Raw genomic sequence first — 62,383 nt, 5'->3', positions numbered from 1 at the left:
CCAAAATACAAAACAACAGCTAAACACCAGGCACACACCTATGATTCCAGCACTCAGAAGATGTAGGGAGGAAGATCAGAAGTTCAAGGTCAGTGTCTTAGATACTTTTCTGTTGCTGTGTGTGATGGTTTGCATATGCTTGGCCCAGGGAATGGCATTATTAGGAAGTGTGACCTTGTTGAATGAAGTATGTCAACCTCCTAGCTGCCTGAGGATGCTCAGTCTGTTCCTGGCTTCCTTTAGGTGAAGATGTAGAACTCAGCTCCTCCTGCACCAGGCCTGCCTGGATGCTGCCATGTTCCCGCCTTGATGATGATGGACTGACCCTCTGAACCTGTAAGCCAGCCCCAATTCAATGTTGTCCTTTATAAAACTTACACTGGTCATGGTGTCTGTTCACAGCAATAAGACCCTAACTAAGACACTGTGATAAAAACACCTTGAGCAAAAGGATCTCTTGGAGAAAAGAGTTGATTCCGGCTCCAGTTTCAGAGGGGTAAAAGTCCATCATGGTGCCAAGTGGTGGTGGCACCAGCACTTGGCAAGCAGGGGCAGGAGGATCTCTGTGAGCTTGAGGCCAGCCTGGTCTACAGAGTGAATTCCAGGACAGCCAGAGCTACACAGAGAAACTCTGTTTCAACTCCCGACCCAAAAAGAGTCCATCATAGCAGAAAGGCACCCAGCAAGGCAGCAGGCAGAGGCTTGGTGGTGGGAACAGGAAGCCAAGAGAGCAAACCTCCAGCTGCATCCAGGAAGCAAAGGCTAGAAGTCAGTGAGCTGTGAACTCTCAGAGCCACCCAGCGAGGTTGCTCCCCCCACAGCCCCCACCCCCACCCCAAAACAGTCCACCCTAGTTGGGGACCAAGAATTTAAAAACCTAACCCAATGAGGAACATTTCTCACTGAAACCAATGCAGCCATGGTCAACTAGTTGGAGGCCAGTCTGAGGGACATGAGGCCCCATCTCACCCAGGCTGCTTTCTCCAAGCACTGTGAGCTGGCCGAGGGTCAGGAAATCAGGATGGCCAGCTTCCTTGGCTCTTCAAGGATTCTCTCATATTCCCACATTCCAGGAAACCCCTCAGCCTGGAAACCTCATCTGCTGAGTTAGAAGCACCCTCTGTTTAGAAATGACAATTCCTGAATCTATGGACCCACTTTCAAGTCCAGGCAAAACAAGATGGCAGCCACCCTGGACAGAGGGATGGGAAAGGGAGGATCTAAAGGAAGAAGGTAGGCAGGAAGGCACGGGGGGGAGGGGGGACCCACACCCGGTGTGATCATAAGGGAGTATCTATCCCAGCTTGCTCTGGAGGGGGCTGGCTGGTATTTGTTTGGAGCTGGGGGTCAGACTCATGGCCAGTCAGGATGCTATGAGACCAAAGGTCCACACAATCTTCAGCAACATGTGGCCTCAGGATCCTGACACACGACTTCCCGATGAAGATGTCCCAAAGACTGTTCACATGTACCTGGGGCCTAGGAAATTCCCCTCCTGAATTTCTTCAAACCACTCTTCAGAAAAGTGTGGCCCAGGAGTTCTGTTTGTTTTCGGTTTTATGTTGTTGGTGTTTTATAACAAAAGCTAATTCTGAGATTCATCATCATCACCACCACCTGTAGTTTAATGTTTTTCAGTGTCTATTTTTATTTTTATTTATTTATTTTTTTTTTAAAGATTTATTTATTTAGTGGATATGAGTACAGTGTAGCCATCTTCAGACACACCAAAAGAGGGCATCAGATCCCATTACAGATAGTTGTGAGCCTCCATGTGGTTGCTGGGATTTGAACTCAGGACCTCTGGAAGAGCAGTCAGTGCTCTTAACTGCTGAGCCATCTCTCCAGCCCTTTAATGATGATTCTTAAATGCTTTAACTTCCCTTGTAGCCCACCACCCACCAGAGGTAGTGGAAAAGAAAGGATATAGGGGAAGTGGACCTGTTTAGAAAGGTTCTTTGGAGCAACTCCTGTCTGTCTTGCCTGGAAATCAGCGATTCAGTTTGCAGGTGGGCAGTAAGCTCTATCCACTGGCAAACACCTCGTGGACACACCAGCAGTCCAGTTCGGTAGAGTCGAGTTAGCAACAGTGGTGACATGACCTAGCAGAGACAGCCAGGCCTCAGGCTCGGTTGGAGTCACCAGGAGGGACCTGCAGGAACACCAGGAGAGGTTGTCAGTTGTGCCTCTCTCAGGAAAGCGAAGATCAGTGAAGACCCGAGACTCAAAAGCATTGCACAGCTGGCTGTACCAGCAAGCCTAGCTCAGGTCCCATGATTGCCTGTTGAATCCTATTCATACCCTCCAGACATCAGTGTCCTCTATGGGTCCTGCCTCAGCTGACATCACTCTGCCAATCAGCCTGAGTCCTTGGAAGACTGACTGCAGCACATCGTCAGAAGTTTTTTGGTGTGTTTCTCTCTATGAAGTCCCGACAAATGCAATGTAAAGCAGACCAATACACACATGTGTTAGCAAACAGTCCTTCATCACGTGTCCTTTCACGTGCTTGCTTTAGCAGAACATCTTCTCTCCTGTGTCCATTTCAGTGAAACGTTCCTTCATGCGTTTGCCCCAGCCAAACACCATCCAACTGACTTTCCAAAGAATCCTTAAGTTTCCACTTCACCGCCATCACCATCACAATCACTATCACCACCACCACCACCACCACCACCACCACCACCACCACCAGCAGTATCATCACCATCGTCACCATCATCATCATTACCACAATTAATACCACCAGTGCCATTACCACCATGAAACCTGTATCTATTCCTGCCTTCTTCACTCTTTGTAAATGACAGGAGCACCTACCTACTCTTCAATGCAAACTTACCCAAGCCAAACTTAGGGGGGATCCCAGACATTCCTCACAAGCCACACCCACCCCTCTGTAAGCCCTGCCTCTACCAGACAAACCCAACGTTTTGGTTTTTTTTAAGATATATTTACTTATTTTATGTATATGAGTACACTGTAAATTCAGACACACCAGAAGAGGGCATCAGATCCCATTACAGATGGTTGTGAGCCACCATGTGGTTGCTGGGGATTGAACTCAGGACCTCTGGAAGAGCAGTCAGTGCTCTTAACCACTGAGCCATCTTTCCAGCCCCCCAAACCCAATGTTTTGATGTCACAACAGGACACTGTTGTCTGCAACAAGTCTGAGACCCACGTAATCAAGATACGAAAAAAAGTTGCTGAAGAGCTTTTTGCAATGATTTAAATAAGTTCATGATTTTCTCTTGGGCCAAATTCACAACTACCCTGGGGTGTGCCAGCTAGAAATAGCCCAATTCAACTGTTAGCCCTTATTCTCACACCCTCCACCTCAGCTACTCCCTTATCACTGGACCTTCCTAGCTATCTTCTGAATGGCAGGTGAGATTCCGTGAACTTTCCACATAAACCTTACTGGTGGTCTGCACTATAATGGGAAATAAACAGAGTCTCTGGTTTGGTTTCCCTTCTATGGCTAGGGAGAAGTTGCTGTCATTTGTAGATTGTAGCGTTAAGAAAGATAGAGTTCCTTTCTGGTCACCACCACGCCCTCCGGCTCTCCTGGAAGCTCTGTGCCTCCCTTGCAGCCCTTGCACCAGCTGTTTCTATGTGGGAAGCTCATTGCAACATTAGCATACACCTGCATCTGAAGTTAACCTCTTCCCAGCAACAGGTTCAACACATTGTTACAATTCCAACAACGCCTCAGTACATTCAACAAATTGTTACAATTCCAACGCCTCAGTAGCACAGCACAGGGATTCTTTCGTCTTCTTTTGAAGCTTTCCTCAGAGCCCGAGAAGTGGCTTACACATTTGCTGTCTGATCTGATGAAGAAGGAATCTAAGGTTGTCGAAGGGGAATAGAAACGGTCCTACCTCATTGTTTCAGAGATGGGGAAACAGAGACTAGAAAGTCGAGGGTCCAGTTGTATGTATAGCTGCAGAAGTACCCAAGGACACCAGCTAAGTAGAATTCTTACTTCCTTCTCTTTCCACCTTCGCAGCCATTACTGACAAGGGCAGTTTCCCCCTAAATGTTCCGCTAAGTTATCATGAAGAGAAATCTCAGCACATGCTCTAAGGGCGGTACAGATAGCCACAATGCTAACCTTTATGAGCCGATAGCCACAAAACCGGTTCCTGTAACTTCAGTGAAATCACTTAAGACTTGCAGGAAGTGCTTGCTCAAGGACATTGTAGAGACAGGATTCAGGTAACTGACAGCTGTGTGTCCCCCAAAATGATTTAGCCCAGTGTGCTGTCTCAATATGGAGGAGCACCTCCGTAAAGTCTTTACTCTGTTTGGACAAGGACAGTGTCTAAGTTACTTTACCCAGTCTGTGCTTACTTTATTGTGTGTGTGTGTGTGTGTGTGTGTGTGTGTGTGTGTGTGTGTGTGTATGCGTATGCTTCATAGTGAGATGTTTTTAAAAAACAAATGGAAAAAATGCAGTTCCTGAGAGATGGCCCAGGCTTAAGATGGCTTCCTGTTCTTGCAGAAGACCTAATTATGGTCCCTGGTACCCAGGTCTGTTGGTTCACCATTATCTGAAACTCCAACATCCAGCTCTGGATCCAAGAGCCACCACGCACTCACAGCATTCAGATACACAGACACAGACACACACAGACACACACAGACACACACAGACACACACAGACACACAGACACACAGACACAGACACAGACACAGACACACACAGACACAGACACACACACAGACACACACACAGACACACACACAGACACACACACAGACACACAGACACACAGACACACAGACACACAGACACACAGACACACAGACACACACACACACACACACACACACACACACACACACACACCTTTAAATAGAAATACCAGGATTAGCCTGCCTACCTCCTGGATATTTCTCCCCAACTTGTCTGTAGGTGTCATTCCCAGACTCACCACCAGAGGCCCCACTCAGAACTTCCAGAGATTTTGACTAGTGGCTGTGCATTTAATTACAAATGTCCCAAACACAGACTGCCTGGTTCTCAGACTATGTTAGGCTAGGCCTGGAGACAGGAAAACAACAGAGTACAGCTGGGAGCATTTAGCAAGGAAAACCGATTCATAGCCCCCTGTGGCCCAGGCCACCAAGGCAAGGCTGGAGGCGGTCAGACCCTGGCTGACTGGGTAGTGACTGGGTTTGAAGATGGGCCTAGAGGGGGATTTCTTGGGAGAAGAAGTTGGGGAACAGAGCGGGGAACCAGAAGGGAATTTTCATGCTCAGCTGGTTGAAAGACTGGGAACAGATATGTCTCTGGGAGACTTATGCTCTAATGGGACACGCTGGACTGGTGACCTTCCAGGATGTGACCATCACTTTTGCACACTCGTTTGCATGCTTTTGTTTTGTGTTTTGTTCAGACAGGGTTTCACACATAGCCTTGGCTGGCCTGAAACTGGCAGCTCTCAAACTCAAAGATCTGCTTGCTTCTGTCTCTTGGGCACAGGATTAAAAGAGTGTGCTAGGATACAACTACAATGACAACACACTCGGCGTTTTGTTTTGCTTGGTTTTTTGTTTTGTTTTGTTTGTTTTCAAAACAGGATCTCATTGTGTAGCTCTGGATATCCTGGAACTCGTAGTGTAGACCAGATCGCTCACATAGATCCGCCTGTCTCTGCCTCCTCCTAATTGCCCCCACCGTCGCTGTCAGTCCCTACCCCTTTCTAGCAGTATTCATTCACAACCGTGCAAAGCCAGCTTTGTTTTTGACCGTGCTTAGGCACCCAGGCTCTTCGGTAAGCCCTTTATCACTGAACTACAGTGCGAGCGCCGAAAGCCTGTTTTCTAATGTGGAACCGGGCACGCTCGTTCTTACTCCTGCGCCTCTCCAGGCTACACGCTCCCACGCCGGGATCCGGAACGTGGACATCTATGGCCAGAAGCGCTCCTTCCTTGAGTCTCGCCCCCACCGCTCTCCCGGTCTGCTGAACGTCTGGAGCCGAAGCCACGCCTCCGGAGTAGAAGCCACGCCCCGACAGCCTGACACTCCCCCTCGCGTCCATTGGCCGCCTTCATTGTCCGCTCCCTGGCCCGAGCGGTGATTGCGGCCCGCCTGTGTCAGTCCCGGGAGAGAGCGCGGGTGGCGGGCCAGGCCGCTGGACAGCCGCAGGTGGGGCCTGGAGCGGTGGCCGGATCGAGGCAGCCCCGCAGCCCCGCGCGGGAGCCAAGATGCCCCGCGGGGACTCGGAGCAGGTGCGCTACTGCGCGCGCTTCTCCTATCTTTCGCTCAAGTTCTCTCTCATCATCTACTCCACCGTATTCTGGGTGAGTGATGGGGCCGGTGAAGCCCCCATCGGGGTGGGGTATGGGACGGTCCACACTCCCTCGATGGCCTCCTACACTCGAACCAGGGTTGGCTCCAGCTTCAGCCACTCAGCGAGGCCGCTGGGAGTGCCGCGACGGCTTCTCGCACCACTTCCCTGGGAACCGGGATATCGTGGCGGCTCCAGCTCAGCTCGGTTTCAGCAGCCCAGTCCTCAGCGTTTGAGCCGATTGCCCACAGGACACCACTTTCTTCACCTGCTCTGCTGAGCTCCTACCTGATGGGGTAGCTCTGGCTGCTCTGAAGGGCGTGGGTATGTTATTGGCTGCGCCCACCACGCCTTCAGGGTGTGACTCCCCATCAGCCAGCCCAGAAGTGGTCAGCTTTTGTGCTTGTGGCCACCTGGATTCCAAGTCTGGTCCCTGTTGCTGCTTGCTTGTGCCTTTCCTCTGGCCAAGATGTTTCTCTTGGGTGTCTTACTTTCCTCCTTGATGCAAGGAAATGTGCGTGCCTTCTTGTTGGAGTGGGGCATTCCACTAGACAACTCGGTGGCCGCTCCTGGGTGGTGTTGCTATTTCCACGAGTTTGCCCACGAGGCTTTGCCCACGAGGATCAGGATGGCACTGGTTGCGCACAACCAGGCTTTGAATACTGCCCGCCACTTCCTAGCAGAGTGATCAGGGGAAGTTCCTTTATTGCTCTGACCTTAGTTTTCTCATCTGTAGTTGGAGACAGTAATTATTAAATATTTGGATAGTTGTGGAAATAAAATGATGCAGGCCAAGATGAGACCACAGAGAGCTAAAAAATGGGAGATAGTAACAGTGTATTTATTATGTTATTATACTTATAAAATAACAATAAATGATAATTATTACTATTTATTGTTATTACTATTGGGGTTTTTTTGGTTTTTTTTTTTTTTTTTTTTTGAGACAGGGCCTCTCTATGTACCTGCCTCTGTCACCCAAGTGCTGGCATTAAAGGCATGTGACCCCACACCTATTACTATTGTTGTTGTTATTATTGTGACAGGGTCTTACTGTAGCTTAGTCTAACTGGTGGTGGTGGTGGTGTGTGTGTGTGTGTGTGTGTGTGTGTGTGTGTGTGTGTGTGTGTTTGCTCATTTGTTTTGAGACAGCATCTTATGCATTTCTGACTGGCCTAGAACTAATCTTGAACTCATAGTAATCCTCCTGCCTTAGCCTTCCAAGTATTGGAATTAAGTTGTAAGACACCATGTTTGGCACTATTAATGTTACTATGGGCAAGGACTCTTTGCCTGTGAATGATATAAACTAAAAAAGGTCCCAAGAGACATCCCTCCCCCCTTTTAGACAGGGTCTCAAGTCATCTAGACTGATCCCAAACTCACTCATCGTGTAGCTGACGATGACCTTGAACTTTGGATCCTCCAGTTTGTGCCTCCCACACTGGGTACTGGGATCACAGAGGCGCCACTACCTGTGACTTATCAGGGCATTTTAGAGTAGCTGGACTTCAGTCTAGACATGAGGATATCTTTCCACAGGTCGGCTCAATGTTCACCTCTGTAGAAGAGTGCGTATGTAGATAGGCTTGTCCAGAGATCCCAAAGGGTCCCCTGAAAATAAGGCCCTCCCTCCCTCTGCCCCTCCCTCCCTCCCTCTACTTTCTCTCTCTTTGTCTTTCTTCTCCTCCTCCTCAGTTCCCTACTGGCTCTTCTGTGGGCAGGAGCTGCTGGGCTGGCCATCAAGACTGCCTTTGAGGGCTGGAGAGATGGCTCAGTGGTTAAGAGCACCGACTGCTCTTCCTGAGGTCCTGAGTTCAAATCCCAGCAACCACATGGTGGCTCACAACCATCTATAATGGGATCTGATGCCTTCTTCTGGTGTGTCTGAAGACAGCTACAGTGTACTCATATATAATAAATAAATAAATAAAATATTAAAAAAAAGAATTGCTAAAAAAAAAAAAAAAAAGACTGCCTTTGAATGGGACCCCTTTGCGAGGCAATCCTGCAGGCAGATCTTGATTCTAGTCCTGCTGTATCCAGACTCACTGACATATTATAGGCAAATGATATCTCTGTTTGTCACAGCTGTTGGTTCTAGTCTTTGGCTAGCCTCCAGCCCAGTTCTCTGACTCCAGGTACTCTGAAAGAAAGATAAGCGGGGTTGCTAGACTCCGAAGGGTGGGGGTGTGGAGGTGGGGCTGAGACGTGGGGTATGAGTTGCAGCCAGGGTAGACGATTTGAGCTATAACTCAGAGGTTCTCACTCAAAGTCACATCAGAAGTAACTGGGAGGTGTCCAACACCACAGATCCCTGTGCCTTGGCACAAGTGTTTATTACTGTGTACCTCAGCTCCTCACACAACCGCAGTGCGAGCTAGGGCTGGGTGGGCCTGGAAGACCACAGTGATTCTTCTGTCTTGTCTTGCCTATAAGTCAGGGACAAACGGGAAAGTTAAGGACAAGGGTGGAAAGGTGGGGGTGGGGGTCCCATTCCCTCTCTCTTCTCGACTTCAGGGCATAACCACTGATTCTTCATGCCTCTCCTTTTCCACCTGTGAAATGGAAATGTGTTATACCGTGCCTTGCTCCCCCAGGGCTTGCCTTTTTAGAGCTAGTGGTGAGAGAGAATGAGGAAAGAGCTAAGTGAAGGTAAACACTGGCTGGATCTGGTGAGGTACACACACCCCCTCCCCCGAAACCTCATCAAAGCAAAACACAGTTACATGAAATCAAAAGAACTCGTAAGGCCAAAATCACAGCCCCTTGCAGCCACACCCCCTCCCTCCATCGATGCCCACGTTGGCTCCACTTTTCCGGAAGCTGAGCAGGGCGCAGAACTTGGAACCTTTCCTCTTTAGCCAACTGATCCTGCTGTGTACTGCCATCCCTGACAGTTCTGCTTAAAAAAAAAAAAAAAAAAAAAAAAAAACTCCCCACCCAGGCCAAGAAGTCAGCTGTGGGCAAGGCTGCTGGGACGGCTCCAGTACCAGAGTGTGACTGCAGGGTGGCGGCGGCTGCTGCCAGTTAAGTAATTTGTCTGGATTGAGTTTATTGCTAATTGAAAACCATTTACAGAAAACCCCATTATCTGGATGCCATCTCCTGCCCCACCCCTGGCAAGCAGGCAGGTCGGGGCAAGGGTTACTCACTTTACTAACCCAAAGTGTGAGTGCTTGCAGGGCGGCGGTGGCATACACCTTTAGTCCCAGCACTCGAGAGGCAGAAGCAGGCTGTCCTCTCTCCGTGAGTTCGAAGCCAGCCTGGGCTATCTGAGAGAGAAATCCGAGAGAGATATTTTACCACCATAAACCTTGTTTTGTTTTTTAATAAGATTTAATTATTTTTGCTTTGTGTATAAGTGTTTTGCCTGCATGGAAGTGGTATTAGCTGCTTTTTCAAAATAGTGTCAAGTATTCATTATTTATCACACCACACACATGTAGTATCATCCGAGGACACGTCTGGACAGACACTTCCACTGTGGGCTCTGGGGATCGAACTCAGATCATCAGGAGTACGTGGCAATCCCTTTTACCTGCTGAGCCATCTTGCCGGCCCTCGGGGACTATATTGGTATGTGTCCTGAGAAATGTCTTTAGAGATGAGAACCTTGGTGTGAAATCAGAACGGCTTTTCCACTGTTGAGCTGGTGGAGTCCCATACATACACATACACATACACAGTCCCTTGTCCTATGAGTGTCTGCAAGCGTTTACCCCCATGGGTGCGTTGTCCCTTCACATTGTGAGTCTTTGTCTTTACTGTGTGGAAACTTTTAAGGACAACGTGAGTGCCCGGTGATTTGTATGTTGTCTGCGTGCAGCAGCGGCAGCGTTTCTAAGCCTGCCCACATTGCTCCAATTTTGTGTGTGCTGTTGAAGCCAAAAAGCTTTTGTATTTAGAGCATAATGGATAAGGGGAAAGAAGGGGGCTACATCTGGGCTGAGAGTGAACACTTACTTCATGCCTACCATGAGCAATCCCTGGATTTGATCCCCATCCCCGAGGGGGAAACATCAGTTATTTCTATATCAACAACTATGTCCTCCCCACGTGGACCTTTATAGGGACTCTGGCCATTTGTATATAATTCCACACTCTGGCCGTGTGTGTGTGTGTGTGTGTGTGTGTGTGTGTGTGTGTGTGTGTATGTGTATGTGTGTGTGTGCGTGCGCGCGTGTGTGTAGAGTATATAGCTGGGGAAGAACTCGGGGAGAGGGCTTCATCTACGAAGTCATAACCTATGCTGGATGCACAGCTTCCTGCATGGCTGCTTTAAGGTCACCCAGCCTCCTGCCATATGTGTCTGCTGCTATGGGGGTCAGAAGAGGGTATCAGATCTGGAGTTATATACAGTTGTGAGCTGTCATGAGAGTGTTGGGAATTGAACCCAGATCCTCTGGAAGAGCAAACAGCCAGTGCGCTTAACCACCGAACCATTTCTCCAGCCCCATGACCATGAATTTAAAATCTCCCTGACATACCTCCAAAATCCTCGGATTGTAGGCATGTACCACCATGCCAGCTTGTAAAATGTTTTTTTTCTCTCCTTAAAAAATCATCATTGACTTTGCAGGATTAGGTGCATCCTCTCCCACTGAGGCCAGACAAGGCAGCCCTCTACTGTATCTGTGCTGGGGGCCTCGGTCCAGCTGATATACTCCCTGATTGGTGCCTCCCAGGGGTCAGTGGGTGGTCTTCCTGTGGGGTTCCCATGCCTTCAGGGCTTTTGATCCCCCCAACTCTTCCACGGGGTTCCCGGACCTCCATCTAATGTTTGGTTGTGGGTGTCTGCATCTGTTTCGGTCAGCTTCTGGGTGGGGCTCTCAGAGGACAGTTAGGCTCGGCTCCTTCTATGAGCAGAGCAGAGCATCATTAATGGTGTCAGGGATTGGTGCTTGCCCATGGGATGGGTCTCAAGTCGGGCTGGTTATTGGTTGGCCACTCCCACACCTTTACTCTCTGCTCAATCTTTGTCTTTCAAGCCCCAATTAAATGCTTTTTTTCTTTTTTTTCTTGGTTCTTTTTTTCGGAGCTGGGGACCAAACCCAGGGCCTTGCGCTTCCTAGGCAAGCGCTCTACCACTGAGCTAAATCCCCAACCCCTTTTTTTCTTTTTTTAATGCTTTTCCGTTCTTTATAGGTACAGCAAGAGCACCTGTACTGTTTTCTCTTTGGACATAGAGTCTAAGAGGGAGCTGTTCTGGCTGGTTTTGTGTCAGCTTGACAGAAACTAGAGTCATCAGAAAGGAAGGAGCCTCAGTTGAGAAATTGCTGTCATGAGATGCAGCTGTAAGGCATTTTCTCAATTACTGATCAGTGGGGGTGGGGTTGGGGGGCAGCCCATAGTGGGTGGAACTCTGGGTGCTATAAGAAAGCAGGCTGAGCAAGCCAGTAAGCAGCACCCCTCCACGGCCTCTGTATCAGCTCCTGCCTCCAGGTTCCAGCCCTGTGTGTGTTCCTGTCCTGACTTCTTCCATTGATGGACTGTGATCTGTAAGTGTAAGCTGAATAAACCCTTTCCTCCCACCCCCTTCCAACCATCGTCGACAGAAAATGCAGGCAATGATACACAAATTAAAAGTAGAAAGGGGGAAGGTCAGAAAGATGCCTCAGTGGGTAAAGTGGGCCGTCCTGAGTTTGTTCCCTGGAACCCACTTAAAGGTGGAAGAAGAGACCTTTTCTTTTTTTTTTTTTTTTTTTTTTGGTTCTTTTTTTCGGAGCTGGGGACCGAACCCAGGGCCTTGCGCTTCCTAGGTAAGCGCTCTACCACTGAGCTAAATCCCCAGCCCCGAAGAGACCTTTTCTACAGCTGTTCTTCTCTTGTTCCCTGTGACCCATGTGCCCACAAGTGCACAATAAAAATTAATAAAAATTTAACAAAATTAAAAGGAGAAAAGAAGTCTTTCTGTTTCAAAAATAGAAATGAAGTAGATAGCTAGTGACATCCTCCCCTTCCTGCCCCGGCACCCTCCCCTTCCTGCCTTGGCTTGTCTTAAATAGAGGGGACCCAGCTACTAAGTTATTCCAAGGCAAAGGATGGGCTGGGTGCAAACATACACATGCAGTGTGTAACGTTTATATATTATTATATACTTATGTAATATTTATATATTATATATCCATGTAATATTTATACGTTATCATATATTTATGTAACATTTATATATTACCCGTGTGTTTTATATATTAATATTATATAATAATATTATATTGAATATATATATGTTCTCACTGAGCAGGGAGCTGTGGGGAACCTCATCTTTTCACTTAATGCTTTAATGTTTTTCGTTTGGGAGGCAGGGTCTCAGGATGCCTGTGAACTTTGGATCCTACCGGATGCTAGATTTAGAGGTCTCCACCACCACACCCAGTTTAGATGCCGCTAACTATTGAACCCAGTGCTAGCCAAACACTACCAAGTAGCCCAAATCACCAGGACTTCACGCAAAGTAAAATCTTTGTAAATTTTGTGCATCTGCTAGGGTCTGCCTCTGTCTTTTAACTAGTTAATTAATTGTTGTGTGTTTATGTGTGTGTGTGTGTGTGTGTGTGTGTCTCAGGTCCCCCAATCTTGTATCTGGAAGTCAGAGGACAGCTTTTTGGAGTTGGCTCTCTCCTTCCACCCTTTTGTGTGTTCTGTGGCTCAAATTCAGATTGCCGGGGTTGCAAGGCTTCTACAGACTGAGCCGTCTCACGGCCCCAAGGGGCTGCCCTCTTTCTACGTGGTACTCTTAACAGACTTCAATCTAGACCGTGCCAGTGTCTTATTTTCCTGGCCGTAGCTGGGGAATTCTGTGGTTATTTCCAATCTGAGCCACCTGTACTGATGCACCCCACCCCCACCGCTGCCGCCCATAACTCCAGGCATAACTTCCAGTGGGTGCACTCAGAATCCCCCGCCCCCACGGAACCGAACTGAGCCCCCCCACCCCAGGTTTCAGCCCAGTGTTCGCTCTGCTCCTCCTTCTGTGTCTCCAAGTTGTCACTGTGAGTCTCATCCAGAGGCACCCAGAGCCTCCCCTTCCCATAAGCAGGGTGAATTATTGTAACACGTGTGCCCCAAGACCATAGGACCTCACGTCTCTAATTTTAGCATTGCCCAGGACATCCTGGAGATCTGTTTACACGCACTGCTTTTTCTTGCTAGGCTTTGGGCTCCTGGAGGTCAGGGGTGTGACTCACTCTAAATACCAGCTAAGGGCTGAGCATACAGAAGGAAGGGGAGAGCCTAGGGCTTGAGGGTGATGGAGTTTTACCTGTACCCACAAGGCTGGGATTGGACCCAGGACAGAACTGAGCCTGGCTGATATGTCTGATACACTGTTGTGTGGATCCTGGGAATGGGACTAGGGAGCAGCAAATATTCAACCACTGAGCCATCTCTCCATCCCATCTCCCCCCACCCCCCTTTTATTTCTCTTTTTTGAATTGAGGTCTCATATCGTCCAGGTCTCAAACTTTTATTGTAAGTGAGGATGGCCTTGAACTTCGGGTCTTCCTGCCTCCGCTTCCCAAGTACTATTTGTTACAAGTATTCACTACCATGTCCTTTTTTTAATGTGGTCCTGGTGATCAAACTCAGGAAGGGCCTTGCGCATGCTCAGTGAGCATTCTCCTGCCAGCACTAGAGTCCCAGCCCCTGGATCCTTGTATTTCCCTGTTACAGAGTGTGAACTCTGTACTCGGCAGCATCTCTGCGGATTTTTCCATGAAATGGATGTTAAGAGCAGAGCACACCCCGGCTTGCGGAGAGTAAGTGGAGTGATATGTAAACCAAGCTGGGAGCCGGGCCTGGCACTGCAAACACTCCACCTCTTATATACACAGGGCACTGCCCAGAACGCTCTCCCCTCCTCTCCCTGCTAGGTGCACTACCTCAGCCACCCTGTTAGAATGAGACGGGTCCCTAAAGACCCTCTGGGTGTCCAGAAGAAATCAGGGTCTGGAGCAAAGTGAGGAGCTGCCTTAGAACGCTCCCCCAGACCAAGAAATAGGCGTCTCTCCACAACCTTCAAGCCCTTCCCACTCCTGTAGCTTGCACCTCCAGGGTTAGAGTGGGAGGTGACCTCTCTGGGAGGAGTCATCCTCTTCCCCCTACGTAGGTGATAGCAGATGGAGAGCATAGTGGATTCTGATAGATTTCCATTGCTTGTTGAGACAGAATATCTAGCCCAGGCTAGCCCGGAAGTCACCATGAGGCCCAGGATGGCCTGGAATTCCCAGTGATATTCTTACCTCAGCCTCTTGGGTACAATGATTACAGGCGTGTGCTTCCACACCAGACTCTTGCAGATTTTACTCTTTGAAAATGAGTCCTGTTTTTGAGAAAATCATACAAGTACCTGATGTTTTTAAAAAAAAACTTTACACACACACACACACACACACACACACACACACACACACTGTGGCTGTCTTCAGACGCACCAGAAGAGGGCATTGGATTCCATTACAGATGGTTGTGAGCCACCATGTGGTTGCTGGGAATTGAACTCAGGACCTCTGGAAGAGCAGTCAGTGCTCTTAACCACTGAGCCATCTCTCCAGCCCCAGTACCTGATTTAAAAAAAAAGAAAAAAAAAAGTCAAGCAATTTAGGAAAACGTGTTGAAGACAATAATTTACTTTTGATCCTACCCCAGGAAGGGACCTCTGTGAGGTATTGATTGGCATCTGTCTGGACATCTTGTACATTTGCAGAGGTTTGACTCTGGATTTTTTCTCTCTCCTTGGTTCTTTGGGCAGGGCCAGTTTTACATTCCAGGCTTTAAACTCCACAGTAAAACCCTAGCTGTGAGCTAGCCAATGGCCTTCACCATGGAGAAACCTGCTGTACCTCCTGGACTATGAAGGACGGCCCTCAGCCCAGGTCTGGGCCTCCCTTAGCCTGAATCAGGGTGAGGTGGGATTGTAGTCCTCCAGTGTCCTTGTACAAAGGAACAGCGGTAGGTTCCAGAATTCTACACAAGGCCTTGTTCCCTCCTGCAGAGGACTGGCTATGGCTACCTCCCCCTGTGCACCTGCGCAACCTGACCCAGCACCTGCGGCTCTGATTCTGAGGAAAACAGGCAGGGTTACAGGCCCTCCTTCTGCCTCTCTTCTCTCTAGGTGACTCACGGGGACACCCAGGGGTGGGGCTCACAGAAAACCAGATAAGGGACCGATCTTGGAATTCCTGTGCCAGCTCGTTCCACCTACAGCAAAGATGCCCTTCTGGGTGAACTAGGTCACAGGGCACAGGGACAGGCTTTCTCAGAGAGGACTCTGGCCCTGAGTTGGTTTGGGTTGACACCTTGGGTTCAGGGCTAGGCCAGCTGTTCTTTCTAGGGATGGTAGGGATGATACAGTAATTCATTCTGTCAATGACTTGGCACCTCTTCTATGCCAGACACGGATAATGCAGGGCACAACCATGAACAGGAGAGGCTTTTGGATAAATCCTTAGAGGGACATATTTACTCTGGTGGGAATCCAGGAGTCCGTGGGAAAGGCTAGGAGTTCCTACTTCAGGTCAAGAAAAGCCAGGAGCTGGGTTTTCAGCTGAGTTTGCAATTGACAGGGAACATCCGTAGAGAACACCTCAGGCAAGCAGGCAGGCAAGGCGCTAAGTACAAAAGTCCCAAGGCAGGCAAGTCAGGGCTGAGGCTGGAGCACAGAGGAGCTTAGAAAAAGCCAGATGTGGGAGGAGAAGGAGAGGGGATTTGATTGTTTGGAGCTTAGGGTCAGGGTCAGAGTTGCTGATAAGGGAGGTTTCATTGTGAGGACTGCTGGCAGGGACATCCAGGGAGACCTAGGTCATTGTCTTCTTTTCTGTGTGAACTGGGAAAAGGACTGCCTTTCCCAGAATCCTCATCTGTGGCCACCCCTCAAGGGCTTTGAGAGGCTCTTGAAAAATTAAGTCTTTAAGAGCCTTGGGAATGTTCAGTCCCCTCTCCTTGGAGAGAGAGAGAGAGGGAGATAGAGAGACAGACAGACAGACAGACAGACAGACAGACACACACACACACACACACACACACATACACACACACACACACACACACACTGGGGCCTAAGGTGAGCTGTGGAGCCATGGAACCGGTCATGTTGGAGGAGACCACTTTTGAAGAAGCCCTGTCTTCTAGAACAGGTGGTGTGGTTGTGGCCTCCAGTTGAGAGGTCGAACCCATGACGGGGGGTGGGGGGGTGGGGGGGGATGGTGTTACAGGTTCTAGGCATCTTCCTGCCTGTAGTGCTTGTTTGCCTTCTTGCTGTGATGAACAGCAATCCAACAAAAGCAATTCACAGAAGCAAAGGTTTATTTTAGCTCACAGTCGGAGGGTCACATTACAGTGGCAGTCAGGAAGCAGAGGGGTGATGGAGGGTCACATTACAGGGGCAGTCAGGAAGCAGAGGGGTGATGGAGGGTCACATTACAGGGGCAGTCAGGAAGCAGAGGGTGATGACCCTCTGCTGCTTAGTTGCTCTTCTCCATTTCACGAAGTCTCTGTGGGACCTTGCTGACCACATCCAGGAGCTTTCCCACCTCAATCAACTCATCTAGAAACCCCCTCACAGGCGTGCCCAGAAGTCTATCTCCTAGATGATTCTAGACCCTGTCAAGTTGACCAACAGTGTTAACTATCTCACTGCCCTGGGCCGTGGGGCACACCAGCAGAGGCTGCACACAAGGGGCATGAGAGTCAAGCTGTATGAGGAACGTTCCACCAGGCTCCAAGAGCCTGTTCCAGAACCCAGAGAAATGGACAAGGCATTTCTGGGGGCCCAGGGTAACAGAATCTACAGGGACCAGCAGTGTCATGCAGGTAGCTGGTCGTACATGTGTATGGTTCTGAGCTAGGCCTCTGGGCCAAGGCCAGCTTGACAGATGGAAATTGTAAGCAGACGGCCACAGCCAGTGTGAGCTGGATCCCTTGAGCAGAGCTACTACAGGAGTCCTGAGGACTGAAGGGCTAGTGGGGTTGGGGCGCCTGAAGAGAGGATCCAGTGTGAGCCTGGGAGGGCTAGCATGTGAGAAGGCATTGCCCATCCATGCCTCACCTCTCTGAAAGGCAATAGTTACCCTTTCAACAGACAAGGGGCCACGTAGCATAGGCTAGGATGCATAGGGAGGCGGGAGAGCTCAGCTCCGTTACTAAGAGAGAGATAAAGAGGGGTCTATTTAGCTGTGTGACCAGAGTCAGGTTGGGGACAACTCCTCTCTGTCTTGATGTTTGTTTGTCCTTTCTTTTTTTTTTTTTTTTTTTCTTTTTTTCGGAGCTGAGAACTGAACCCAGGGCCTTGTACTTACTAGGCAAGCGCTCTACCACTGAGCTAAATCCACAACCCCTGTTTGTCCTTTCTTTTCCCTATCTATTTATCTATCTATCTATCTATCTATCTATCTATCTATCTATCTATCTACCTACCTATCTATCTATGTAAGTATGTATATATATATGTGTGTGTGTATATATATGTATATATGTATATACACATGTATCTATCTATGAAAGTATGTATGTTTATATGTATCTGTCATCTATGTATATATTTAAGTATGTATCTATGTATCTATGATCTATGTATACATATGTATCTATGTAAGTATGTATCTATGTAAGTATGTATCTATGTAAGTATCTATCTATCTATCTATCTATCTATCTATCTATCTATCTATCTATCTATCTATTGTCTGTCTGTTTAGCCATGGCTGTCCTAGAACTCACCATGCAGATTGGGCTTTAAACTTACAATTAGTGCGTGTGCATGCATGTGTGTGTGTGTGTGTGTGTGTGTTGTGGGGGGGTGCATGTGCCACTATGAACATGTAGAGGTTAAAGTACAGGTTTGTGGATCTGGTTCTCTTCTCCCACCTTTACCTGGTGTTGGGACTGGTCAGGCCATCAGACTGGCCTGGAAAGGACCTTTTAGCCTCTGAGCCTTCTTGTGAGCCTCTGTATTTTAATTTTCTTCTCTCTTGAAAAGAGGTGATTATTGCCTCTCAGAGGTGGTTGACGTACATAGGATGAACCTAGCAGGATGTATGGCCAAGGGTCTCACTAGATACTATAACTGTAGCCCCCTTAGTTTTCCTTTACTTTTCTGGGTTCTTGGACAACCCAGTGATGTGGGTAGGATGGGGATGGCATCCGGTTTTACAGATAGAAATACTGAGGCCCTAGAGGGGAAGTGAGTAACTTGTTTGCTGCCACCTCATCTGTTTCATGGAGAAAACAGTGCCTATTGTGTGTTTCTCTTTTTTTCCAGAAGGGACTTTCTCACTTTCTCACACATACGTGGTCTTGACCTACGAGACAATTCAATATTTGTTTTGTGAGTAGAGGAAAACAGCCTTGGCAGAGGGAGTCTGTTTTTCTGTGTTACAGCTTTTCCACTTTCCTGCCCAGGACAGCTGTGTGTTCCAGAATGGGCACTGCATGTGTCCCAGGATGGTCACATGGCCTCGCTTTGCTGCTTCTCAGCAGTTAGCAGAGTCGGTGCTTCAGGTTCTCCAGAAATCAGAGTCACATCTGACTCGTGTGTGCCCTCATACTGGGCCAGGACCCTGTGCGGGCACAGGAACAGTGGCGGGTGGGTAACCAGTTCAGAGCTGGGTGTAGTGGAGTGCCATGCTCTCTTCCGAGACTGGGTCACTTACCAAGGTCAGAAGACTTACCTTCTCCTTGCTAGGAAGCCTCCTGCCCTTAGAGGTCTCACAGATCCACATAGCCACACCCATCGTGAGAGCTGCTGACTCAGTGGATCTCACTCGGACTAGATCCTGTCACTTTCAGTTGGGGCCACATTTACATTCACAAGCTCCAGGGCGTGGGGTCAATTTCTCCAGGTGATTTTTTTTTTTCCTTTTGGTGTTTCTGAAACAGCCTTTTTTTTTTTTTTTTTTTTTTTTTGCTGGAATTCAGGCTAGCCTTAACATTTTGGGAATCCTCCTGCCTCTACCTTCCTAGAGTTGGGATTACAGGTAAGCACAGTGGTTGCTTCCAGATGATTCTGATACCTGCCTCGCTCGTGCCTCTGGCTCACCTCTCTGCTTGGCTCTGACTCGGCCTTTGACCGGGAGCTACGGCTGTTGGCCTGGTCTGGTGATGAGCTGTTGCAGGGAACCTGGCTGAGCTGAGACAGCTGTTGGCTTGGGACTCAAATGGGGCCAGTGGGGACCCTGGCCACTGATGTCTGGAGGTTCATTTACCACAGTCACATCTCCCAACTCTTACATCCCCAGGGGCTATGTATTAAAAAAAATTTTTTTTAACACGGTCTCATATCTTAGGGCTTTATTGCTGTGGAGAGACACAATGACCAAGACAATTCTTTAAAATACAAACATTAAATTGGGGGCTGGCTTACAATTTCAGAGGTTTAGTTCATTATCGTCATCATTGGAAGAATGGCAGTGTCCAGGTGCTGGAGAAGGAGCCTTGCTTTCTACGTCTCGATCAAAGACAGCAGAAGGAGCCTGTGTGCCACACTGAGTGTAACCAAGGCTATACCTTCTAATAGTGCCACTCTCTGTGGCCATGCATTCAAAAATCTGGGATGGGGGGGGGGGGGCTGTATCTATTCAAACTATTACACCAGGCTACCCTGAGATTTGCTATGTAGGATGACCTTGAGTTCCCGATCCTCCCGCTTCCGCTCCTCGAGTATTGGGATCAAAAGTATGTATCCCCCCCCAAAAAAATGTGTATCCTTATGCCCATTTGTCTGGTGTTGGGGATTGAAAGCAGGGCCTCTAGCATGCTAGGCAAACACCCTGCCAATGGAGCTCTGTCCTCAGCCCCTTAAGCTTGACCTTCTGCCACCAGGAAACCCCCCCTGTGCTGCCCTGCGTCTGCTCAGGTCCACATCCGCCTCCATTGTCTCCTTGGAGCTAACAATGAAGAGCTCTTCCGCCTGTCGCTCCCAGATCAGCTGCTTTCTAGACGCGCATTTGCAGGCCCCCTGGGAGCTGATGTTTGTCCCTGTACTGTTCCTGTGAGGAGGTGGCTCTGAGAGGACAGTTGGGTGGCCGGCTGCAGGTAGACTCCTTTGTTCTGCACTTCTTTCTTTGCGGTCACCCTGAGTGCTCAGTCACCAAACATTTCTTTGCCATCTGGGAGTTTTGGATCCTCTGGAGGCTTGACCGAAAGAACCTGGGTGCTGGAATAGGGGTGGTGGCCCCCAAGACAGGGGCTGCAGCTCCACCAGGGAAATGCATGGACCACAGTCCAGTGTGGGAAAGGAAGGAGTGGACAGAGCCCAAGTGACAGAGGTCCCCTGGTCTGGGTCTCATCAGGCTCCCTGGAGTTGGCAGGAAGCAGAAGGACAACCAGTTTTACTGTCCTGAAAATGGTTCTTTTTTTCATTTTTGAGAGGATGTGCCAGGGCGTGAGAACTCATATTCCTGGGGAGGAAGGATAGCCTTCAGCAGAGACAGTTGGCCTGGGAGTTGGGAGAACTAGGTCACAGCTGCTGACCAGTGGCTAATTCACTGTGTGACCTTGTGGGGAGTGGTCACTGTGCCTCAGATTGCCATCTGCAAAAGAAGGGGGTTGGGCCAGATGGTTTCTGCCTGCTTATCTCAGGAGGTTACACCACAGGATTTCGGCCCATCTGTGTACTAAGTGCTGTGTTCGCTAGAAAAAAATAATTAAGGGGCCAGAGAGATGACGCAGTGGATAAGGTGCTTACTGCTCTTCCGGAAGGCCCAGGTTCAATTCCCAGCATCCACATTGGGTAGCTCATTGGTTATAGCTCCAGGACATCTGTCATTCTCTTCTGGGTACACCATATGTGTAGTGTACATACATACATTCAGGTACATACACATCAAACAAATATTTTTTTTTTTTTACAGAAAATAGTTAAGTACCTTGAGTGTTTGATTTTAAGGTGCTGGTTGGGTTAGGTCTGAGACTGTTCAGAGGGAAAAGTTACCATTTTAAAGAAAAATTGTATCCATCAAGGTGGTTCATGCCTGTGATCCCAGCACTCTTAAAGCTGGGGAGGCAGGATTACCAATTCAAGCCAGGCAAGGCTACAGAGAAAAAGATCCTGTCTCAAAACAAAGATAAAATGAAGAAGCAGTAACACACACACACACAGAGACATAGACACATAGTCACACAGACATAAACACATATACACAGACAGACATAAACAAACACAGACACATAGACACACATACACACATACATACACACATACACACAGACAGACATACACACATATACATACTGACATAGACACACATGTACACACAGAGACATAGACAACTATACACACATAGACAGACATAGGCACATAGACACAGACAGACATAAACACATACACACAGACAGACAAAAACAAACACAGACACATAGACACACACAGACAGACACACATACAGACTGACAACACACATATACATAAAAACATAGACACACATGTACATAGACACATACACAGACATAGACACACATGTACACACAAAGAGACATAAATATCTACACACACACACAAAGGTGCACACACACAGATATAAATACCTATACACACACACACACACACACACACACACATAGGCACATACAGACAGACACACATGTACACACACAGAGACATAGACAACTACACACACAGACATAGGCACACACAGATATAGATAAAAACGTACACACACACACACACACACACCCAATTGGTAAGTCTAAGCGGCACATGGCAGGCAGTCCAAGTGTGCGCAGGGCTGGAGCTTGGGACACATGGGAACCCCCAGTGACTGTGTCTGGCTCTTCTGGGGACTCATCATTGTACCACCTTTTTGCTGACTTTCTGAAAGAGCCAGGAGTCTTTTTTTTTTTTTTAGATCCAGTTGGTAAGATATAATTGCCCACTTAAACATACAAAGCCCGGTACCATCCATCCCTTAGGAACATTAATAACAACCTGTAAATACACAGAGCAGAATCTTAACATCACCTGCCTTGGCTTCTCACCCTCTCCTCTGTCTGTCTCTCTCCTTCTCCTCTAGTCTCCTCCTCTTCCTTCAAACTTCTCTCCCGCCCATCCTTCCTTCTCCTCCAATGACAGGCCTCCTTCTATCCTGTACCTGCCCCTCACCTGTATTTTACAAATTCACTGGGGAGGTTCTGGTGAAGTCACCTGATTACTGAGTACGTGACTAGGCAGCTGTCCTTGGGGCAGTGGAATTAGCATCAACATACAGATAACTTCAGGGCAAACCACAACATTTCCCCCTTTTTGTCCAGTTAAAAAGCCTTTTCATTTATATATAAATTGAGTACAATTATTACCATTCTACAATTTATAAAGCATATGATATACTCAACACCCAGTCCATCTCTATATCCATTAAACAGAACATTCAGTTATCTATTCCAGCTGAAGAAAGGCTTAAAATCTATATTATATCTTGGCTAGCTTGTATACTATCTGATAACTATCCAGTAAAATATGTATATTCAGAGTTATACAGCCTGATAGGCTATGAGACTATAATCAGTCTTCAACCCCGTCAGAAATCTGAGAATGACCAAATCTCTATACACATAGGAAGCCTAACACGGCTTCCAGAACTGACAGGTTGTAGAGACAAAACTCCACTAGCACAGTCCCCTGTTAGCAACATGTGAGGGCAAGTCTTCAGCCTTCTGGCCCAAAATCAACTGATAGACTCTTGAAATGCAGATTTTGAAGGGCTGATCACCCTGTCTTGGCAGAGTTTATCAGTCAACTATTCTGCATAATTTGTCCTTTTCTGGACAGTATTAGTCTGCAGATGAAACAGGCAGTTTTGTCCAGGGGCTGCCTAGACACAAAGTATTGCCTCATCTGGAGGTAGAGATGTTCACATTCTTCATTAAATCCACCAAAGGGGAACTGTTAGGAGCAGATATGTCTCAACAAAAGATAAATAACTTTAAGTCTCAAATTTTGTGGATTTCTGACGTTTTGGAAACCATCTACCTATATAAGGTAATCTGAACTGTTGTCTCCATATCCTAAATTTTATCTTGAAAGTACTCTCACAAACTCAGAGCTATGACTTTGCTATTAACTGTCACAGTAGGCCACAGTTTACAAAGGAGGTTGGCCATCTCAGGGGAGCCTCTGAGTGACCATTGCGTTTTGCATTTTATAGCGGGGAGGAAGAACAGAGCTCAGAGAGGGACCTGGCTTTCCCAGCTCCTCGGAGCCTCTTAGTAACGTGGGCTTCTGTTGTCAGGCTCTAAGCAGCTCCGGCTGCGGGAGGGCTCAGGTAGGGCTCAGGTAGGGTTCACAACTGCCTCTCTTTCTTTTTTGAGGCAGGATTTTACACTGTGGCACAGCCCTGCCCCACCTCAGCCTCTCAAACAGAAGGATGTGCAGGTGTGAGCTGGAGCCGACCCACCTGCCTTGTGTTTGCTTTGAATTTGCTCAAAGCTGCAGAGGAAGGATTAAGGTGCCAGGCGGGCTCCTCTCCACTCCCCAACCCTTTATCTTCCTACTTAGCTCCTCCCCTGACTTTTCTAAAGCCCCCAGTGTCTTGTTTTCTAGTATAAGAGGGAGGTTCCCATTAGAGTCTGTAACTTAGCTCCACCAATTAGCAGTTGGTGAAGTCTCCAGGTTAGCCTGTGATTTGGGACCAGAAGAGACCTCCGGTCCCTGGCTGTCAGCCCTGACACTTCCTTGCCAGTGCTGGCTATGAGCTCTAAGGCCTGTCACAGACTTCCTGGAGAGCACGGGGAATGGGCCCTTCTTTCCTCCTTTCCTTCCTTCCTTCCTTCCTCCCTTCCTTCCTTCCTTCTTTCTTTTATTTTTTATTGTTAAGTTTGGTTTTTCAATACAGGGCTACTTTCTATAGCCTGGGTTATTCTAGAACTAGCTCTGTAGACCAGGCTGACCTTGAACTCACAGAGATCTACCTGCCGCCACCTTCCAAGTGTGAAGATCAAAGGCACACATACAGGAAAGATAAAAGAAGGCCTTAGCTCTGACCTAGGGTTGGGAATTTTGCAGTTTGGCCATTACAGAGGAAGCTGTACAAGTCCAGACAAATTACTCCAACTATGCCAGCATGTATTTTGTTGTTGTTTATTTTTTGAGACAGGGTCTCTCTTAATAATCTTGACTGTCCTGAAAATTGTTATGTAGACCAGGCTAGCCTCAAACTCACAGAGCTCTTCCTGCCTCTGCCTCCCAAGTGCTGGGATTAAAGGTGTGCGCCACTGTGACTGACCTCCAGGGTATATTTTAAAACGAAAGGGACCCACCCCTTTCAGGGTCCACAGTAAAACTGCAACTCACAACTGTCTTTAACGCCTGTTCCAAGAGATTTGACACCCTCATGCAGGCATACAGGCAATCAAAACACCAATACGTATAAAATACATAAGTAAATAAATAAATAAATTTAAAAGGTGTTCCAGTTGTGTCTAAAACGTTTTTCAGACACTAAAAAAATAAAAACTCATACTCCCTGTACTATAACTGGTGTCCCTTTGACCAAAGGTCCCAGAGCATCTAGAAACTCACAGACCTTCAGATCACTTCTATGCACACTCAGGGCCTCTGCCCTCTGCCCAGAGCAAACAGCCACCTCTTTGTCTTGACTCCTGTCTTAGTTTGGGTCCCATTGCTGTGAAGAGTCACCATGGCCACAATAACTCTTATAAAAGAAAGCACTTAATTGGGCTGGCTTACAGGTTCAGAGGTTTAGTTCCTAATCATCATGGTTGGAAACACGGCAGCTTGCAGGCAGACATGGCGGAGGAGTCAAGAGTCTTGGAGCATATCTTGATCCGCAGGCAGATGAAGGAGACCGTCATTGGCATAGCTTGAGCTACTTCCTCCACCAAGGCCACACCCACTCCAAGGCCACACCCACTCCAAGGCCACACCCACTCCAAGGCCACACCCACTCCAAGGCCACACCTCCTAAGAGTGCTACTCTGGGCCAAGCATTCAAACACTTGGGTCTATGGGGCCATTCCCATTCAAAACACCACAGCTCCCAAGTCACAATCCTTGATCGGCTACAAAGTTTTAGGCTTGGGGTCCTGCCTGGATGCTCCTCACGGTAGCTCAGGTGCTCTCTTCACCCATCCCTGGCTACAGTAGTAATTGACTCCTCTCACTGTGATGGCTAAGCAAACTCCATAGCCTGTCATGTTGAGAATAGAGAGGGGTGCAGAGGGAGGCCACTCAGGAACCCATTGAGTCACAGAGGCGATATCCCACCTATTTAGTCCCAGGGCCTGGCTCATGGTGGCGGTTGATGGATACAGAATGTAGCATAGGATGCATCTTAGCTATTTTTTCTGTTGTTGTGAAGAGACACCATCACCAAAGCAACTTATAAAGGGGCCTGTGGTTCAGAGGGTTAGAGTCCATCATGGCAGACTGGAGGAGGTGTTCTGCATGCAGGAGTGGCAGCTAAGAGCTTACATCTTAATCCATAAGTCTTCTGAAACCCCAAAGCATGTCTCCTCCAGTAATGAACCTCCTCTAGCAAGGCCACACCTCCCAGTCCTCCCCAAATGCCTCAGTATTTAAATGTCTCAGACTTGCTGGGGTGTTTCATTGAAGTCCACAGGATTCTTCCCTCCTCCTGGAAGGTAAGCTTGGCTCAAAGTGGCTGTCATGGGAAAGTGGTTTGTTTTTCTGTTTGTTTGTTGTTTGTTTTCTGACATTGGATTTAGATTTCAAGGTAGGTGTGTGTGTGTGTGTGTGTGTGTGTGTGTGTGTGTGTGTGTGAGACAGTGATTCCTGAGTGATCTATAGGAAAGGAGTAACATTTATTGAGCCCCTGCTGGATACCCAGAACTTTGGAGTGTCCTTTTGCTTCAAGGGCATTGTGGTTACTTGGTCATTGTGAGCTGACTTGATTAACCACCTTCCATGCTGGCTGTTGTGGTAAGAGCGTGGTAGGTATGTGGAGAAGCCATTCAACTTCCTGGCCCTAGACTTTTGGGACATGCTATACGATATGTGATATACGTGCAGGCTGTGTTGAGGTCACAGTTGGTTGGTGGTGCTGGCTCCTTATCTCTGGACTGCTGAGAGGACAGAGTATGTGTCATTCATATTGCCACCAGTGAGGGCTTCCTGTTGTTGCTTTTGTAGACGTTGAGAAGAGCAGAGAGATCCCTTTTACCCAGTGAACTGAGAAACATTCCCAGGAGAGGAGAGCTCTGAGCTGAGCATTACAAATAAGTAAATAAATAAAATAGGGCTTTTTTTTTTCCAGACAAGCCCAGGCTAGCCTTGAACTTCTGATCCACACTTGGATTTTTGCAGGGTTAGGGATTGAACTCAGGGCCTCATGTGTGCTAGGCAAGCATTCTGCTAACTGAGCTACATCTCTAACTCATGGTGACTATTTGTTTTGGGCTGATTGGGTACCCTGGGCTATAGGGGAAGGCAGTCATGGGTTGGGTGAGAAGGAAGAAGGTTGAGCCCAGGGGACTCCCCACCCTGTAAGGCTCTCATCCCTAGGGTCTCCAAGCTCCTATCCCAGAATTCCCCATTCTCTCCTACCATCAGTAAAGCTCTGGTCCTGCATCTGAGTGCTCCTGCAGTAGCCTGAGTCCCCAGGGTCAGATGTACAGGGTGCACTGCAGGGAGAATGGCCTTGTGCTCTGTTGGGCTCTTGGCAGTGAGCTATCAAGGCTGAGAGGAAGTAGGTTCTTGGCAGCCACTATTATCCAAAGACCATGGGGACGCTTTCAGGGAGGCAGGGCGGAGGGTTGTGTGGGTGTGTGTGTGCGTGTGTGTGTCAGGAGTGTTGGGGAAAATGGAGGACAGGGGTGGGGGGGATGGTGATTTACTCTTGCTCCTCCTTGTCATAACCATCTTCGTGGTTTTCATATTCACCATGATCCACTCCTGTCCAGAAGGGGATTACTGTGGAGGCCTTCTTGAGCCCCAGAAGCATCTCAGGCTCTGTCATCGCTCAGATTTACCCCTCTTGGGCGGGGTGCATGTTGTCAAACTCAATGCCTCCTTCTAGGCTTCCTCCAGTGACCCTCCCTGGACTCCCCAAGGATGAGAAAATTGCTGTGTCTTGTCTTAGGATGCTGTTGGGTTCTTATGACTCCCACCCGTCTGTCTGGGCTACACTTTGCTGTATGGTTGTGGTGGTTCTTGATTAGGAATTCCACTCTGCCCTGACTGGACTGAATAACTGGTTTTACAAACCTCCCAGCATTTTTCCCTCGATGTCTGGAATGCGCTGGGTGCGTGGGGGAGCCTTTGAAATCAACTGTCTGCCAACAAGGAGGGTAGAAAATGATGTTTACTCTCCCAGCCAGGCTTGTTTTGTGAAGGCCACAGCTCCCATCCCTAGGTCCAGCTCAGGGGGGCTACAAAATGCCTCCTGAAGTTTTTCTCTAGCAGGAAAGCCAGAGGGAGGAAAAGAGCCCTGCTCTGAAATAAGACTTAGGTAAGGAAAACCCACAAGTAGGGTAGGGCTGTCAGGGGGAAGCAGCATGACCTAAAGGGAGGCTAACATAGGGACCAGCTTAGCTACCCAAATCCTGGCCCACATGGAATTGCACACACAGTGAAGTGAGACTCTCCTTCCCTAATAGAAACCGAGAACTGCTCTTTTGAGTAGAGTTTCTACTTAAATTTCTAGGTAAGGGAATGTGGGGGTGGGGACGGGGAGTGGATCTGGCTTGAACCGGTTTTGAATGCATTCCCAGTGAGTCAAACTGTTCTCCCGGTGAACTTTTAGGGAACATCCCCCACTGGTCATCTTATGCTCATGCATATTTGGGTGTGCATGTGGCTAATGTCATATGTGCCGTGGGAAGGGACATTTGCGATGAGCTTATGAACCCCAAGCCTGTCAGTCGAAACAGAAAACCACCTGGACCCCATAAAAGGAATCCTCAAAAGAAAGTCAGGGCCTTTGAGTGCCCTTTGGTTCAGAGGGCCCACTGCATAGCTCCACAGCATGGCTGCTCTGGTCTGTCACTTGGCTTTCCAATGACATTTCCTTGCTACTTTGTTGTCTTTTTTTTTTTTTTTTTTTTTGCTTTTATTTCAATTATTTGATTAAGATGCTAAGATCCCAGAATCACCTGATCTTGATGCAACACTGATAACAGAAGTTCAGGGTCCTCCTTGGCTACATAGTTAGCACCTGGCCAGCCTGGGTCACATCTGCTTCAGAATAAGATAAACTAAGGAGCCCGTGGCGACAGACCAGTGGTTAAGGGCACTCACTGGCTGCTTTTCAGAGGATCTACATTCGATGGTCAGCACCCACATGGCAGTCCACAACCATCTATAACTCCAGTTCCAGGGGATCTGACTCCTTCTTCTGGCGTTCTTGGGCATCAGGCACATAAGTGGTACACAGACACACATGTAGACAAAACACATACATGCATAAAAGAGGGTGCTGTCATGGCGGCAGATTTTATTTTACTATTTGACAAGTAAGTAACCGGAACCAGAGTGAGGCTATGCCATCACCAAGGCCGGCCCTGAATGCTAGCTCCTGTCTCCTGTCTCTGACTGTTCCTTCCCACTCTATGTGGAAGGGAGGTTGAGATAGAGTGTGGGGAGACCTGCTGTATTCCGTCAGTGACAGTCACCAGTACTGTTAAGTCGCCTCCATTTGTAAGACTGCAGAGTATACTGAAGTGAGAGGTGTAGTGTTCGTCAGCGCTGCAGTACTGTAACAAGTTACCCGAGCCAATCAACTTGGGAAGAGGAAAGGTTCATTTGGGCTCACTGTTTTGGGAGTTCAGGGCCATGATCTAATGGTGCAGTTGCTTTAGGGCCTATGATGAGGCAGCCCATCAGGGAGGGAGCAGGTGGTGGAGAAAAACCCATGCCCCTTGTGGCACTGGAAGAGGCGAAGAGGAAGAAGGGACTAGGTGTCAATTGTTTCCTTCAAGGGCGTGCCCCCAGCGAGCTGAAGACTTCTGACTTGGCCCACCTCCTCAAGGCTCCACCATGTCCCAGCAGCCCCACCATGGGGAGCAAGCCTTCATGACAAGAGCTTTACTTTGAGAGACACTTGGTTTTAAAACCAGAGAAAGACATCATCTTTCCCTGCAGCCCGTCTTCCCGAGACTCCCTGAATCTACCCACGGGACAGACATTGGCTCCCTATCTGATTTTGATTCCTTGTGCCCTGTGTGCAGCCTGGCAGTTCAGCAGGAGTCTGTGGTGTGCATTAGGGTTGGAAACGGACTTCACAGACTCCTTTAAGGAAAGAGCTGTTCTAGCGGGATGAGCCAGCCAGGCGCCAACCAGACGCATCCCCAGGACATACAGGTGCTGGGCACCACGCAGGATGGCTTGTTTCTCAGCAGCATCGTAGAGCTGGGCCTGTCTCTGCCCAGGAGAAAGCTGAGCTCCAGGCTGGTTCTAAAAGGGCCCAGTTGATCCTGGACAACAGGGCTCCCTTCACAGAAGGGCAAAGAGGCAGCCTGGTGACACAGCCTTAAGGCCTGGCCACAGCCTGCCAGCGGCATGTTCTTTTCCCACTGTGTCCCAATTGTGCATGGCCTGTGCCCCTACCCTATGCCGGTTTAGTCGAAGCCGTCCCGTTTGACAAATGGCCTGTTTGCTTCCTACACCGGAGCTGGGGTGGCTGGCTGCCTGGGGCAGGGCTGTAATTAGTGGAGGAGGGGACTGGATTGCTTGCTGGCATTGACTGATAACTTTATACCCAGATGGGTAAATTGATGTCATCAGAGATGTAAATATCACTTGGAAAATGTTAAATTCCTGAGGGGATTCATGCCAGCCTCTTGTCCTGATCAGTGCTGCTCTGAACACCTGCTCAGGGAGCCCGGGTTAGCTGTGCTGGGGTGGAGACAGTGTGAAGGGTGACATCATCTTTGACTATAAAAGATGGGCCTATGACGGCGAGGTATGTGGCGGCGAGGGAGTCGGGAGGCCTGGGCTTTCTGATCTGCTGTGGGAGCTGATGTGATCAGACCAAGGGAAGTTTGGTTTTACTGTCAGCGAGGCTGTCCTGGAGTGGTCCCAGGGTTCCAAGGAGCTTGTAAAAATAAGAGTCCACCCATCATCCTTCTGCAGAGTACTGTGATTGGCTGTGTCTGAAATTGTTTCACAGCTCTGGGATTTAAGGGATGCATTTAAAGGCCAAGCAGAAACAAAGACTCAGCCAGGAGAAGGGTGAGGACAGGTCTGGGATCTGGGAGTGGCGAGGAAGGCAGCGAGCAGAGGGGAGATACCAGAGCCCAGAGCCCATCCTGTAGGAAAGAGAAATGAATGCTTTAATACCAGGATGATTACAGCTTTTCAGAACATATGGAATCAATCCTGAAAATACTAAGGCGGGTGGGCTGTATACTTCAGCTACAGGATATTCAAACTTTTCCCTAACAGACTCCATGAAGCCCCATTGCCTCCTCCTCTCAAGTACACCGGGTCCCGGCATATTTGCTCACCTCTGTGCCTGGACTCTGTCAACTCCTGGGCTCTGTGGAATGTCACCATCTATGGTGGTGTGAATGTTTGATTCCCCAGTTTGTGGACTGTTTGGGAAGGATTAGGGAGGAGGAGTGTCACTGGGCATTGGGAGATAGGCTTTAAGGGTCCAGAAGCCCATGCCTAGCCTAGCCTCGCTTTCTTCCTGTGAAGTGCATCCAAGATGCAGGTGTCTCGGGGCTGACCCACACAGGGTAGGGTGCAGTGGACAGTCCCGTGGGTGTCTCGGGGATGACCCACACAGGGTAGGGTACAGTGGACAGTCCTGTGGGTGACTCGGGGCTGACCCACACAGGGTTAGGGTGCAGTGGACAGTCCCGTGGGTGCCTCGGGGCTGACCCACACAGGGTTAGGGTGCAGTGGACAGTCCCATGGGTATGGAGTCATTCAAGCAGGTGGCTCTTTTGGCAGGTGCTCAATTACTGAATTTTATCTCCAGTCACTTCAGACTTTTTTTTTTTTTTTTTTTTTTTTTGGTTCTTTTTTTGGAGCTGGGGACCGAACCCAGGGCCTTGCGCTTCCTAGGTAAGCGCTCTACCACTGAGCTAAATCCCCAACCCCCATTTTTTTTTTTTCTTAAGTCAGAGTTTCATGTAAACCACGCTGGCCTCAAACTTGCTTTATAGCCCTGGATTCTTATACTTTCTGTCTCCCCACTGTTGAGAGAGCAGGACTTACCTCTTTCTTCCCCTCCCCTCCCCTCTCCCTCCCTCCCTCTCTCTCTCTCTCTCTCTCTCTCTCTCTCTCTCTCTCTCTCTCGATAGGGTCTCATGTGGCCCAGGCTGTCCCTGTTTGGATTCCTTTGCCCAGAGTTTTCCTGTTTTCGCTAACCTGTTCATATGGAACTGCCGGCTGATTTCATCCATGCCACTAGCCCTCCTGGTCATGTATACCACAGAGACCTTTTTTCTAGACGAGGATGTAGGTCTCAGCAAACCGGGTGTGGCAAGTCTTTGCAAACCAGGAAGACTCAGCTTAAAATCTAAGAGGACTCTGGGTCCAAGAGAGCTGGTTTTCCAGTGATTCTGTCAGCTGTTTTTGTCACAGAGGTGTGGCTCTTGACATGCCTGTCACTTCTCTGAGCTCAGGCAGAAACAGGCACTTCCCTTTTCATAGGATAGCCTTGGTACTATGTGAGGTTACCACAGGCTGTAAGGAGACTCTAATGGCCACTGAAAGGCCAGAAGTCATTGTAGGACAGCCCCTGGGGTTCTCTAGGTGGCGGCCACCCGCCAGGCTTGCTGAGTCCCCAGCATAACTCATCAACACTGTCTCTCATTTCTTTTACATTGAACATGGCTTCTGCTACTCCTCCTTGCTGCTTTCTGTGAACTAGAGAAGTCCATAGAGCTAATGGCCTTGCCCTGCCCTCCAGAATACACAGCTCTGGTGCCAGAATCCTTGGCAGTACAGACATTGGGGAAGTGATATCTAACCTTGAGATCTGTGGGAAAGTGTAGCCCACGTTTCTTCAGCAAACACGGGGTATAAATGCTGACCAGGCTTCTTCAGTGTTGGGAGGGCCAGGGTGATGGTGCATGTGTGTGATTAACTGGTGTGTGTGTGTGTGTGTGTGTGTGTGTGTGTGTGTGTGTGTGTGTGTGGGAGAGAGAATGGAAGTGTGTGTGTGTGTGTGTGTGTGTGTGTGTGTGTGTGCATGCGTGTGCAGGGGTCTGGGAGAAAGAAAGAATGGGAGAGAGTCTCTATTGTAGCCCAGGCTGACCTGGAACCCTCCCATTTAGCTTCCTGAGATGTAAAATTACAAGCACGTGGGCCAGGACAATCGGGGATTTCCAGTGTTTAATACTGTGGCTCCCCAAGGCTTCATGAGGCTGGTGACAACTGAACACACTCAGAGAAGGTTTGGGAGATCATGTCATGGGATGTCATGGGATGGGGGAAGCATGTTCTGTTAAGGGGGACAGAAGGCCATGCAGTGAGCCCACGTGGCTAACACTGTGCCACGTCTCAGTGTTAAAATGCTAGTCAGTGGAGTGCACTTAAATCCCCTAGAAATCTCTCCTGCTCTGTTCCAACCTTCAGGCTTCTCCACAGTCATTCTGAAGGGAAATTCCTAGTTTGCTATGTTATACCGAGAGAAGTGTCGTCCCTGGAATGGCACTCCTGCTGAGCATGCATGGTGGTGCCCCTATGCCCCTGTGTTCCCTTCTGCGTGTTTCCCTGTGGTAATCTCAAGATCTCCTTCTCATTCCTCTTCAGTCAGGGTCTTGTGTATCCCAGGCTGGCCTCAAACCTGAATGTAGCCACTTGTCCTGCTTTTACCTTTCCAGTGCAGAAGCCACCACTCGGTTTATGCACTGCTGGGAATCGAACCCAGGGTATCTGCAATCTAGGCAAGCACACTACCAACCGAGCTATTCTCCCAGTCTGTAATCTCTTACAACTGCACTCATATGGATCAGAGATACCTTAGCGACTTCATTTTAACTTAATTACTGCTTTTGAGGTCCCAGCTCCAAATAAGTCACATTTTGAGGTACTCATTTGTGAGGGCACATAGCTGAACCCACAGCAGAGTCCCTCGTGTATAGTCCTCTGGGGGAGCCCGCGTCTTGTGGCTGCTACCACGGTCCCAGAAAGATCCTTTGAGTAAGGTCAAGCAGCTGTCTAACAGCTTTCTCTTATTTCAACCTCTGCTTTTAAAAAAAATATATATTTGTTTGTTTATCTATTCATTTGTCTGTTTATCCGTCCATCTATCATCTATCTATCTATCTATCTATCTATCTATCTATCCATCCATGTATGTATGTATGTATCTATCTATCCATCCATCCATCTATCCATCCATGTATGTATGTATGTATGTATGTATGTATGTATGTATCTATCTATCTATCTATCCATCCATGTATGTATGTGTATGTATGTATGTATCTATCCATCCATGTATGTATGTATGTATGTATGTATGTATCTATCCATCCATGTATGTATGTATGTATGTATGTATCTATCTATCTATCTATCTATCTATCTATCTATCTATCTATCTATCTATCTATGGGAGACAGGGTCTCATGTAGCCCAGTTGTCCTGAACTTCATGTATGGTTGGCTTTGAACTTGTGATCTTCTTGTCCCCACTTTCTAAGTGCAGGGATTATAGGCATACACTACTCCTCCTGGTTTATGCTCACCAGTGGATTGAGGAGGTCCTCCTGCATGCTCCAACTGAACTATTCCACCTCCACGGTCCCTCAACTTCTGTTTTTTTGTGCAGCTGATTGGGGGCCTGGTCCTGTCGGTGGGGATCTACGCAGAGGCGGAGCGTCAGAAATACAAAACCCTCGAGAGCGCCTTCCTGGCCCCCGCCATCATCCTCATCCTCCTGGGGGTGGTCATGTTCATCGTCTCCTTCATCGGGGTGCTGGCTTCCCTCCGGGACAACCTGTGCCTTCTCCAGTCGGTAAGTGGCTCTTCCCAACCCTCATCATTCATAGGGAGTGGTTCTTGATGTCTCTAACAGAGCTCAAGAGCCTGTCCCTCCAGGCCAGCTCAATTCCTTCCCCCTTTCACACTATCCAGCAGCCCCAGAACATTTCCTGAACCTGTAGTCATCGGAGCACAGTGGTCCAGGCCCGCCCCAGCTACTTCCCATCAGCACGTGCATCTGACTTAAATACCACAGTCACGGATGCTGGGATCTCTGCTCTCCGTTGTCATGGGAGGAGTGGCAGTCAGCTGAAAGCAAGCAAGCCAGGGGGTGGGGTGGGGTGTGACGAATCATCAGGCTCACACAGCCAGGGATCCTCACAGCATCACCGGGCAAGGCTGGGCAGTCTGATGATTGCCACCTCCTGCTGCTATCATCCTCAGGCTCGGTGTCTTTACTGGTGGGCCCAGGGCATCTTTCTTGGTCACTTTAGTCAGTCCCAGTTCACTGGAGTACCTGGCTCAGATCACATGCCCTTCAGATGGGTGGCCATAGTCAACCCGACCCCTGTCTGTAGCTGAGGACACCGGGTATGAAGGCCCACTTTCTTCATTGTCCGTGTCTTTACCTCAGTAACTCCACCATCCCTCTGAGGGAATACCTTTAGAGTCACACAAGCAGGGTCTTGGTACTGCCCAAGGTTGGAAGTTGCTAGAATCAATGTGGTCAATATATATTAACCCAGGGTGCTGCTGTGGGCAGGGTAGATGGATGGTTCCCTTAGACTGACTAAAAAGACAGAGTTGGGTGGCCTGGGATGCTCTGTATCATGAAGAGGGTCTAGGCAGGCTGAGGCGGGAAGAACCTCTGAGCAGGATAAGGGAACGGAGTGCCTATCCTCCACACTTCATCCTCCTCTACTTGGTTGACTAGGAAACATCTTCTGAGCTGTTAGAGGTGTGTGGTGTGGTGGCCGGGACTGGAAGTGCTACCCAGACCTCTTGCTCCCTCTGCTTTGTTAGAGGGAGGAAGACTGCTCTCAAAGTGGGGGAAGAGCCTGCTGTTCATCTAGACCCCAGTGAGGATCCCTGGGAAAAACAGGAGGAGTGTCTGCCTGAGGCAATTCAGTCATTCTCTAGATTTAAGCCTTCTCCAGCACAGTCCTGTGTTCTCCAGGAGGGCCTGCAAGGCCCAGTCAGGGAGGGCTACCGTGCTGTTACGGTTGATCTCAGTGCAAGTGGGGAGCCCCGTGAGCCTTCTCACGAGTCCCCAAATGAATGTCCGTGTCTTGTTTCACAGTTTATGTTTATCCTGGGGCTGTGCCTGGTGATGGAACTTATTGGCGGCATAGTGGCTCTGATCTTCCGGAACCAGGTAGGCCCGTGGGTTCATCATTGGCCGTGTGTGTACCAACATCCGCTGTGTGTGCTCTGGTCCATAGCCAGGGTGCTCCCGTGGGCAGGATAGACAGATGGTTAGGTGAGCTGGGATAGCCCAGGCCGTGCAGCTCCGCATCATGGAAAGTGGCTAGGAGGGCAGAGGCAGGTGGAACTTCTGGGCTGTCAGGAGACTGGATGGGAATCCACTTGGCTGGCGGGATAAGGTGAAGGTGGAAGGCAGGGTTGGATGGCCGGCTCGGGGTGTATGTAGGTCTTCAGAGGCCGAGGGTTAGGTGCCCTGAGTGACTTTGAAAGGCAGTGAGTTGTTAGAGGAAGGACTTAGCCCGAGTCAGTCTGTCTCGCTGTAGCAGCCGAGTGGAGAACGGGCAGTAGTGAGGGCGACATGGGAGGCTGTGACGGCCATGCAGAGAAGGGTGACGGTGTTTCAGATGGAAGTGAATGTCCCCAGATCACAGATGGTGGGCTCGAGGCACGTTTCGGATCTGTATATACAACTGAGGGGAGGGACAGCTCGAGTAAGCGATGCCTGGCACCCAAGACCCAGCAGTGTTTGCCATATGAGGACCCCATAGACCGGCACAAGTCTCGCAGCTCCTGGTCCCCAGTGTGTGCACTAGACGAGAGGTTCTCAACCTCCCTAATGCTCCAGCCCTTAATACAGTTCCTCATGTTACGGAGACCCCTCCCCAACCATAAAATGATTTTTGTTGCTACATCATAACTGTAGTTTTTGCTAGTTATAAATCATAATGTAAATATTTTTGGAGATAGAGGTTTGTCTAGGGGATTGCTTTACTAACCCCTCCTCTGCATTTCTTGTCCAGGGTCCCATTAGTGATGGTGTAGAGCTGTCTTCTGACTTAGGGTATTCTCTTTGGGAGGCAAGAGGTTCACCACTGCTGCGCACGGCACTCTGTCTTTTCTCCTGTAATCTTCTTTCTGCCATCTTCCTCCTTGGGTGGTGTGATGTGTAGGGCTTGAGCAAAGCCTGTCTGCAGAAGTCCAGGTCTCCTGTCCGCTTCCCTGACCTCACCCCACAGGTCTCAGATACCTTGGTCCCTGGCCTGCCAGGTACTGTTAAGGTTATGCCTCAGCACAAGACAGAGGCAGGCAGATCTCTGTGAGTTTGAGGTCAGCCTGGTCTACATAGCCAGTTCCGGAACAGACAGGGCCGTAGAGAGAGACGCTGTGTCAAGACAACAAGGCTATGCCTCAGGCTGCGGGTGAATCAAGTCAGAAACTTGTTGAAAGTTGATTCCCAGTGGGTGTCCGAAACCCTCAGAGAACACCATGTCTGATCCCTGCTACATCCTACATGAGCATGGTGGTTTTTTGACCCAGGAGAGAACAGGCATAGTGGGACCCAACCCTAAGCAGGTCTAACCTACTGAGGACCTCAGGGTCTGCTTCCTAGTGGGTGAATTCCAACGGTTGCCGGGGAGAGGGCCAGTTCCCATTGTATTGCTGGACAGTCAGCAAAGCAATGTCCGGGGGTTGGGTTAAAAACCTCTCTCTCTCTCTCTCTCTCTCTCTCTCTCTCTCTCTAGTTTCTTTTCTGAGATAGAGTCTATATAGCCTGGTGGCTTCAAACTAGCTATGCACGAAAGATGTACAGTGTACGGTTGTAGACATTTTTTTTAATCCCAATCCAGGGTTCCAGGGTTTCTACCCCACCTCTGACCATTTAGTTCTCAGATAAAAGACACAGAACTTTTATTATTTACAATAAGCCTTAAACAGCACAAGAGCTGGGCAGATAGCTACCCTCTATGCTATTACTTTCCTATCAATATCCCTGAGTTATTACTAGAGTTCATCTGGGCTGCTGTTAACTCTGATTGGCCAGCCCTCAGAGCCATGGCATCTCTCTTTTCCTCCCTCACTTTCTTCCCCACTGTGGTTCTTTTCTGACCCCTACTCCTGGGAACCCTAAACCCCGCCTATGTCTCTTCTGCCCAGCTATTGGCTGTCGGCATTTTTATTCACCAATCAGAAATAACTTGGGGGCAAGGTCATATAGTCACTTGGATCTATGTGCAGTGCGGACCCCTGACTCTAGGGCAGCAACCAGGTCTTGGGACCTGCATTTAGCATTACAACACAGAGCAAGAGAGCAAGCCTCAACCGCCTACTGCCTGCACCCCAGGCCCTAAGATTGTTTGGGTTTTTTCTCTCCCCCCCACCCCCGTTTTTCAGCCTATCATCTACTCTGAGCTGGCAGGAATGGGGTACTGGTTCATTTCCCAGCAGCCTTGAGTAAGGAGAAGTATTTACTGCAGTCACATATGGAGATGCTTTTGTATGTGATCAGCTCTCTGTCGTCATTGTAGGGGTCTACATTAGCCCTTTCCCTCAGGCTCATGGTCAGCACCATTCGTGGCTTTAATAAACCTGTCCCTACCAAGTGAGCTAGTCCTGGTTCCAGTGTGCCTCTCCGAGGCTGTCCGATTTGTCATATATCAGTGCTCTGTAGGTCAGCTACACTGACCTACACTGACATCACTTCCTCCTTTTAAATAAGGGGGCTGAGCTGAGTGACAGCCACTGCCTTGGGAGCCTCTTGGGACCTTCAGGCCTCACAGTTCAGGAAGCCAGGGCCAGGGTCACAAATGACTTTTCTGTTATTCCCACACCCTGTGGGCCCCATGGCCCCTGAAATGTGTGCTTCAGAGTGTGTGGAGGAAGCTCAAGGCTATCCCTCAACTACTTAGTATGTCGGAGGCTACCTTAGCTACCTGACATCCTGTCTCAAAGCTAAGAATGCCAAAGACCAGGTGTGGTTTAATTCCAGCTCTCTGGAAGCAGAGGCGGGTGGGTCTCTGTGAATTTGAGGCCAGCCTTGGCTACACAATGAGTTCTAGAACAGCCAGGGCTATGTAGACAAAACAAAACAAAACAAAACAAAAACCAACCAAACAACACCACCAACAAAACTCCAATGTCAAAGCCGCAATAAAGAATGCAGAAGAGGCCTTTGGGAGAAAGTGACCATGGCCAAGAGTTGGACCTATGTAGTGAGTACCAGACCCTATCTCAAAAAATATATTCACAATGTATCCATCAGAACATTTAAAATTGTTAGAATACAGTAAGCATAGCAACTCACACCTATGCTCCTAGACCTTGAGGGACTGAGGCAGGAGGATTGCAACTTTGAGGCCTATGTAGGTTACAAAGTAAGTCCCTATTAAAAACAAACAAACAAACAAACAAAAAACAAAAAAACAAAAAAACTTTAAAGAAAGACCTGAATCTGGGCATGCGGTGCACCTGGGAAGCAGAGCATGCAGGTCTCTGGGGTCGAGGCCAGCCTGGTCCATAGAGTGAGACCCAGAGAAACCCTGTCACAGAACACCAAAAAAATAAAAATAAAGATTTGAAGAAATTTCTGGAAGCCAAGGAGTACTATGCATTTGCTTGTTGTCTTTATATATATTTTTTCTAGATCCCAAATTTCTCTCCCTCTCGATTTCCCTCTCCTTTTCCTCTCCCTTCCCCTTCCCTCTTCCTCTCCCCCTCCCCCCTCTGTGATATTCAGAAAACCACATTAAGCAACTACAAAAACAGCAGCAAAACCAAAAACAAACCGCTATGCATGCCTCTTCTGGCTCTAATGCAATGTGATTTTGTAAGACAGGAGCCAGGCCAATGCTGAGCATGTGGGAGGGAGATGCTACTGGAAGCTACTGTGTGGGGGAGGTGTCAGTGAGGAAGAGGGGGAGGAGAAGGGGGGGAGGAGTGGAGGAGGATGGGTAGGAGAAGGGAGGAGGGAGGAGAAGTGGGAGGAGGGAGAGGAAAAGGAGGAAGGGGAAGAGAAGGAGGAGGAGGGGGAGGATGCAGAGGTGAAGGATGAAGAGGGGAGGAGGAAGAGAAAGAGAGGAGGAGGGGGGAGAGGAAGATGAGGAAGAAGGGGGGAGAGGACGAGGAAGGGGAGGAGGGAATAGGGAGAAGAGGGTACCCACGTGAATTTCTTCCTCAGGAGAAGGCAGGTTTCTTTAGGCGTTGTAGAACAAGGTCAGAGTCCATGACCTTGCCTGTTCCTTCTGACAGTCTGCTTTGTGGTGACAACCAAGCACTAGTCACCAGGTCAGGCAGGTTCTCAGGGAGCAGCCTGGTGTGGCCAAGGCCAGTTAGTGAGAGGTTGATGCTTGGATTCGAGAAGAAACTGTGTCCCTGAGCCAGGTGAAGCACTGCAAGCAGCAGGACCCAGCAATCAGAGCCCAGTGGTTTCTCAGTCTGCGTGTGTGGTGCATGGTAAGGAGTCACCTGGAGGCCAGCAGAAAAATACTCAGCACCTTGACCCTGGGACGGGCATGGGGCTTGGTGACCCCAAACCTGGTTGTATTCTCCGCACTTATTTTTTGTCCTAGCTTGCCCTAGGTCTCATCATGAGGGTGTCAGGGATGTCAGGGGTGGCAAAACTGAGCAGAAACGCCAGAGGGCCTTGGCCTAGTAGGTCTCCCAGGCCTTTTGCTACCTCTCCCAGCAGAATAAGATGACTGCAAGCCACTTTCTTGATCATCCCTGGTGCCGGGCCAGAGATTGGCAGGCAGCACTGCCTTGGCTGTCGTACCCTGGCATAGCATTATAGGATGTCTTGAAATCAGGGTAGGAGAAAGCTGGCAGTTCCACCGTCCCCCTTAACTAAGCACCTGAACATAGACATCCTCTCCCCAAGGCCTGAGGTCTCAGAAACTTTGCATAGCCTGCAGGAACCCAGAGCAATTCTATCCCCAGAGGAGCTGGATCCTGGGGTAGCCAGCCTGAGGGAGGGACACACTATTGGGTCCCTTCACACTTGTTCACGTGGGGCTGCACACATGCCTCATTCATTGAAAATAGTCCAAGACCTCCTTGGGGAGGAACAGAGGCATCTGAGGCTAGAAATGCAGATCTAAAGGCAAACTCTGGAAAGGAAGGTCTACATGGCTTTATCTGGTAGCTTAACACACTTTCAAAGTCCCGCGACCTTCGATGTTTGCTTGCTCTGGGTCATGGCTTCCTCTGTGGCCTGTGACAGCAGCACTAGGGAAAGGCAGCTTGCTGGCTGAAGTCACCCCTGTTGGTATGGCCTGGTTGAGAGCTGGGTCTGGGGACAGTGGTATGGCTGCCCTTTGGGAGTGGAGTTCCTACCCTATGTGCCCTGTCCCCACTGGTGCATGGCCTCTGACTGATTCCAGCTCCCCTGAATCCTGTATGCTGAGCGCAACTAAGACTAGCAAAGCATTTGACCATCCAGAAGCCGCACGACCTAAGTGCATCATGGGAGTTTGTTCCTTCTCCCACCTCAGTGTCCCACTCATGAGCCCAGGAAACATACCAGACATACCGTTCCAGGGGCAGTGTAGGTTTGCAACAGCCAGAACAACCCCAAGAACCATCTCATGTGAGCTGGTGGGGCTCCCCATGTCTGATCAGGGAGATTCCCCACAGGGCCTTCTTCCCCAACAGGGCTAACGCAACTCACTAGAGGAAATAGGGTCCTTGTGGGCATGTGGGTCTGCTTGGTCTGTTGGTCTAAGACAGTCAGCACAAACCATACTAGCTATACTTATCAGGAGAGGAAGGGAGAGAGGGAGAGGGAGAGGAAGAGGGAGAGGGAGAGGGAGAGGGAGAGGGAGAGGGAGAGGAAGAGGGAGAGGAAGAGGGAGAGGGAGAGGGGGAGAGAGAGAGAAGACCCCCTAGCCTCCCATGGCCACTCTGCCTCCTGTCCTTATCCATCCCTGAGGGAAGAGACTCCATGGAGATCTAGGGATGGCTGAGGGAGGGAGGGAAGGCCATGGTGAGACAGGTCTCCAGCCCCGGTGCCTAGAGAGTGGAATGGCATGGCTCACGCCACATTTCTACCCTCCTGGTATAAGCAAGTCTGTATCGGTGGTGTCACCCGCAAGCCTAACTCAACTAACAAAGCCCTCACGGTGCATCCTTCAAGGCTGGTGAGCTCATTCTGTCGCCCCACTCGGGTGGCAGTCAGACCTCGCCCTGGTGTCCTGTTTCTTATTCATCCCACTCCGCCCCAGCCATCTGGTCTGTCACCACATTCCCCTAGAGGAACAGGCTGTTGAGATTGGATGGGGAGGTCCAGCTAAGAGCTGGCTGGCCCTGCCTATGCAGTGTGGCTGACAGGGCCACTCAACCCCTGCCCTGGGGTTAAGTGCCAGACCCACGAAGGGTCGGGTGCTGATGACCTCAGAGCCTCTCCTAGAGGCCCATGGCTTCTCTTTCCTTTTGGGGTCCTTGCTGCTGCTGGTTCTCATGGGGTGAGTCCCAAGTCAGCCTCTGCCCTCACCTCACTCTGAACATTACAGTCTCAGGAACAGACGGTGACACCCTAGTCTAAGCTTCTTAGCCTGTGATGTGGAGTGTGGCAGGCAGCTGGGGGACCTTGGATGAGGTACATTGGTCTCAGGGCTGCAGGTGTCTCAGGTAAGTTCCAGGATGCTCCCAGGAAGGGCTGCTGCTCTTGCAGGAAGTCCTCTGGGCAAGCTGTGAGCCTTAGCACCCTTGGGGACTGAGGCTTCCTCTGTGACAGACACTCTGAGGGATCTGTTTCCCTTTTTTTTTTTTTTTTTTTTATTTGGAGCTGGGAACCGAACCCAGGGCCTTGCGCTTGCTAGGCAAGCATTCTACCACTGGGCCAAATCCTCAACCCCAGGGATCTCTTTCCCACATGCAGAAATGCCGGTGTTACCAGGACCTACCATGTGACCAGCATGCACAATCACTTTTGGGGGGAGGGGTTCAAACTCCTAACACCCCGAGAAGGCTGACTGTATTTGCCTCCCTATTTTGTGGATGAGAGAAGGGGAGCTTGGAGATTAAGAGATGTGCCTGGGGTCTGGTGGCAGTGGGGACTGTGCCGTTGACTATGAGACGATGTTCCTTCTCGCTTAGCTTAGTCCCCAGGGCTGGTTCACCACCGGAAAACTAAACCCCAACAGGGCCTGGGAGCTGGCCCCGCCACCCCCAGTGTACCTCAGGGCCCCTCCCCCAGTAATTGTCTGGCTCCTCTGTCCTGTACCAGAGCCAAGAATACCCCTTTGTGCCCAGTCTCTGCCTCTGCTCTGAAAGCTTCAATTGTCACAACAAGCCTGTGGCTGGGCTGCCCACTCTCCCGCCCTGGCCATGCCTGCTGTGGGCGCTTTGTATTCCAGGGATCTCAGCCCAGCCTGACTGGGAGAGGGTGGCATCCCAGCACTCTTCCGGGGAGAGACTGGCCACTCTCAAACTGGATGGAGTCTGTGTGGCCTGAGGGTCAGAACACCGAAGGATGAAGAAGGGCCCATGTGGGGTATCAGGGGACCTGGGTTCTAGTCTTGACCAGCCTGCTGTGTGTCCTCTATTTTCCCCTCTTCTCCCAGCCTCGTGGTCTTCTTCCCCTGGGGGCTCAGTTTCCTTCTTTATAAAGCAAGAGGATGGGTGATGAGAGCGGAGAATGGGCTGGAGGACCAACAGAAGATTCCAGCTCACGGCTGAGGCTGGGCAAGGGAGAGAGTACATGCGAGGAATCAGGAAGGTTGAGGCCCAGATCCAGCACACTGCCTTAGAGCTGGAGGCCAGCAGATCAGCCTTTCAGGGCCTGGACCTTGGAAGCCTGGGGAATGAATGTCTGCCGGCTGGGCCTTGCCTGGTGTTCAGGGCATGGAGGGGACTGTTGGTCTCCCCTCTGTGCCAAACTGGACTTCTAGAATAATCCAGGGCTGGCCTCTCATGTGTGTTCCTTTTCCTTGGCAATGTCTCCTGTATAGACCATTGACTTTCTCAATGACAACATCCGGAGAGGAATCGAGAATTACTATGATGATCTGGACTTCAAGAACATCATGGACTTTGTTCAGAAGAAGGTGACCGGGGCAGCGGGGTATGAGGGACAGAGGGGCACCTCCAGGACCCTTGCCCTGGACAGCTGATCCATTGGTCCATTCCCAATACAGATGGCTGGTCCGTGGACAGCCCCTCAGATTTGGAGAAAACTCACAACACGGCCAGATGTCTCTGGCCACTTTACAGAGCCCCAGGGCTTACCCCCGGGTGGCAGGGCTCTCCTTTTGGGACTGGCTGGCCTTACCCTGGTGTCCAGCCTCCTGGATCCAGTCCCTCTAGTGTGGAGAGTTCACCTTAGCAAAGGTAGAGAGAATCTTCTCTTCTAATTCCAGCTTTCTCCATTGGACACCGGACAAGACCCCTCCCTTTTCTCTGATGCATCTTTGAATGTGGCGATAATTGTTTGTCCCCTTGAGACACTGTCCCTCTCTCCAAGGCCGAGCCCAGTATGTGGGTGCAGCAGTCATAGTTGCAGCAGGGCCACCCTTTCCCTGGGCTTGCCTGCCCGCCTCCCTCTTAGTCTTGAGGCCTGGATTTCTTGTCCGCACCATAAGGCTGATTCTGTCCTCTCCCTTTGCTATAGCCGAGACTCACTTGCTTTCTTTATGACGTGCTTAGAGCAGGGCCAGTGTGGTGGCGTCACCCTCATTCACTGGATGAGGACAGTGATGGTGGAGTCTGGCGATTGGGTGTGCCTAGTCCCCTGTGAGAGCCCAGCCTCACTACACCCTGGGCCTTTGGCTCTGTGCTTCTCTGTAGAAGAAACAGGTGCAGCTCCTGGGAGATTCTTTTGTGCCAGCAACGTGCCTGCCAGCCTGGGCTGGGAGAGCCGAGTCATACTCTGGGTAGATGCTTTTGTTGGAACCAGCTCCTAGCTGGCTTGGGGGTTTAATTTCTCCTTGGGTGGGGTGACTAATGCTCCCAGGGCCTTGTGCAGAATGCTTCACGCAGGGCTCCTCTTACAGTGACAGCCCAGCCAGGCAAAGTTGGCATTGCTTCCTAGTAGATAAGCATAGGCCCAGAGAGGGTGACAGTGGTGATGTGGGGATTTGAGCGTGTATCCATCTGTGGCAGAACAAATGACCCTTGTACAACAGATAGATGGGCGTTTGTGGATCCTGAGGCCTAAGGGACTACAGGGCACTGTGGAGACTTTAGAAAGGTGCCCAGATTGTGTGGAACAGGACCTCCTACGACACCATCCTTCAGCTTTCTACCCTGGAGCACAGTCCTAGAGCCCTGTTTGCTCTGGCTGTTTGGTTATTTACATATGGCTGCTGTTCCCGGACTCACCCACTCTGCTCGCTGGTCTCTCCGCCTACTCCTGAAACACAGCCTTGTTTCTGCACGGAGCCTTTACACATGCGCGTTAGCTGCCCTTTCCTTGTTCATGCCACAGATGAACTGTCCTGTCCTCCCAGTTATAAAGCTACCCCACCTCCCCACTTCCCTATGCCCAGGTGCACAGCATCCCTTCCTCAGAGGTCATTCAGGGCCTCTCACCCCGTAGCCTAGGCTGTATTAGAATTTACTATGTAGGTTGGCTTCAAACTTGTAGTATTCCTCCTGCTGGGATAGCAGGCATACCTGTATGCTTGGCTATGGTTCTTGTCACTTATACTCTTGTCTCCCTGAAGGATTGCTCTTTGTCTGTGCTGAGCTCAGGACACTGTCCCAGCTAGACCCTCTACAGAACTGTTCTCTGTCCCCAACCCCAGGAGCTGGCCCCAGCACAGAGAATAGAGGAGGGAGGGGGAAGCTAAGGGGAGAGCCTGTGGTAGGTATTCAGGTCAGGGTGAAGCAGGGCTTCAACAGGCCCTGGCCTCTGAGGCTGTCTTCCCCAGCCAGACCCTGCCTCAGGGGAGGAGAAGGTGCAGACCCATTGCCAGGGACAGACTTCCCATCCAGTGTCTAGTCACCACCTGGTATCCAATGGAAGTGGTCCAGCCTTACTGTGCAAACTCTCCAGAGTGGAGAGCTTACTCCCTTCCTCATGGCCAGGCTGCTCCTGACAGCTCTGACCTAACAGAGTATGACCTCATGGGGCCCTGGTACCCCCACCCCCACCCCCACCCTGGTATTTCCATACCCACCCCAACCCCTGGACATGCACACCTCATAAGCGTTCTATCTTAGCTGGTGCTTCCTGCCCTCTGACCCTGACCTTGGCAATGACCACAGCTCTTCCTTGGTGCTTTTCCCTTCAGTTCAAGTGCTGTGGTGGGGAGGACTACAGAGACTGGAGCAAAAACCAGTACCACGACTGCAGCGCCCCTGGGCCCCTGGCCTGCGGGGTGCCCTACACCTGCTGTATCAGGAACACGGTAACCACACGGGGGCTGGATGTGGTGTCACCCAGTTTGCCAAACACTGCTCTCACTCTGCCCAAGTGGAGCAGGCACTGGGATTGGGCAGGCGGTGGTGGCTGGGACCTTGCTTTTCTTAGCCCAGGGGCTCTGGCAAGGGGGAGCTGCATGGGCGGCTTCCTCTGTAAGTGTGTCGGTGAGCATCACCCAAGCACGTGCCAGTGTGGGCCTGGCCCTGCCTCTTGGTTCTTATAACAGCTTTGGGGTCTCTGTTTGGGGGACTTGCCTAAGGTTGGCAGGGCTATGCCCAGTAACAGAGAGCCAGAGTGCCCAGCAGGGGCGCAGGCTCTGCCCAGTCCGCACAGCCGCTGTGAGCTCTGGCAGCAGAGCCTGGCCAGAAGGGATGTGGTGATGTAAATGCCAGCCTCTACTTTCCCCAGCAGGAGCCTCTCAGCTGTCACTTTCCCTGTCATCTGGGATGCCGAGCTGTGAGGTCACCACTTCTCAGTCCTGATGTGTGACAAGAATGTTAGGAACTGCCCCGTTTCTGAACTGGAGCAGAAAAGAAAAGCCTAGCAATTACCACACACGCACACACACACACACACACACACACACACACACCATACCACACACACAATACACACATATACACTATACACCACACACATACACAATATACAACACAACATACACACATACACACAACACACACAACACACACAACACACACACACACACCACACCACACACACAATACACACACACACACTATATACCACACACATATACACACATATACAGCACAACACATACACACAACACACATACAACACATACACAAAACACACACACACCACACCACACACATATAATATACAACACAACACACATACAACACATACACAACACACACACACACACCACAACACACACACACATATATACCACACACACACATATATACTCCACACACCACATATACAATACACACACATACACACACCATACTACAGCACACCACACAAATACACACATACACACTATACACCACACACATATACATACATCCACAACACAACACACATACAACACATACACAACACACACACACACCGTACCACACCACACCACACATACATATATACTCCACACACCACATACACAATACACACACATATCATATACACACATACCACACATACATATATACCACACATACATAAATACTCCACATACCACACATACATACACACTATACACCACACACATATATACATATATACAACACACACATACACACAATATACATATAACACACACACCACGACACACACATATGTATACACATACACATCACACACATCACAAACACATACCACACCACACACATATACACCACATACACATACATACTGCACACACATATTTACACACACCCCCCACACACAATACGCACATACACACTATACACCATATATATATATACACACACATATATACAACACACACAACACACACTCAACACTCACAATACACATCACACATATCATACACACATCATGCATACAACCCCCCCCACATATACACCATGTACACACATATGTACTCCACACACCACACACAAAATACACACCTATACACTATACACCACACACATATACACACATACACAACACACACACACACACACACGTGTGCGCGCGCGCGCGCGAGAGCGCGCCACACTCTCCTGGAAGTCTCTTGTTGATGGTTTCAACTACTGTGCCTACCAACCCAGCCTGTAACCATGGAAACAGTGTACCCGTGGGTGGGCCTCAGAGACTGGAACATTGCCAAGTGAAGTTGCTCTGTTGCTACCCTCCCTTGTCACTGCACCAGTGGTTCTCTGGTCCAGGAGAGGCCTCTTACATATGCCTGCAAGCTGGATCCAGGCTGACCCTGGGCTTCTGCCTCTCCCCCATGGCTAAGGTTGTAGCCAAGCAGGGCCCACACCATGATAGACATTGTCAGGGGGCCTACTTGGGAAGGGATTTGATAGGGACGAGAGCCAAGGCATAGAGTCCCCAGGGATAAATCAGTCAGCAGCAAGAAACCCTGGAGAGTGGCTCTTTTTTCGGAGAGGAACTTCTGTGGCTCTTTGATGGCAAAGCCAGCTTTGAAGGAACAGGGAAGTGTGGCCAGTGACCCAGCTTTGCCCTCAGGTAAACCACAGCTGGCAGGGACCCAGTTGTGGTTTGAGCAGTTCCCCTCTAAGAGCCAGTAAAGTGGGAACAGCTTGGCTCAGCAGTGGGGTACCACAGCTAAGAGTTTAGACTGCTGCTGGTGGAGGGGTGATCCCCCCAAGAACTCCCAGGGAGGGGGGCCCACCCATGGTTCTTCACTGGGCATTTCTTGGAGGTGGTCGCTAAGAGTCAGGAAATACCAGTTCTACCTATACCAGGACATATACCCACCCCTTGGCTCTTCTGTAAAAGGCGAGTCCTTCAGATTACAGCCTATAGAATCATGGCCAATGTGTTTCTGTTTCAGACAGATGTTGTCAACACCATGTGCGGCTACAAAACTATCGACAAGGAGGTAACAGCCTGGAAACCCTTTGTCCCCAGAAGTGGTGCTCCCTTTGTCCCCAGAAATGGTGCAACCTTTGTCCCCAGAAATGGTGCTCCCTTTGTCCCACTAATGGAGGGTTTCTAGTGGAGAGCTCCTGGCTACTCAGATTTTCCAACTCTCCTTGGCTGTCAGTCACAGAAGGGCTCACAGAGCCAAGGGAGGTCATCTGCCCAGGTTTGCTGAGTACCTACTCCAGGCAGGCTTCTCATACACTACCTGCACAGCCCTGCGGTTTGTTGACAGCTCACACTGGTACTACCAGCCTGGGACCCAAGAGTGAATCCCTGGGGAAGAGAGAGTCCTTGTTGGATGTCCTGTGGTGCATCAGCTTTCTGGGCAAGTCTATGTTGCCCTAGCTGACCCAGAATTTGCTATATAGACTATTCTGTCTCAAACTCACAGAAATTCTCCTGCCTGTGCCTCCTGAGCGAGCACCAGGATTAAAGGCGTGAATCGCTGTCCCCGTCTTTTTTCTTTCTTCTTTTAATAACCCACTGGGTCCAATTTGTCCTGCCCATATGATGCTGCCTTTAATAATTTGTACATGAAACAAAGTTTCATGGCAAGAGATTTTCCCACTTGTGGAAAAATGTAACATAGCAATTCTAGAAGCGTCACTGGACATTTAAACCATATAGGTCCCCCCGCCCCCACATACCTGGAATTGGCTTTTGGCTCAGGTAACAGTGTGCAGCCCTGGGTGGCATCTGGGAGGCATGTGGGCACACTCCACCAGCTCCTAGCAGTTCTCACCACCAGAGCGCTACCACAATGTCCCCAGTGCTGTCTCAGGAGCAGCACTAGAGAATCCAGGGCCAGCTTCCCATGCTGATACCCTCCTCCTGCACAGCGCCTGAACGCACAGAACATCATTCACGTGCGGGGCTGCACCAATGCCGTACTGATATGGTTCATGGACAACTACAGCATCATGGCGGGCCTTTTACTGGGCATCCTGCTTCCTCAGGTGGGCGCAAATGAAACCAGGCAGAGTGATGAAGGAGAAGGGTTCAGAGACCCCGGTAGGGCTGGGGTCTGGAAGGAGAGCCAAACGGAATAGCTTCGGTTGCTCTCTCCGCACTGCCTCTGCTTTCAGTCTGCCAGTGAGGTTGGAGTGAATCACATCCACTTAATGGCGGTAGTGGAAACTGAGGCTTTGAAGGGTGAAGTGAATTTCCCAAGGTTCCCCTGGATAAGGTGTGGCAGAACTGGGATAGAGGTAGAAGACGCAGCATAGAGGGGCTATGCTAAGGCACAGGGGCAGGAAGTCTCCATGTTCCCGAGAAAGGTAGAAGAGGTCCAGCCTGGGCTATCTGGGCAGTGGGTGCTGGGATGTCTTGATTTCCCCTGCCCAGTTCCCCCGGAGGGAACTGCCAGGGAGGGTTGTCTACATGCCAGCAGGTTCTCACCGCCTCCCTCTCTGTCCTCAGTTTCTTGGTGTGCTGCTAACACTACTATACATCACCCGTGTGGAGGACATCATCTTGGAGCACTCTGTCACGGATGGATTGCTGGGACCTGGTGCCAAGTCTAGCACAGACACAGCAGGCACTGGATGCTGTCTGTGCTATCCCGATTAGGACCTGGCCTGGCACAGTAGCCCCAGCCAGACTGTACTGCAAAGTGCATCTACGTCTACACAAGCTGGACAGGACCAGCTGCAGCTCCTCTGCCCGCCCACGGCACTGACCAAAGCCCAGGGTGTATGTGCCTGTGTATGGTGTCTGATGGCCACTCCTCCCAGGGGAAAGCGGAACCCTGTGGGATCCCGGGGAACAGGGATGGCCCAGCCACAGTTCTGAGCCCCAGAGAAGGAAGCTCGGGGCTCAGTGTGGGCTCTTTTTATTTCTGGCAGTGCCTTGGCCAGTGGTCATGTTGCCCCTTCGAGGGCAGTTTTGCAGTGATTTTTTTTTTTAAAGGAGAGAAGGGAGTGCATCTGTTCAATGGGGCAGGAAGTGCTGGGAGCAGCACACTGCTCTTGACGTGAGGTTGGACCGTGTCTCAAATTCCCAGGTGCCTTGAGTCCTCTGGAAGGCTCCTGCTCCACCCACCCATTTTCTACATGCTTTGTTTTTTTTTAATAACCATCTTTTGTATACAATTAACAAGAGTTTCTGGCTACTCAAAACTAGCCACCGCCAATTCAGTCCACTCATCCCTCCCAGTCAGTTCATTAATTGGCCAATAAAGATGTGATTTTTGGAATGGTCATTCACTTGTGCTATTTGGAAGGCTCTTGTCCGGTTGAAAGAAGGCTGCCTCGAGGGGCGTGGGGGGTGGAGATTGGTATAGCTTGGGACACTGAGGTCAGGGAGGAAGAATGGACAGCATTGGTATTTCACACACTAGGGGAAACTGAGGCTCTACAAGTACAGAAATGGTTACATGGAGAAGTAGCTAAATCCAGGGGTCAGGAAAGAGAACGGTGGATACAAGATTACCCGCGCTATAGAAAGTAACCGTGGTAGGGATCTGTAGACTGTAGACAAGGACCCATGCTAAGCAAAGCTTGGTGCTGGCTGCCCCCTGCTGGAGACAGCTGGCCTTGCAGGAACAGTCAACCCAAGCGTGTGTCATCCTAACCCTACGGGGGGGGGGGGGGTTTCTAGGTTTTCTGTGAGATTCTTACACAGGGCAATAGATATAAAACAAAAATCTCAAATCTAACTAAGCCTGAGGTAGGAAATTCCTCTCACCAGAGAAGCTTGGGTTCTGTAGGAGGAAGGGTGGAGGCAGGGCTTAAAAAAGAGCACTGTGACCATGAACACGGCAGAGGCCAGTCGAGGCCAGACCTAAACATTTAGCATAAGTGATAACTTTTGATATTCACAGCTGTTTGTAGTCATCTCTATCATCTTAATTTTGTTAATATGGAAACAGAGGCACAGTTAATAACTTGTTGAGGCTCAGGACTGCTTATCTATGTGTATAGACAGACTCCCCTAGGTGTGCAAAACCACGCATGGCTGGGCTGCTGCCCCCCATGCTCCCTATGGACGCTTCTGCCCATCTCCCTTTGGTTGTTGAGACAGCGTCTCATGTAGCCCAGGCTGGCCTCAAACTTACTGTGTAACCAAGGATGACCTTAAACTTCAGATTCTTGTTTCATACTGAGGAATGCTGGGACTTCAGATGTGTTCCGCCACACCCCATTTATGGAATTTGGGGACTGGAAGTTCTTTATCTCCTTGGTCTCACTGAGCCCCTTTGATCAGGACACAGGGCTGTGTGGTGAGCCTTCTGGCTCTGGCTTCAGCTATTCTCAGTATCTTTCCGTTTCCAGAGGAGAGGGCAGACCCCCATGGTACAGTAATATGGCTGGGACACCCAGAGGGCTTGGGACCAGAGCCTGGGGACTCTGTCATTCTCTTTCTCTGGGATGGAGGTTGGTGCCTATACAGGCCCCAGTTCCTATATGCTCTCTAACCGACAAAGAAAATAAATCCCCAGGGAGAGAGCCCTGCCAGCCAGTCTCAGGGTTCACCTACTATGGCACCCTTCTGTTACCCAATGCCAAGGACGCCATCTTGCCACCTTGTCTCCCAAGAATAGAAAATAACCTTCAAGGGGCTGGAGAGATGGCTCAGTGGTTAAGAACACTGACTGCCCTTCCAGAGGTCCTGAGTTCAATTCCCAACAACCACATGGTGGCTCACAACCATCTGTAATGGGATCTGATGTCCTTTATTGGTGTGTCTGAAGGCAGCAACATTGTATTCATAAACTAAATAAATCTTTAAAAATATAACAGAAGAACCCTCAAGACTAGTCCCTTTCCTCACCCACATGGGCTTTAGTTTTGAAGATTTTTGTTACAACAAGAGTGCATTCAGGGACGCTGGCTTCCTGTGAAAATTAAAAAAAACAAAACAAAACAAAAAACTGTTCGGGAAACTTCCTTTTGAAACACTCACAGCACAAGTAATAGTAATTTCCTGGGCATAAGGATCCAGCACTCAGGAGGTGGAGGCAGGGGGATTGTGAGGTCAAAGCAAAATAACTATGTAGAGTTGTCCAGTGCCCCTGTCACCCCTTTGCCTTCCCTTCTGTGAGCCGAAATAAACCCTTTCTTAAATTGCATCTGTCTGGTATTTTATCAAAGCAATGAGAAAGTAACTAAGCCAGGACTCTGGTTTACAGAGGCAGACACAGCCCATGACATCAGGTTTAAGATGGTGAGCATGTTTACTGCCATAAGAACTTCCTCCTAATCTTTGATATCCCTTCACCACAGCTCTCCCCAGCTCTGCCTGCTGCCTCCCACGGCAGCCCTCCCCATCCCATCCGCTTTCCGTCTCTGTGCTCATCAATCTCTTTTCTAACGCTTTCACAGGACGGGACTCACGAGATCTCTTCAGGCTGCTCGGCCTACTTCCACTGAACAGAATTCTTTTGGAAGCCATTCGTTTCCGTGGCTGAGTTGTATTCCATTATAGTTTATGCATTTACCAATTGATGGGCATTTTTACCCCTTTTTTGTTGAGAGAGAGAGAGAGAGAGAGAGAGAGAGAGAGAGAGAGAGAGAGACTGACTACTGGCCTCAAACACAAAGATGCACATGAGGTTAAAGATGTGCATCGCTGTATTCAGCGACAACTTTATTTGTTATTGCAATGAGCAATCCATGTCTTCAATCTCACGTGTGTCTGGTAAGAATGCTCTGTAGTTAAGGACACTTGCTGACCTGATTTCAATCACTGGAGTCAACACAAATGGGGGAGAGAGCCAGTTCCTGCCAGTTGTTCTCTGACCTACATCCACAAAACATATATCATGTGCATGTATGCATATACACACACCACACATACACACACACACCACACACACACACACCACAAAAATATACCACACACACCACATACACACTACACATACAACATATACCACACCCACACATCACACACATATACACCACACATATACACACACCATACATACACCACACGCACACATATATACACAGTACACACAAACACCATACATATACACACACCACACACATACACAAGACACATTTACCACACATACCACACATACACGCACACCACATACACACACACAACACATATCACATACACACACCACATACACACACATACACATATCGCACACATATAAACATATCACACACACATATACACATACACACAAACACCACACACATACACATACACACACACTAATAAACTGGATTTTTCATTTTCATATTACTGAGTTTGGAGAACTCTTTATATATTCTAGATATAAGCCCTTTATTATATATGTATAATTTGCGAATGTTTTCTCTCAATCTTGGTTTAGAGCACTGGCTGCTCTAGCAGAGGAATCTGGTTCAGTTCCCGTACCTACACGGTGACTCATAGCTGTCTGTAACTCGAGTTTCAGGGGATCCAACATTCTTCTGTCCCCTGAGGGCACCTCCACAAGTGCCACACATACAGATTAGCAGGCACACACATATAAATAAAAACAAGTTGCCCCGCATGGCACATGCCTGCTGCCCTGGGTACTGAACCCGAAGTGGAGGGAGAGCTTTGGTCTAGGAGTTTAGGAGCAGCCTGGGTAAAATTGAGGCCCCGCCTCTTATGAAAAAGAAGAGTACCTTTGTGACAGTCCTCCCAGCCAAGCGACCGTGATCTCTCACGGAATGTTCTGCTGTGCCTTCTTGCAAAAACCCAGTTGTGTCCCCTAATGGAGGGGTGGGGATGGGGTCAGGAGAATCTCACCTGAGTATCTAGCTAGGCCTGCAGTGAGCCACTCTACCTTAATTTCAATTGGCTACCGCCCGTTGGAGTTTATAGGCGGGGTCTGGAACTCAATAGATGCTGGTTAATTCATCTCCCTTTTGAGTGAAGATTTTCCAGACTTTTGCGGGGAGGAGAATCCACACTCCTGTAAATAACCTTTTGCCTGTGCTTTGTAAGGAAGCCCAAAAAGCGCACTGGCTCCCCAGAATGAACTTAGGTGAAATCGTGCCTTGGTTTGTCCTCGCGACCTTAGGAGAGAGGGTGAGAGGGTAGATGTTACCTGTGTCTCCCTCTGGGAAGGAATTTTAGAGACAGCCCTCGTGTGGCCAGGCTGTGAATTCTCCTGTAGTTTAAATTACACGTCTATCAGTACCCTCCAGTCATGCTTGTATTACCTTACAGGGATGACTACTTACCCACTTCACAGATGGAGTACCAGTCCCCACCAGCCCCTAGGCGGAGCCAGAGTCGCGGTCTTGAGAGCCCAGGAGCAGAAAATAAAAGCAAACAGCAGAAACGGAAGCAAACAGCCATTAGGTGGCGCTGTCCCCACACACCCCCAAAACCCAGTGCTCAGCGACTGTACTCTGCCTCCTCCTCACCCAAAAGGACAGACCACAGGTGAAGAAGGCTTAAAACACTCCAGCTACTGGAGTGTAACGAAGTCTTAATGAAGTAACTGTCGAGACCCAGTGGCTCAGGTCTGTCTGTAATCCCAGCACGAGAGAAATCGAAGCAGGAGACCTAGAAATTCAAGGCCAGCCTCAGCTACACGTTGAGTTTGAAGCAAGCCTGGGCTAGATGAGACCCTGCTTCAAAACAAATTCTTGACTGCAAGGATGCATAGACCAGGGAAAGGTTATTGTGACTGGTTATTGTAGCAATATATCAGCCAGGACGGAGGGGGCTTACAGAGGCCAAGTGACTCACCAAAGTCGCATAATCAGGGGAGAGCAGAAAAACCAGGCCTTGAAGGCCTCCATAATGGTCCTGTGCCTCCTCCTCACCCCACCCTGGCAGCGCACCCAGTGAATGAAGTTTCTCTTAGTCAGTGCAGGCCCCTCCCCCTATCACTATGTAATCACTAAGGAGCAGCCTTAGGGTATTCTTGAGAGGCTGGGAGGAAGAAGCTAAGGAGGGGGCGGGGCTTCTGTGCCAGAGTGAGCCCATGGGAGTATGTATTCACCTGCTGTCATGAGGATGGTCATCTTTACCGTGCCAGGATGACAGAAGACTAGGCATAGAAGGAGGGTGCTCAGTAACTACCCTCCCTGAACTGTTGCCTATGGCAGGATGCAAAACACACACACACACACACACACACACACACACACACACACACGCGCACTCTCTCGTGCACGCACACACGCACGAGTGCAACACACACACATGCACATATGCACACACATGAATACATGCATACATGCATGCATACACATGTATACACACAGGCGCACATACATGCATACACATATGCATGCATGCACATTCGAGCATCATAACACAGTGGCCAATGGCCTTACATTGCTTGCCAGGCCCAGTATCCCCCACTTACAAGAAGATTTTAATATGCTGTGTGTGTGTGTGTGTGTGTGTCACAGAGCTTAAATTGTTCCAACTACAGGCTGATGGGCAGTGGTTGGAGCACACAGGGATGGCCCCTGGGACTTCTGAGACACAGTGGGCTAGTGGCATCCCACCTCTGACCAGCAGAGGACCCGGCTTGATACACACAGTAGCCTTGGCCAAGTCTTTTTCTCCCTCTGAACCTCTTTCTCCTCTCCCAAGGAAGCATCTGAGGTGTCTAAATGCGATAGCTGCACATATCAGGATGACTTCGTATGCCACCTGCCACTCTGCTGGTGGCTGAGCTGCCTGCCCTTTCACTGGTCCTATGTCCTCCTCTTCATTGGCCAAAATAGACTTTCTGGGCCTCCAGAGGGAACCAGAGCTATCACGTGATCGGCATCCACTGAGGATGCTAAGGCTGCACTGGAGACAGAGCTTGGAAGGCAGAGACTGAACCAGAGCTGGGCTTTGCCCAGGGGCCTCAGGTGCCCTCTGGGTGCTGAGCCAGCCTGGGTTATGAAGGCCTTTCAGGGTCACTTGGACTTTTTTGGCGGCCAGAATGAGTCTTAGAAACCAGTTGTGACTGGAAAAGAGAGAAGTGGGGAGGAGGGAGGGGGATGGAAAAGGGAGGGGGAGGGGAGGGAGGGGGACAGAAAAGGGAGGGGGAGGGGAGGAGGGGGGAGACGGTGGGGAAGAAGGAGAAAGAGCGCTTCAAATGCAGAAGGCAGATCGGAGCTACCTATTTCCTGGAGGATTTGAATAGGAGTCCCAAGCCAAAGAAGAATCAGTAGTAGGTGGAGAATATTTGCCAGGGCTGAGTACCAGGGACCTCAGAACCCCCACTTCCAATGGCATCTTGTCATCCGGGCAGCTCCAGAGTCTCACCAAATATTCAGTAAATACTTGACAGATGACTCTGAGAGGTTGAATTCACTGACCAATTCAGAATAGTTTATATTAGACTCTGCCATGATTTGAATATGAGATGTTTTCCACAAAGGATTGCGTCTTAGGGGGCTGGAGGATGGCTTAGTGGTTAAGAGCACTGACTGCTCTTCCAGAGGTCCTGAGTTCAATTCCCAGCAACCACATGGTGGCTCACAACCATCTGTAATGAGATCTGATGCCCTCTTCTGGTGTGTCTGAAGACAGCTACAGTGTACTCATATATATGAAATAAATACATAAATCTTTTAAAAAATAATAAAAGGGTCGCATGTTAAAGCTTTGTGGTTCCTGGCTAATGTACTATTTTGGAAAGTGCTGAAAACTTTTAGGAGATGAGGCCTAATTGGAGAAATGTCCTTGGAGGCTGTCCTATGTTCTAGCCTGGTGTCTTCTGCCTCCCCCGCCCCCCATCTGTTTCCAGGATTCCATGAAGTGAGCACCGTCCTTCGTTGTATAGCCCCATTGATATGCTAGTCTGTCCAAGTGCATGGGGCCAAGCAATGGTGACCTGAGCCCTCTGAAACTGTGAGCAAAAATATGTCTTTCCTCAATGTATTTGCTATAGTGACAAAACCCCTCATCCGAAACAGTCTCCTTCTAAGGAACAAGAGAATACTGTTTCTATTAAATGAGGGTCACGAGCCAGGGAGATGGCTCTGCGGACAAAGACTTGCCTTGCAGGTGTGAGGACTGGATCCCCAAACACACCCAAAGTTTTTTGGATGTGGCAGTCAGCCTGTAAGCCCAGAATATGGGGGACAGAGATAAGGTATCCTCAGAATAAGATGATTAGTTGCACCTGGGGCCTCTACACACAGACACACACACACATGCATACACACACACACACACACACACACACACATGCATACACACACACACACACATGCTTAAACTTATGCATCCATGCATATACAAACATGCATGCATGAAGACAAAATGGAACACACACACACACACACACACAAACACACACACACACACACACAAATAAAGGCAATTCAGGGTAGGGGACAACAGTCAACCCAAAGAGTAGTATTTCAATGAAAATTAGATAGGGGCTGGGGAGATGGCTCAGTGGCTAAGATATACACTGCTGCTCTTGCAGAGACTCGGGTCTGTTCCCAGCACCCATGTCAGGCAGCTCACAACTGTACACACACACGCATGCACACAAGCAGACACACAATTAATACAAATGGATATAAAAATGATAGACCTAAATGATTGAAAAATCTAACGATTCTAATACACGATATAGAAGACCAGCTGGAGAAACATTCCTGGCATCCAAAGGAAAGGGTGTGGCGAGGACAGAGCATCCTGTGGCGGGTGCTCCCTGTGGTGAGTGCTCCCTGTGGCGAGTGCTCCCTGTGGCGGGTGCTCCCCGTGGTGGGTGCTCCCTGTAGCCGGTGCTCCCTGTGGTGAGTGCTCCCTGTAGCCGGTGCTCCCTGTGGTGAGTGCTCCCTGCTCTGCCAGATACTCCACATTAAAGAAACCTTCGCCGTAATAAAAGTTGTCAAAGGTTTTATTTTTTCTCCTTTTACTCCCTCTTCCTCTTTTCTCCTCCTCCTCCCTCCCCATCCTCCTTCTCCTTCCTCTTTCTCTTTCTCCCTCTGCCCCCCCCCCCATGATGTGGGGTACCACTCCTGGCCCCTTTGGAGTGCTTTTATTTTTGAGCCACGTGGTTGCTGGGAACTGAACTCAGGTTCTCTGAAAGAACGGCCAGTGGTGCTGCTATAAGAAGGGAAAGTCTTACACTAAGGAGTAGAAGGAAGAATTTCAGATTCATGAGTCTCTGAGGGAGAGAGAAGGAAGATGGGATCTTAGCCTTAAATATATGACCTTGCTTGCTTGCTTTTTTTTTTTTTTCTTTTTTTTTTTTTTCCGGAGTTGGGGACCAAACCCAGGGCCTTGTGCTTGCTAGGCAAGTGCTCTACCACTAAGCTAAATCCCCAACCCCGCTTGCTTGCTTTTAAGATTCATTCTCCTTTAGGAGTGTCTGTTCGCATCTACATGGTTGGCTGCAGAGACCGGAAAAGAGTGTGAGATCCTCTGACCTGGAGTCTCAGGCAGTTTTACTGGATGTGGGTGCTGGGAACTAAGCCCAGGTCTGCTGGAAGAGCAGTATATGCTCCTAACCGCTGAGCCATTTCTCCAGCCCCCAGCTCTTTATTTAAAAATTGGAAACAGAGCTTGGCGTGTGGCTCAGCTGGTCAAATGCTAGCCTCAGGCACAGGAAGCTCTGGCGTTGATCAAGCCCTACTGCAGTGTAAGCACGGGGTGGTGCGCATGCGCTCACAGTCCCAGCATTCGGCTGGTGCTGGGGACCAGACAGACAAGATGTTTAAGTGAATTTCGATCCACTCAGACTACCTAGCGATGAGAATTTCCCAATAAGTTTGCTCTGACTTTGTATTACTTGGTTCTTTGGGTAAATATTTTTACTGTGTGTGTGTGTGTGTGTGTGTGTGTGTGTGTGTGTGTGTGTGTTGTGTGTTCTACAACGTTATTATTGTGAGTGTGCGGTGTGGGGTAAGGACCTTCACACTGGAGCATGTGTGTCGGTCAGAGGACAGTTTGGCGGAGCCGGTCTCTCCTTCTATCTTTATGCAGGCTCTGGGGATTGAACTCAGATCCTCCGACTTGCATGGCAACTACTTTGCCAGCCGAGGGTCTAGTCACCCACAACTGTTGCATCGTTAAACTCTATTGATGACAGCCTTCTCTGATTGACTTCTCCAGTCCATCTTCTTTGGGGAATGCCTCACCACAGATATGCACAGAACAGATATGCACGCTTAAAGTTCTGTCTGCTGTCTATACCGAAAGGCAAAACAAAGACTGTCTAGTCGGTAACAATCAATTCTGGCTTTAGCCTTCTCTTCCATCATTTAATAGGCGTTTGTTTCTGAGAATCGGTTTCGTCTATAAATAAAGATCACCCCAACAGCTCTAGGTGTCCCAAAAGCTAATCCCAAGGCAAACAGGGAGGAAATGGATCAAATGGGAGCATGTGGAAGAGTGGACCATTGTGGACTATGGTCAAATGCGTCTTTATGATGTCTCAGCAAACTAGAGCTATCGGGGAGGAGGGAGCCTCAACTGAGACGATGCCCCACCAGACTGACGTACAGGCAAGCCGGTGGGGCAGTCTCTTGACTGATGATTGACGTAGGAGGGTTCCGTGGACTGTAAGCTGTAATAAAGGTAAAACGAACCATTTCCTTTCCCAGTTGCTTTTGGTCATGGTGTTTTATTATAATAATAGAAAGCTAACTAAGACAAGGGTTCAACAAGATGGCTCAGTAGGTAAAGGGGCCTGCGACCAAACCTGAGGACCTAAGTTCAATCCCTGGGACCCACAGGATGAAAGGAAAGAACAGATTTTACACAAGTTGCCCTCTGACCACCACCCCTGCTCTTATGTACACACACACACACACACACACACACACACACACACACACACTTTTCAAAAGATTAAGGAACAGAAATAAAGATATTGTTATAGATAATAAAAACCTCACCAGAAAGCATACCTCAGTAAAGACAAGAAACTTAAATTTTCTCAAAGTGGGAAAACATACACTCAGAAACTGATACAGACATGTAAGACTGAAAATGAATTTTGGAAAAAAGAAACCCATAAAACAGGTCTGGGCCGTTGTGCTGGCTAATTTTATGTCAACTTGACACAAGCTAGAATTATCTGAAAGGAGGGAACTTCAATGGAGAAAATGCTTTCGTAAGATCTGGCTAAAAGGGATTGTCTTAATTAGTGATTGATGGGAGAAGGCCCAGCCTATTGTGGGTGTTTCCATCCCTGGGCTGGTGGTCCTGGGTTCTATAAGGAAGCAGGGTGAGCAAGCCATGGGGAGCAAGCCAGTGAGCAGCACCCCTCCATGGCCTCTGCATCAGCTCCTGCCTCTGGGTTCCTGCCCTGTTAGAGTTCCTGTCCTGACTTCCTTCATTGATGAACAGTGATGTGGAAGAGTGAGCCATAACCCTCCCTCCCCAGTTTGCTTTGATCACAGCAAATGGTAATCCTAAGACAGCCATCTTATTATATCAGGCTGGGAAGAATTTAGGCACCTGCGGAGGTGGGGTGGGGTGTGAAGGGAACACAGCTCCACACTCAGCACCCCAAGGTCTTCCCTTGTGTTTTTAGGGACCTGACTGGAGCCAACTGATTTGGTTTCAGGATTATCCTACAGCTGAATGAAGCAGAATTGGAAATTTTATCAACAGTACTTTAATACAGGCTTAAGCTGGAGAGTTGAGGTGGGGGGCGGGGGTATTCTAAAGAAACAGAGACACTTAAGTGGGAACATTTCTCAAGGAAAACCACAATGGGTGGGGGGATGGGGTAAGATGTGCCCAAGTAGGGGCTGGGGATTTAGCTCAGTGGTAGAGCGCTTGCCTAGGAAGCGCAAGGCCCTGGGTTCCTCCCCAGCTCCGAAAAGAAGAACCAAAAAAAAAAAAAAAAAAAAAAAAAAAAAAAAAAAAAAAAAAAGATGTGCCCAAGTCTGAGTCTAGGCTTCTCAAGGAGTAAGTGGCTACTTTCCAAGTATCAGCTCTGACATTGTTTCAGTGGTTCTCAAGTTCCATCTCAAAAGGTTACAAAGAAATCCTTTGATCCCTCTCTCTCTCTCTCTCTCTCTCTCTCTCTCTCTCTCTCTCTCTCTCTGAGTGTTTTGTATTATGTTTTTAAAGACAGGATTTCTCTGTGTAGCCCTGACTGACCTGGAATTCACTATGTAGACCAGCCTGGTCTCAAACTCATAGAGATCAGCCTCAGGGAGTGCTGGGATTAAAGGCATGCGCCACCATACTCAGCCTTCTTTCTTTAGATAAGAGAGACATTCAAGGTGGCACTGACAAGACCCTGGATGGAACTGTAAGCTGATAGGGAACCCACCAATGGCACACAAGGGGCTTAGTGAATATCCGTTGTAGCTAGAGAGGGAGAAGTGTTGCAGGATATTTAATCACACTGTTGAACACCGAGATTGTGTTGTTGACTGGAAAAATCTGTTTCTAGATGTGACTCAGCCTTAGCGCACATCTTTAATCCCTCTGACTGGAATGTAGACACACCCTTAGTACACACCTTTAATCCCTATGGAATGTGAAGTTAGTTTGTAGAAGGAAGCACCCGGGTTTGAAAATGATGTCTGATTGAGTGGCAGACAAAGTGATGAATCAGAGAAAGATTTGACAGAATAGGATATGCCCAACTCTTGCAAGAACAGAGAGGAAAGGAAAGCTACTTAAGGGGCAGGGCAGAGAGAGGGGGGTCAGTTTTACTGGGACAGTTGTACAGAGATGAGAGAGAGAGAGAGAGAGAGAGAGAGAGAGAGAGAGAGAGAGAGAGAGAACAAGCTAGAGAATGAAAAGGAGCCAGAAGACGAGAACATAATTGTCAAAGTTAGCATGAGGCCAAGCAGAGCAATTCAGGAGAAGGTGAGAGAAGCCAGATTGAACCAGTCATTTTAGAGAGGAGTTTGAGTTAGAACAGCTGAGTTGAACCAACTAGCCAGAGTTCAGAAAGAACTAGGAAGGGTAAGCTTACTTATTAGTAAGTCTCAGAGACTGAAAACATTCTTGGCCTGGATTAGATTGTACAGAGGCTAGAAGCTTCCAGGACTAGGTCTAGGTTAGCAGACAGAGGCATTAAGCCTCCGACATGACAATTACATTAGGCGAATAAAATTAACTTTCACAGAGAAAGAAGGGCCTTAAGCTGCTGGTAACTGGGCTGGGTCTCTTGTTTTAGCTGCTGATGAGAGGCTAACTAGATTTTAGAATAAGGGCCTCTTT

At 49.2% G+C, this 62,383-nt stretch overlaps 1 protein-coding gene across 3 annotated transcripts; it reads left to right on the top strand.

The window, feature by feature from the left end:
- The first annotated feature begins 6,108 nt into the window (after positions 1-6,108).
- Positions 6,109-50,507, top strand: Tspan15 (tetraspanin 15). Of its 3 annotated transcripts, XM_087598290.1 has the most exons (10): positions 6,109-6,316; positions 11,452-11,600; positions 11,736-11,804; positions 34,001-34,186; positions 35,453-35,527; positions 43,302-43,397; positions 45,585-45,701; positions 48,216-48,263; positions 49,147-49,263; positions 49,727-50,507. In XM_087598290.1, exons 4-10 carry the CDS (start codon positions 34,121-34,123, stop codon positions 49,874-49,876), a joined length of 669 nt encoding a protein of 222 aa, XP_087454416.1. In that variant the 5' UTR covers positions 6,109-6,316; positions 11,452-11,600; positions 11,736-11,804; positions 34,001-34,120; the 3' UTR covers positions 49,877-50,507. The 3 variants fall into 3 exon arrangements, 2 of the variants coding, with proteins under 2 accessions (XP_087454416.1, NP_001108504.1); NM_001115032.1 differs by lacking the exons at positions 11,452-11,600; positions 11,736-11,804 and having other exon boundaries at positions 6,127-6,316; XR_015645040.1 differs by lacking the exons at positions 11,452-11,600; positions 11,736-11,804; positions 43,302-43,397; ... (2 more) ...; positions 49,147-49,263; positions 49,727-50,507 and adding an exon at positions 37,513-38,735 and having other exon boundaries at positions 35,453-37,292.
- The last annotated feature ends 11,876 nt before the right edge of the window (positions 50,508-62,383 follow it).

Source organism: Rattus norvegicus, chromosome 20 (assembly GCF_021556685.1).
Source record: "Rattus norvegicus strain SHRSP/BbbUtx chromosome 20, alternate assembly SHRSP_T2T, whole genome shotgun sequence".
Taxonomy (NCBI): Eukaryota; Metazoa; Chordata; class Mammalia; order Rodentia; family Muridae; genus Rattus; species Rattus norvegicus.
Note: the sequence above shows the minus strand (reverse complement) of the source record. Positions and strands in the feature narration are given on the sequence as shown.

What these genes read in the sequence shown, in the direction of transcription:
- Tspan15 (NM_001115032.1), top strand. Translation starts at nt 6,221, where the DNA reads ATGCCCCGCGGGGACTCGGAGCAGGTGCGCTACTGCGCGCGCTTCTCC. An exon ending in TGGACTTTGTTCAGAAGAAG is followed by an intron (nt 43,398 to 45,584) that starts GTGACCGGGGCA and finishes TTTTCCCTTCAG; the next exon opens with TTCAAGTGCTGTGGTGGGGA. An exon ending in CCTGCTGTATCAGGAACACG is followed by an intron (nt 45,702 to 48,215) that starts GTAACCACACGG and finishes TTTCTGTTTCAG; the next exon opens with ACAGATGTTGTCAACACCAT.